Below are 72,089 nucleotides of genomic sequence, written 5' to 3' on the forward strand. Positions count from 1 at the left end.
GGCCACTCTGGAGTCAAGCGGTAAGTGCCCATGCATTCCCGTTTAAAACAGTGCATGTTGCAGTGTGGTGGTAGTTAGCTGCCTGGCTGTATGTGTGACATGGGTCATGTATGGATGCGTGTGTGCAGGTACATGATGGGGCTGCATATGAGTCCAGTCAGGCGTGACCCACATGGATGGTGTATGTGTTACAATGTATCATGCGCAGCAGCATGCGGAATGCCCACATGTATGCATGCCTGTGTCTGTACTTGGGCATGTTTGGGGTGTGAGAGATGGGTGCTGCTGTCATGGACATGCATGGTGTACATGTCCATGTGTCTAAGTAGTGTGTGAGTGACTGGTAAACGCCATGGATGCATGACACATGTCCATGACGATGTGTTGATTCACTGATACAGCTGTGTCTGGGGGTATACAGGGCCAGATGCATGACCCTCCGGTGATGTGTGTGCATGTGATCGGCATGTCCCATGATGCACGTGAGTTTCAGCCCACCATTGGATGTTTCTATGGCGCCTTGGATGGTGTCCCATCAAAGTATCGAAAGCATAGTTTCGAAATTCAATCATTTTGAAACAAAAGGATAGAAAAAAATATTTTTGAATGCATTTTTTTTAATGTACATGTTTTTTTTTTGTTCATATAGTAAAATTTGTGGTTTTTCCCCCAAAACACAGGAGTTTTGGGGGGTAACCCCCCCAAAAAAAAAAATGCATTCGAAAAAATAAATGTGATCCTTTTGTGTCAAGACTTTTGTATTTAGACACTATGGGCCTCATTACGACCCTGGCGGTAAGGGGTTAGCGCCAGCGTTAGCTGCGCCGACCCCTTACCGCCAATTACGAGTTCCCTTTCCGCCATGGCGGTTTTTACACCTGCTTTTAGCGGGTGTAAAAAACCATGGCGGTAAGGGAACTTGGTGTTAATTACGCCACCGTAATTTACGGTGGCGTAATTAACGCCTTCCCCACTCCCATTATGCCCTATGGGGCAAAAATGGGAATGGGGAAGGGTAAATGGGGATTGGGGATTTACCGCCCCGCCAAGGTCGGAATGGGGTGGTAAATCCCCTTACCGCCATGGCGTTAACGTAGTTAGCACCATGGCGGTAAAGTCACGGCCCTGGCGGTAACTTACCGCCAGGGTCGTAATGAGGCCCTATAACTGTCGAACAATTGTCCATGGATGCAAATGTGTGCTGCATGTGCCATGCCTGTTCCTGCATGTGTGTTGCCTGCACTGACCCATGTGTTGTGGAGGGACATGATGGAAGTGACGTTTGACAGTGCCACTCATTTGCTATTGCGTTGTGTCTTAGGGACTATTGTACAGTACCCTGATGTTTGTGTTCAATGTCTCCCTTTACATAGCGGCGAGTGAAGAAGTGGGTGGGGACGGCGCTGTGGAGGAAAGTGGCAGGGATGCCTCCACTGGCCGGCGACGCAAGGCCCAGTCACCCTCCTAGGAAATTCCATCATCCGGGAGTGAGGGGACTGGTGCCGCGTCCGCCAGTACGGCTGCAGCGGAAGGGGAGGGTGAGCCCCCACAGGGACTGGCAGTGGTGGAAGACGGTGCAGAGCCATCCAGGTTGGTGGTGTGTACAGAGGAGGAGGAGGCCACTTCAGAGCCGCACATGGGGCCTGGTGGGGGTGGTGCCACTGGTGCAAGTGGTGCAGTCCAGGGGCAGGGGCAGGAAGCAGCACAGGTCACCGCGGAGGGGCCTGTGCATGTCACTGTCCCTGACACTGTGACTGCATCACCTTCTACCAGCAGGGATGCCCTGTCCCAGGCCCGTCCGCAGGTAGGGGTGAGGTCCTCGTCATCTGGCAATCATCTACCTGCAGACTTGGGGACCCGTGACAGGATTGAGTCCGACCTGATTGGTGTCACGTTGCACACATGTGACATTCATGATGACATGCATGCTTCCTTGGGGAACCATGCACGTCATCACAAAGAGATGTGTGCCAACATGGCCCAGTTGGGAAGGCTCGTGGTCAGGAGTTGCCTCCATGTGTCACTATGTCTTGCACCCCTCTCCAAATCTGTGCACATTATACACCAGTCGATCTCTGTGCCGTCTTCCGGCCCAGATGCCACCAGGGCCCCCTGTGGACATGCCCCAACCAACGCAGCCAGGCTGGTGGAGATCCCATCCCTGCCAAAGTCGGGAGTCGGAGCTCCAGCACAGGTGGTCACCCTAGCAACTGGACCCCTGGCAACGGATGATGTGCAGGCATATACAAGTAGGGCACCTGCATGATAGCCTTGGGTGTTGCCACCTACCCAGAGGCAGTCGTGGTGGTGGCGGCAGGCAGCAGAAAGGCGGTGGCAGGCTCGGCATAGGAGGCATGTGGCCTCAGGGCCCTCTACATCATCGGGGCAGGCATCGGCTGGCGGGCAGGAGGACCCAGGAATGGGAGTGTCTTCCGTGTGGCAGCGAGTTGGCCAGCGAATAGGTGCGGAGCAGCCGCGGGCAAAGAGGGCATGGCTCACAATGGTCAGGGCGGAGAACTCCATGCACCAGGCTTTGAGGCACCAGGAGTTGTAGGAGGCCATGGCTGCATCCCTGCGAGACCTCGAGGCCAGGGAAGAGGCCCGCCTCTGGATAATCGATGTGGAGTTCGATGATGCCCTGGCCGGAGACATAAAAAAGTGACCCGTCATACTAGCCCGCCGCCTTTGTATATAGTTATTTAGGTTTAGGTTTCATTTGGTTTTTATTATGATTTGCAGTCCACGGACTTTGCTCCACTTTGTGTATATAGTTGTATTTTTGATAGGTTTTTTTGTAGGTTTCCTTTTATTTTGGGACAATGGACCCTTCAGACTTTCATTTACTATTTTTGCGGACATGAACATACTTTCTTTTTTATATCTTCACATGGAGTATTTTTTTTAATGCTTTTCAACTTAGGATTTCTTTCTATGGACATTGGGGATGGACCACTTTTCTTTTTCATGTTTTGGATTTTTATTTTTCCTTGGATTTTACTTTATTTTTCATATTGCAATCATTATTTCTTCATTTTCATGTGGCTTTCATTTTGTCATTTGGTTTCTTTTTAATACATTTCGGTAGGTGGGGTGACATGAGTCGGGGCCTGCTGGCAGGTGCTTGTCAATTGAGGGTGGGTGGGGGATACATGAGTCGGAGCCTGCTGGCAGATGCCCGTCAATTGGGGGAGAAATGAGTCGGGGCCTGCTGGCAGGTGCCTGTCAATGGGTGGTGGGTGAGGGAGAGATGAGTCGGGCCTGCTGGCAGGACCCTGTCAATTGGGTGGGGGCATGAGTCGGGGCCTGCTGGCAGGTGCCCGTAAATGGCGGGCAGGGGGGCATGAGTCGCGGCTCCCAACTGCACGGTGCCATGTGGCCGGCCTGCGGGGCATGGTCATGGTGGATGGCCTGCCTGTGAGGCATGGGGAGGGTGGATGGGCTGCCTGCGGGGCATGGTCAGGGTGGATGGGCTGCCTGCGGGGCACAGGGAGGGTGGATGGGCTGCCTGGAGGGCATGGTCAGGGTGGATGGGCTGCCTGCAGGGCATGGTCAGAGTAGATGGGTTGCCTGCGGGGCATGGGGAGGGTGGATGGGCTGCCTGCATGGCATGGGGAGGGGCATAGGGTGGTCCCCTGTGGCATGCTCTGGCTGCAGGGGGTGCATGTGGCTTCTCACCACACTGCTGCGTGAATCTGGGGTTACGGGAGTGAGAATTACAAGCGATTGGGCTGGCGTGAGCGGGGTACACATAATCCGAGGGGTGCGCAGGGAGTTTTACAAGCGATTTCTCTGGTGCACGCGGGGTACGCGTATTCCAGGGGTGCACGGGGAGTTTTACACGCAATTTCACTGGCGCGAGCAGGGTATGTGTATTCCAGGTGTGCGTGGGGAGTTTTACACGTGATTTCGCTGGCACAAGTGGGTCACGTGTATTTCAGGGGTGTGCGGGGAGTTTTACACGCGATTTTGCTGCGCGAGCTGGGTACGTGTATTCCAGGGGTGCGCGGGGTGTTTTACACGCGGTTTCGCTGGTGTGTGAGGTCTGAGTGGCGTTTTTAGCACATTTTCGTGGTTGGGGGATGTATGCTGACCACTGGCCTTTGCACCATGTAGGTGAGTTGTGTGAAGTGTTTGGCACACAGGGCAGGGTTGGGGGCGTAACTGGTGCTGCTGCAGGGTCGCTGCGCCACTCTGCGCCACAGCTGGTTATGGATGTAAGTATCCATGAATACGCTGTGCGTGAAAATGGGTGTTGGCGCACGCGGGTAGCTCACGCTGGCGCACGCTCCCTCTCTGCGCTTCCCGCATGCGCTGCTTCTGCACAAAATTCTACGAATTTCCCCCTAAGACATTTGTTAGGAGTGTTTTCCTGAAGTCCAGTTAAGGGCTTAGGAAAACCATTCAACTGAGGCAGTACAAGACTCCACTCTTAGTATAAGGCTGTACCACCTGAGTTCAGGGTAGCGTAGATAGAGCAGTCAGGCTTATTTTAGGAGGGAGAGAGGGTTGTAGAATCAGTACACATGAAATTGTAATACAAATGATCTAAAGAAACACTGAAACACTATGTATTGTAAACATATATGGTTTATTTAAATACAAGTATGCCCATATAAATCATGGGGGAAATATGTACTATCACATTTATATATCACCACATTTATTAAAACACAACACTATGCTTGATGGCACACAGACCAAAGCATATAACCTAATTTGGAACACCTAACAGGAGTTCTAGGGAAGTCAAAACCAATAGATACTTTTAGGTTACTTTCAGTAATACCAGGGTAATAGACCATATCAGTTGTACTGCGATGTTCAGCAATTAATCAAATAGTAATATCAACTGGACAATATACTTGTTTGATCTAGTGAAACACAGGTTCTAAGAACAGTATACACCTATAACTCTGATTCAGAATAAGACAGTTATTCTAGGGGAGTTGGACCTTGGGGTGTAATATTCAATTACAGTTGCTTTTCAGTTCACAGACTAAGGGAAGCAATAACTCTAACTTATTTTAGGATAACATAGTTATACTCAAGGCAGGTGTAAACCTAACACTCTTTTGTGTCTGTCTAAAACTGACCAGAGAAAGCAAAACCCAATGTTACACTTTATGAATGACTCATAGTTGTTCTAGATATGTAAAACCTAATACAGACTTATTCTGGACAGGCTAGCAACAACTCAGGGGAAGCAAGACCCAGTTGAGGACACTCCTACAATTATCATAAAAGGAATAATACAGTGAAACCAGCAGCATTACTTTTGGGGAAGAGGCACTACCAATTCACAGTTGAGTAATTTCACCTTATTTATACTTTTCAGAATAGTGCAACACACATTCAAGGTAAGTAAGAACGTTTGTAACTGTTCACTCTCAGAGTAACAGTTACCAACCAACTTCTTTTGCAAGTAAGTCACTTTTAAACATGTGTTCTCTTTTCCAGACACAAGGCCCAATTTGCAGAAGGATTTCCCTTATTCTTGAGCATGAGTGTTCTCTGTGGCAGAGGGGGGTCACAGGGGTCTAGTGTCCAAAAGGCAGTGTCAGGATAGGTTCTTAAGTAGCAACAGTCAGAGTTCCTAAGGAAGACTGTTAGAACAAGAAAGTGCTATACTTTTAGAGTTAGTTGAGGGTCCAGGAGCTTCAGAGAAGAGACCCTAGGAGGATAACGCAGGTGCCTGGGGGAACTGGATGAATGGCCCCCCAATCACAGAAAACACACAAAGCTATAAAGAAATCACAAGCGACATAAAGTAAGTAAATACCCAAGCCAGCACAGTACCTCAGCACAGAAGAAGATTTAGCAGCAGGAGAACTTCCGGATCTTCAGTCGAAAACCTGGTCTTTGAATTACTTCAGTAAAACGACAGAAGATAGGGCACTGGAAGGACTTTTTCAGCAAGGTTAATGGGGGAGTCTCTAGGCAAGGTTTTCCTAATGGCTGGATGTGTTTCTGTGGTTTTGGCACCTATTTCAGGGGTACAGAAGAAGACAGAATATCACTGGTTGGATTTTTGTTGTTTACAAGGTCCAGCACTCAGGTTAGCAGACTTTCCAGACTGGAATCGTGTTACTGGCGATCCAGTAGGATGTCCACAAATTTTCAGTGAGATTCAGAATTCGGAAGAGAATGCACCAGGCAATGGATCATGGTCGGTCCCAGGGTATTAGAATATTGCAGCCGAGCAAGGTAGAAGCATGGTATGAGATGGCTCAAAATGCAGGTCTTCCTGAGTCTAGTGGGTTCTACTAGGTTCTGGGTTAGGGACATTATTTTTGCAGTCACCAGGTTGAATGGAAGGAAGGGCTCTTGCAGGCTCTGGTTACACAGCAGGCTCTCCGGTCGCTAGAAAGCGTTTAAGCCACACATTCTTCATCTTCCTCTTTGATTTTGATTCCAATGGTCGACTACTTCTTCAGCTTCCATGATCAGACACTTATGCAGAAACCCAGCCAATCAAACAGTCTCGCAACATACATACTTGGCGGGGTTGGCCATCCTTTCAGGAGAGCCAGCCTTCCAGTTTCAACTGGAATGTCACACTAAAGCTGGAAGACATAGGGTTTCAGAATTTTAGACTCCCCCCTCCCTTCCTGACTTCAGAGACACTCTGGAGTCTGGGTGTGGAGTCCACAGGACTCCTGCCAAAGATACACATCACACAAAGGAATTTTGCACCCTGGATGTCAGGGGAAGGAACATGAAAGGAAAAGGAACACTAACATGATGAAACAAACTGTCAGGAATCTGTCAAGTAAGGACAAAGGCAGTGAATATGGCAAGGGAAATGTGCACACTATCACACAGTGAATGGTTTGAGTCAAACAACATACATACAGGAACCAAGACTAAAACCCAGGAGTGCAAACCAAGTGTGACAACAATACAAATATATGAAAAGGGATGTAGGGTAAGCACTTAGAATACTCCTTATGACTGTAAAGAAAGTCGGCAAGCTCCTACCCACAATTTCTATTACAGGTACTGACAGCGCTAAGCCCACGTAGAGGGCAAGCAATGACAGGATCTGTGATCTAACACTCTTGATGGTATTAAATAAGGAAACTTAAAAACAGTACTCACGAGGACGAGAAATACCACTTGAATGTCAGCGAGCCCACGAACCCTGTTGATCAAACAGGGACCCCGAAAGGCTGTAACAGCAATGGGAGGATAACTAAATACATGAGACTCAAGACAAGGGGCAAGTAGGAATAGTGATTACAGAATAGTGAGGAAAACATAGGCATTCACACAGGACCTAGCTACAACCGCACACCACACCTAATGATCAATGGAAAGTAAATGCAGAGATGCAAGGGAAAACATGGAATGGATTCCAAGAAAGGTAAAGGAACATGAACAGGGAAAGCGAAATTACAAGGGCAAACTTTCCCCACCCATCCAAAGAAAAAAGGCAGAAAGCTAATCTAAAAAGGAGGAAAGACTAAGGCAGCAAGGTATACAGCAGCAAAGGACAAGTCAGAGAAATATAGAACACAGGCAAACTGGGCTGTTCCAAAAGGGAAAGCACTGAGAAATGCTGCCTGCAAACAGGGGAAGAAAGAAGGGAAATCTGGGAAGCAGAAATCAATTAAGCAGATAAATTCGAAATCCAAGGATAAGGAACAAGCAATGGAAATTTGGAACTAGGCACAAGGCTAAGAACCAGGAACAAGGGGGCAGTCACAACAGGAACACTGCAACAATGACCAGCGCTGGACTGAAGCAAACTGAGGCTTTTAAACCTGCTTAACGAGCACACGCCGCAGGTGTGCTGCTTGCTGCACCTGCAGCCACAGGTGTTGCCTATCCTCCACCCAGCCTTGTCCTGCAAGGGTGGAGATGAAGCAGTGGGCCAGGCATTCTGGGAAGCATAGTCATTTGATTAAAGCAGCATACTGGCTGGCAAAAACATGGAATGGATCCGGAAGGGAAGTACTTTGGCAAATAAGGATTTAGCACTCCCAATTCATTACAGCACTGTAGCATAAGGTTCGGAAGGAAAGTCCAGTAGGGAATAAACCCCAAATGATGCCCCCAAGTGGTGGGAAAGGGAGCGAAGGAAGCGGATCGTGACACAAACAGACAGGGGCCATTTTGGTAACATGAACACCCAGGGGTGCCTTTACCGGGGCTGTGCAAACAGAGTGCTGTAAAGGTGCACTGAATTAAGGTATCACTGCCATCAGCCATTGAAGGTAAGTTTGTCCCTTTAACAGGATGTGTACAGCTTTAGTGTGAAAAGGGGATATTTTGTTTCTCCCCAGCACTCCAAATAAGGTAGGGTGTGCTGGTTTCATCAAATAACATGTAAAAGGGATCCAAAGAACCTTTCTAGCCTTAGGAACTGTAGTTCTCACAAGGTTATTTATTTATTTATTTATTTTGCAATTTATATAGCGTCCCAAGCCCAGAGGCATCTAGGAGCTTGTAGCTTAAGAAGTTGGTTACAGGACGTGCTTGCAGTTACAGACATTACCTATACAGTATGTACATGAGGTTGCACAAATTACGGTCAGTTTGAAAAACAGGTCAGTTACAAGGATTACAGACATAGCATATACAATAGGTGCATGTGGTTACACAGGTTATAGTCCTGAAGTGCAGTGAGTTGTGTGAATCTATGTGTCTTGGGAGAACAGCTATGTTTTTAGACCTTTGCCGAAGGACTGTATCTGTATCTGTCCTTAATGCTAGGTGCTAGGGACATGGAATTTCACAGTATTGCTGCAAACACTGAGAAGCTCGAGCTGCCCACATTTTGTTGTCTGAATCTGGGAATAACGACCAGACCTGCATAGGTAAAGCAGGTAGGACTAGTGGCCTGGGTTTTTGATATTTGATTTGACAAGTAGGCAGGGGCGCTCTTGGAGAGACATTTGTGTGTGAGTGAAAGGGTTTTAAATTTGATCTAATCACATACCAGGATCTAGTGTATGTTGACTCTGGCTGATGAGATGTGCTCATGTTTGGGGATGTTCAAAGCTACTCTAATAGAATTGTTTTGCACAATTTGAAGTTTGTTAATATTGCGGACATTAGATCCACCAAGGTGGGAATTGCAGTAGTCCACCGTTGATAGGATCAGTGCTGTGGCCAAGGTGATGCAGTTATCTGTAGATAAAAAAGGTCTACTGGCTCTAATCAGTTTAGACGTGTAGGCTGCAGCAGAGACTATCGCATTGAAATGCCTCGTTAGGGTAAGTGAGGAGTCGATGTAGACACATAAGGTTTTACCTCATTGGCTACAGAAATGGGATTGCCATCAATGTTGAATGATTTGTTGGAGTGGGGTAGGTTGTTCAGTTTAGATTGGGTGCCAATGATGAGTACTTCAGTTTTCTCATCATTGAGACATAATTAACTTGCTTGTATGGTGAGGTAGATTTTTTTTTGTAGACTAGAGTCAATGTCATATATTCCAGTGATTGATAGGAGTATTTGGGTGTCGACTGCATCATTCGTATATGTGACACCCAATTTGTCTAAGCAGCCGAAGAGAGGCTTGGTGAATACGTTATACACATGATACTTGGGGGACTCCACAGGATACTGAAGCTGGTTTGTCTGCAGCCGTGGAGGAGAAAACTCTCATAGTACATCTATAGAGGAAAGATTCAATCCACTTAATGGCTTTGGGTGGGAAGTGGGCAGCTAGGCAACGTGTTTGCATAGTATCTTGTGATTGACTAAGTCAAACGCTGCAGAAAGATCGAATAAGAGGAGGATTGCCAAATCCCATTTATATTTGTATTGGTCCATTTGGATGTTAAGTTCAAGCAGGGCTGTTTCCGTTTTGTGGCCAGGGAAGAAGCCAGATTGTCAAAGGCCAATCATATTCTTAGAGTCTAAGAATTTTTGTATTTGTAGATAGGCTACCCTGTCAAGGATCTTCAGGAGAAACGGTACCTTGGTGATAGGCTGGTAGTTGGTGGGGATATTAGGGTCCAAAGTGGGTTTCTTCAGCAGTGGGAGTACCCATGCTTCCAATATCCTGGAGGAGAAGGAGTTATTAATCAGGTTTGTGATCAAGGGCGCAAGCTCATTAAAACTGTCTTTAATCAGGGTAGCTGGACAGCTGTCACCATGGCATCTTGTCGGTTTCAGTCATTTGATAATTTGTGTGATTTCAGTAGTGGTCACATGAGTGAATTCAAATTTGTGGGCGATGTCCTCTGAAATCATGGCAGAGAAGGCAGGTTGGGGGACTGGCATAAGTTTAGCTTTCTTGGCTTCAATTTTATTCTGGAGGAGGGTGATCTTGTCGGCAAGGGCCTTTTTTGGATATTTGAGCACCAGGGCTGGTCCTTGATATAGTGGTCTGGAAGCAGAGCGGGGGATTTAAGCTCTCAAAGTATAGAGAAGAGTTCCCTAGTGCCTGATTGAGCATGTCCAATTCTCTAGTTGAATGAGTTGCCCTTTGATTTGATAGTTGCTTCCTTATATTTGGTTGCTAAGGTATAGAAGTGAGACTTGTTGGCAATTGACGGTGTTTCTTCCAGATGCATTCTGCCATTCTTTTCTCAGAACAAAGTGTTTTAAGGTTCTCGGAAAACCATGAATTAGCATGAGCTTTCAGTTTTATTTTTCAGATACCCAGTGGAGCCACTTTGTTGATGGCTGCTAGGACCGTTTGGTTGAATAATGTCACTATGGTGGTAGGGTCGTAGTTCAAAGGTGGAGGGTTAGTTATTTGTAGTAGTAAAATGAGCATGTTATCTGAGTTGATGTTCTGCTGGTTTCTTGAAGACATTGCTGGTGGTAGGGTCGTAGTTCAAAGGTGGAGGGTTAGTTATTGGTAGTCGTAAAGGGAGCATGTTATCTGGGTTGATGTTCTGCTTGTTTCTTAAAAGGCATTTCTGCAGTAAGTTGGAATAGTTTATCCGGCTTGATTCTCACCATGGTGGAGAATAGGATGACATGGCGGTCAGACCATGGACAAGGATTGTTGGCTAGTATGCTTGTGACACAGTTAACTTCAGGTAACCAGGTTCGCCAGAGAAAGTTAAAAGGGGAGCCCCTAGGCCAAACCAGCAAAAATGGGCACTTTTGAAAAAAAGTTGTCAAAGAGGATAATTTTTAAAAGACACTATTGAGAGTCTACAAAATGACACAGTGGCCCTCATTACGACCCTGGCGGAAAGTGACTGACCGGACCGCCACAGCGTAAATAGCGTTTCCGCCATTGAAAGAAGGAGCAAAGTGCGGCCCATTCCGACCCATCGGGCACGAGCACCACGGCATGGCGGAAGTGCAAAGTCCGCGATGGCGGAAATGACCCCAAAACGGCCCACACCGCCGCCGTACGGCGCCCTAGGAGCAATACCGCCACCCATCACAGCGGACACCGCAGTGTGCGCCTACCGTAAAGTACGGTGACCGGAAATATACGGAAACGGAAGTTAAAACACGGGCCCGTAACGGGAAACAACCCGCCGTACACCTATAAAACCACTAAAACCACACAACCACTAAAATCACCACCCTGAGACACAACCCAACCCGTCATCCACCCTAGCGAAACCAAGAAAAATGGGAAAAGTAGCGAAGAAAGCGTGCGACCGCAAGCGGCAGGTCCACTTCTCCCGTGAGGAACTCACCGTGCTAACAGAGACCCTCCAGGAGAATGCTGCCGTCGTCTTCTCCACGCAAATGACCAGGACGGCACTCGCAAACAAGAAGGCCATATGGGCTCTGGTGGCACAGCGGGTAAGTGCGGTGGGGACCGCACCCCGCACCCCACAGCAATGCCGCAAGCGATGGGACGACCTGCGGATACGCGTCCGCAGCATACTCTCTGCCAACCGCAACATTGCCACAGCCACCGGGGGAGGGTCGGAATCACCAATCAAGCTGACCCCCTGGGAAGAAATCTGTGCCTCCACCATCGGAATGGAGAGCATAGAGGGAGTCGGAGGGATGGAGAAAGGAGTGCAGACATCCGAAGATTCAGGTAGGTGGGCCTAATGAAACAATGCTAAATCCACAAAGTCCATCCATTCGAAGCACCATGTGTCCCCATAGTGCAACAGAAACACATGTCCAGGAGAACATCCACACACATTGGCCTGATAGCGCACGTTAAAACCCACAATAAATACATAAATAATTAAAAACCCCTAAAACACGCACTACACGTGCAGCAGGCACACCCTAACTGCAGGCTGCCAAACAACTGCACCCTCACTCCACACACAAATGGAAGCACCTCCAAGGCCCCGACCCAAATCACCCTCAGGTACCACCCCAATGCATGTGATACATTGCCATTCCAATTCCCACAGACCCACCAATAACCCTCGCCCTCCTTTACTCCACCACAGGGTCCGATCCAAACGACGAGCTGCAGGACACCCCTACCAGCACACCTGCAAAGAGGGCCAAGACCGACGGCCAAAGACCCTCCACCTCAGCTGCACGCATCAAGACACGGCAGCAGCACAAATCAGGTGGCAGCACACAGGAGGGAACATCAACAGGCACCCCAGCAGCCAGCATGGCCACAACACCACCACCACAGGTCCCCCCAACGGATGCCACAGAAGGCACTGCCTCCGGTGGCAGCAGCACCATAGGTGACACCCCATTGATGGCAGCATTCTCCGACACAGAAGACGGGGATGTCGAAGTCAGATCCATCCATGACCTGTCCCAATCCCCCTGTCTGTTCCATCCCGTACCACATGAGGATACCACGCAGGGGCACCCACAAGACGACGACTGGCCATCCCCCACAAGCCCTGTGGCAGGGCAACATGAGGACAACAGCCCCTCTCTGACACCCCCGCAAATGGCCATGGCCCAGCAGAGGCAACAGTCCCTCGACCAGTTAATCGTGCAACAGCAGCAACTGGCCACGCTCCTCAAGGACCATGCCGATGAATGTGGGGGCACTAAGGCAGACATAGAAACATCAACTGAGACACTTAGGGCACAAATGGAGAGTGGCACAGAGACACTAAGGGCACAAATGGAGAGTAGCACCGAGAGCCTGAGAGTCCAAATGGAGAGAAGCACCGAGAGCCTGAGGGGGGAACTGCATGCGACGTCCAAAGACGTATGTGGTGAACTTGCCGCAGTGCGCCGTGTGCTCACTGAGCTCTCGCAAACCCTTAGGGACATGCATGGACGTGAGCAGGCAGAGACATCATCCGTTGCAAGTTCCGTCCAGGGCAGCCCCCAACGTAGATCTGGGAGGAACCTGCGCTCCACAGGCAGGGGTGCCCCTGATACCCGCAGAGGGGGCTTGCAATAGCGACTGCCCACGGACGATGAGCATCTTTGGACACTGGTGTTCGGGGGGGAGGTGGGAGGGTGGAGGGGGTGTGTTGGGCTCACTTGGGTGGCGGGTCGATAGGGTGTACAACATGATATCACATATGCCATAAAAAGTGCACGATCAACCAATGAGATGTGTGGACATTGATCTTTGTGTACTAGGCCATTATAGGCGTACAGTCCATATTGTGCATGTACCAGACACACACAGTGCCACGCATCCCGTGTCCATGTATCAGCCACCAGGCGTGAGTGCTAGAAGCATGCATCAATGAGATGCTGACGAATGTCACGGGCCTCCGGTGCCTCGCAGACTCCTTGAGGTGCTGCCACATCCCCACCCTCATCATGACCATCTTCAGGTGCTTGCAGTTCTGCGTCAGGGGGCATGGGCACATTTCTACGTACGCACATGTTGTGGAGCATGACACATGCCATCACCATCTTTGCAACCTTCTCATGGCGGTACAGGAGTGCCCCGCCAGACCTGCTGAGGCAGCGGAAACGACCCTTCAGTAGGCCGAATGCCTGTTCAATGACTACACGGGTACGTGAGTGGGCATGGTTGTAGTCCTCCTCATGCTGGTCCCGTGGGTTCCGGACTGGTGTGAGGAGCCATCTCTTCAGTGGATATCCAGCATCACCTGTATGTGGACGAGAAACGTATGATGTGGAATGCCATTGCTACGTACGCACACCCCCCCCCCTTCCTGCCAGGTCATTGCCGAATCACATACCCCACATTATCATGCATGTAATGAGACTCACCGAGTAGCCATGATCTGTTCCCTGCGTGTCGCTCCATGTAGCGTGGTATTGTAGAGTTCCTCAAGACCATAGAATCATGGGTTGATCCAGGGAATCGGGCACAACAATGAGTAATGATCCTGTTGGAGTCACACACCATTTGTACATTCAGGGAATGAAATTGTTTTCGGTTGCGGTACTGGGCCTCCATGGCATGTGGGACGACCAATTCCACATGGGTGCAGTCGATGGCACCAATGCAACCCGGTATGCCGCCAAGTGCATGGAATCCCACTTTTGTGTTGGTAATTTCCTGCTCCGAGCGTGGTAGAGAGATGTAGTCGTCTGCGTGCTGCAGGAGGGCATCGAGCACTTGCAATAGTGTCCGTGAGAACAGTGGCTGAGAAATGCCATGCAACTGTCCGACTGTGTGCTGGTAGGAGCCTGTGGCCAGGAAGTGGAGTACAGACACCACCTTCAGTAGGGGTGGGATGGCGGTTGGGCTATCTATCATGCTGACAAGGTCAGCCTGTGTCATGTCCACAATGGCGGTTATGGTGTCCCGGTCCAGACGGTAGAGGGTGTGGATCTGCTCATCAGTGAGGTTGAACGGATGTGCTCGGAGGCGTGGGATTGCGGGCTGCCTGCGTGGTGGTAGTGGCTGTGCTGGCAGCCCTTGCTGGCCCTGCCTTGCCCTCCTCCTCCTCCTGCGTCTCCTCCGTGCGGCCGGTTGTAGTTGGTGTTCGTCTTCTTCTTGGAGTTGGAGTACTTGCAGTGCTATCAGGTCCCCCAGGGCCAACATCGCGAGTCCTGCCGGTAGCATTTCGGAGTGGGTGTGGGAGGAGACTGGCTGTGCAATTTATGTGTTTCCAGGCTGAATGGCCTCCACCTGTGGTGATTCATTCCACCTGTGCAAACTGCTCTCCCCTTCGGCCGAGCACGTCCCGCGCACAACGCTGCAATTCGTGGAATGGCTTCTTGCTATTGCAATCTTGTATTTGTACCCGATGGCCGTGTAACATTGGTTGATATGTACATTCTGTTGTGGTCCCATTGTTTCACATACTATCTGTGCAGTCGCGAACAGAGTTGTGAAGGGTCAGTGGAACGTAGTACTCGAGTAACGGTGGGCCCTCATTCATCACTGTACCGAGTTGCAACGACGGGCGGGGCGTCCCATTCGTGGGTGAAGGCAGTTGCCATTTTCACACACAGCCGCACTCGATGGATTAATTAGTGTTTTCAAACGGCCACAGATGCCTCTTCGACGTGATGTTGCAAATGAGGAATTCGAAGGGCGGCGCTTTCGGTTTTCAGCTAGCGGCGAGGAGATGCCCACAGGTCTGACTGCAAATATAACGTTCTATTGTTCAATGTCCTTGGGACAGGGGCCATGGCGATAATGCTATGATTGATATGAATAGTATGGGATGCGCAATTGCGTAGTGGACGATAAGGCAGGACGTTCCCAAATACATGTTACTTCACTAGACTGGAATTACGTGCTGGGGCACTGTGGATTTTGCAGGCTGCATAACGCACAGACTCAATAGATATTTCTAATGTTATGTGAGTAAATATTCAGGCGTTTTCATTACGGGATGAGGGAATGATGAATGGATGCATGGGCAGGTGATTTGATACAGTGTTTGCCATGTACAGGGCTTCTTGGGATCTGTCCGCCCCCCCTGCGCTATGTGATGCAGGGCTGCCATAGTGGGACCATCGTCTATCTGGCCTTGTTGAGCCCTCCCTGTCTTGACGCGCCTTCAGACACTTGTGTCCATGCACGTTACCAATCCCATCTGAAGGATTCTGTTTTCACAGGCGCATGCACAGGTACACTCGTTTGTGATGGTGTTTTCACCTCGATATAGATAGTTATGATTCGCAAGTGGTTTTGGGGTGGTGATGATCCTTTGGAGTGGGCTTGCATGCATATGGCTGTGGATCTAGTGTGATCATTGATGTGAGTTGTTCGAATGTAGTTCTGATGGCCATTCTATTCTGTTTCTTTTCTTTTGGTTGACAGGTATCTCCTCCCCTTTTGCCACTGCCATCTGTATGCCACTCCTGCAGATGGATTTTACTCCCGACACCTGCTGCTTCGTGTTAATCAGTGGAGCAGCATTACGATCTTATGGGACGATCGCCAATGGGCCACATGCCCTTACGCAGTACTGGTGGCTCGGAGCAACATTTCGGCCTTTCAGCTGGACTAGTGCCTCCCCATTGGGACGGCCCTGCGGTTCTGTGCGCTTCCATGTTGCCTTTTCGTACGTGTATGTGGCTCTGTGTACCATGAGGGAACAGGGCGTCACACGAGTAGTGGCTGGTCATTTCTTGCGGATGCAGCCCACAATGGTGAAATGTGTTTTGGAGTTCATGGCCTGATGGCTGTATGGGCTTGGTGATATTGATGTGCATTAAAATTCTATTCTGATATGGGCCGTGTAGCGTTCTTCTTTGCAAGTGATGTGGCATATTCCTATTTGGGGAGCGATGTATTGTGAGGGGATCTGCATTGGGTTCCAGCTTCGGAGTTTTGTTGCGTGGTCCTGTACTGGGCGCGTTTGCCTACGAAGCCCGTGAGGTCAGGGATGGGGGCTGCCAATATGACAGTTTGAATGTTGTCATGCTCAGGGGCGGGGGATTGGGTTTTGTGTGACAGATGCCGGTCAGCCAGGTGGACTGGTGGAATGTTGTGCTTTTCGGAATATTGCTGGTCACAGGTGCCTGTGTTTGCGTGCGTTTCTTGGTGGGGGACTGTGGTCATGTCCATTGGGATGGCTTCTGTATTCGTGCCATCTGTGCCCTGCAGCTCCCATTGGCCCCTCTTGGGGTCCATTTGTTCGTTGGCATGCATGGGTGACTTGTGCATTTCACTGGTTGCATTGTGGCTTCGTTGCACCTACGGGGAGTTGTACTTTGTGGGCAGGGAGCGGTGTACGGGCAGTCAGTGGGGCCGTTTACGGTTGATTCGCGATGCCGTACTTCTCACCATGGCGGTATGGTGCATTCCGCCATGCTTGATGGCGTTAGGTACATGTCCGCTGGGGTCGGAATTGGCGTACCGTTGCGCCATGGTGGTGTTTACGGTTTGGCATGGCGCGCGCGCGCGTGCTTGGTGCAGTTAGCGTTGGCGTTCACTACGGTGTCGCTAATGGCATCGTACTTTGCGGTGACGGGTCATAGTCGCACCGAGCGCTATTCGATGGCGGTATTGCATTTCCGCCATCGTTTTCCGAATTCCGCCATGGTCGTAATGAGGGCCAGTGAGTTTGGGGAAAAGGTTCCCACTCACAGCGGTATAAGGAAAAATAATCATCCGCCTGCCAAAATATCTTGGTGGCACCAGGAAGTGAGGAGGTGTAATGGTTCAGAGGGGGGGCTTCATTTTTTGTGGCATTGTCTTTTTAGAGTTGTCATTTTTGTTATTTTTTTATTTTTGTCAGCAGTTGGTCTTTTGGACATTTGGACATTTGAATATGTCTAACATTGTGCAGGAAAACACGAATACATGGATCTTCTAATGTTCCGTCAGAAAGGTTTGGAACATCAATTATGATATGGTCATGGCCCATACTTGTATTTGTATTTTATTTATTTGTAAAGCGCGCCAGGCCCCAGGCATCAGGGCGCATAATCTTGTAGAACAGATGTTACAGTAACGTATAATAAAGAAAGGACAAGACACAATTGATTACATAGACGTTATAGAGATAAGCCAGATGGACCATATGACATCATACATTAAGAAACAGATCATACACAAACACAATAATACAACAAGATCTCTAACTCAAAGTTAGGGATAACCAGACTAGTCATACAGGCTGAATCAGATGGTTTGTGCGAAGAGCCAAGATTTTGTTTTATTCTTGTAAGAATGGAAGGAAGGCTCAGTTCTAATGATGTTTGGGAGGGAGTTCCAAATCTTGGTGGCCAGCACAGGGAAAATCACCCCCCCATCTTTTTGTCGTTTTAATCAAGGCAAGGAAAGGCTGTGTGCTTGGGCCGCTCTCAGGGGGCGGGCAGAAGTATGGAGGGTAAGGCGGTTAGATAGGTAAGGATGGGCCTTGTTAGCTAAGCACTTGTGCATCAGGGCAAGAGTTTTCAGAGAGATTCTATGCTAGACTGGAAGCCCATGTAGATTGGACCTGAAGTCAGAGATGTGTTGGTTTCAAGGAATATTTAAAGCCGCTCTGATGGCATTCTTTTGTGTGATTTGTAGTTTGTTAATGTTGGACTGACTAGTGACAAGATAAAGGGCGCTACAATAGTCTATCTTGGACGTAATAAGAGTTCTCACCAAGGTGATATAATTCGAAGTGGTCAGGAAGGGTCGACGGGCAGAGATAGGTTTTCAAGTGTAGGCCGAGGCTAACCTCAGTGCATTGGTTTGTCTGGTCAGGGATAGTGTAGAATCAAGATAGATACCTAATGTTTTTGTGTTCTTGGAGACCTTTATGATGTTGCCGTCAATGATGAAGGACTTAAAGGAGTGGTCTAGTTTATTGAGGCATTGAGTGGTGCCTAATATGAGGAGCTCTGTCTTTTCATCATTCAGACAGAGCTCGTGTTGGGCCCTCCAAGCCTGAATAACCAGGTATATATTGTTCAAAGATTTGGTGTCAACTGTATAGTCTCCTGTGATGGGGATGAGTATCCGGGTGCCGTCAGCGTAGTTAGTGTATGAGACACCCAGATAGTCAAGAACATAAAAGAGTGGTTTAGTAAACACATTGTAGAGTTTAGGGGACACACAAGAGTCTTGGGGATCCCACAGTGAATAGGAGCAGGGTTAGCGGAGGCTGAGTGGGAAAAACCTGCATGGATCTGTTGGATAGAAAGGAACTAATCCAAGCAGTAGCAGAATCAGCAAAGTGGGTGGCAGATCTAAGGTGCTGGCACAAGATTTGGTGATTGACCAAATCGAAAGCAGCAGAGAGATCTAGTAGTAATAACAAGGCTAGTTTCCCATTATCTTTCAAGACCTCGATTTGTGTTTTAAGATCGATCAAGGCCGTTTCAGTACCATGCCTAGAGCGGAAGCCAGATTGTCTCAACCCAAGGAGATTGTTAACTTCGAGATATTGCTGGATCTGGAGGTAGGCCCGCAATCTAGTATTTTGAGCATTAAAGGGACCGTAGTAATAGGTCTGTAATTTGTTGGTATACTAGGGTCTAGTGATGGTTTTTTAAGCAAAGGGATGACCCAGGCATCCTTGAGATTGTCCAGGACAGTGCCTGTTTTGAAGGATGCATTTATGAAGGCCGTGATAAAAGGGGCTAAATCATGTGAAGCTTCCTTGATTATAGGAGCAGGGCAAGAATCCCCTTGACAGTTGAATGGTTTGATTTTGTTTATGATAGGTTCCACTTACTCAATAGTAAGTGGAGAGAAGGGTTTGGTGCTAGGTTTAGCATGAGAGAAGTCTCTAGACGAAGTAACCTAAGGTTTATCCGTCTGCAGACAGTTTTGTTTGACTTTAATTTTAGATTGGAGAGATGCAATTTTATCCAATAAGGCTGTCTGTATGTTTGCACACAATTTACTATCTTTGGTGCAGGTATCTAGGGGCATAGCAGGTGATTCAAGTTCCTTTAGAAACTTGAATAGTTATTTAGTGTTTGATTCTGCTTGCATAATGTGATTATTGTAAGACTCTTTTTTAGCCTGGAAGATAGCTTCTTTGTAATTAAAGGAAGCTAGGATAAGACTGTCCTTGTCGGTATCAGAAGGATGGCTTTACCACTGGGTTTCGGCACTACGTTTAGCTTAGCGGAGCACTCTTAGCTGTGGAGTAAACCATGAGTTCAGGTGCGTGTGCGGTTTTGGTTTCCTAAGTTTAACAGGGGTGATCAAATTTAGTGCTGTTAGCATGCTGTGATTGTATGTATCAGCTAAAATTGATGGATCAGAGCATGAATCAGTGACTTTATTGAGAGTAGGAAGGATAAGAGGGAGTATTTTATTTCTTGTTATGTCCCTCTTGTTTCTGGTTGGGAGGGCAGGTGCAATTGTAGGTGGAGGGTGGAGGACTGCATCAATGTTGAAAGTAATAATATGGTGATCCGACCATGCGCAAGGTGAGTTGGATAGTAGACTAACATTACAGTTAGCGTCCGCTAACCAGTCAAGAATCCTCCCTTTGATATGGGTAGGTTCTTGGATGTGATGGGTGAATGCAAAGTCAGTTAAGGTATCAGCAAAGTCTAATGCAGTGAGGTAGTTGAGATCTTGGTGGCCCAGGATGAGATCCCCTAAGAGGATGATTTGCGATATAGTTTTAGATTTGTCTAGTAGTAAAGTTGTAATTTCATCTACAAAGGATGTTGCAGGGCCAGGCCGTCTTTAGATAAGGTGTATGGTAGCCATTTGGTTGGGAGAGAGTGGTAGTTTGATCAAGGGTAGCTCAGCAGAATCAATGTTTACATTAGATATAGCTCTCAGACCAAGAGAATTTTTATGAATAAAGGCAACTCCACCTCCTCTAGATTGTGCAGTGTTGCGGTCACATCTAGTGATGTAATAATCAGGTGGTATCGCGAGGGAGAGTGCAGGACCTGAGGCTGCATGTAGCCAGGTCTCAGATATTGCTATAAAGTCACACTCTTGAGTCTTAATAAGATCAGCTATGTCAAGTGCATGTGCTGAGAGGTATCTGGCGTTGACAAGGGCACCCTTGATCTGTTTATCTTTACATAATGGAACTGTAGTGATAGGATTAGTCTTAGTTATCGGTGTGGAAGGTATCTGGTGGCTAAGGATAGGAGGAGGAGAATTAGGCAAGGGGCAGGGATTCTTAATAAGACCACTATGGCGAAGGAATCTAGATTCTAATCTCTTATTTCTAAGGCGTGGTGAACAGGGTTGCTTAGGTGTAGGTTTCTTTGTGAAGTGTTCAAGCCATAGTGCAGGGGCATTAAGGTACTGGTTAATCATTGCAGTGGTGTCATTAGGCAAGTTAACACATAGTGCAGAGTGTCCCGTGGTGAGGCTATGAGGTTTTGGTAGCAGATGAGGAAGTTGTTTTGCGAAAGGACTATAGATGGCATCTGCCATCATGCTAAGAAGAGAGCTAAAAGGAACACACCCAGGCTGTTAAAGTTAGGAGTAGGAGTACCATTAAGGGAGTCTGTGCTAAATTGCGCAATAACATGATAGACAGTAGATGCAGCAGAGTTATGTGAAAGAGACAAGCAAACTTTTAGGACAATCAATTAGCAGGCAGTGTAACGGACAACAATCTGACTAGGAAGAAAGTTTGCACAGTGTGGTCTAGTTCTACATAAGTACATTTATGATATACCACTTGAAGGTTTAGTCAGATAGGCACAAGAAGCGACTAAAGTATGCACCTTCAAATCACATTCAAATCAGGCTAAAATACTGTTGGAGCAGCAAATGCCGGTGCCATGCCCAGTTAGGCACATATAATTACAGCAAAAAATGCAGTTGACATAGTAGGTAGCAGTGGCCTAGAGACAGATTCACACAATCAGGTTATAACAACAAGCTAGGATAGAGGTCGATACAGCAGGGGTGCTAGTACAGAAGACAGAGGAGGCCCGGTAGTAGTGCTAGTGTTGCAGGTAGTGCGACAAGGTGCAGGCAAACCAAAGAGTGCTACAGCAGAATTATCTGCACAGTGCAGGTGCACTTGTAGTTGGGAGGCGCAGGTGTGGGGAGCAGAAAGGGCAGTTAGCAGAGTGCAGTTCAGAACAATCGGTTGGTAAGCTCTCCAGGGTAGGCACTCCTATAAACAGGGTAACGTAATACCAGATTAAAGATAGTTGAGCTATTTACATAAATGCAAAGGCTGGGGTGGCAAGGCATGGTACAGGTAAACAGTAACAGATAGCGCTGAGACAGACAAAATGAGGCTGGGCGGTTAGTGGTACTAACGCCGGTAGTACTCTTGCTTTGGATCGAATCACATATATGAATCAGCAGGAAGCAGTAAAGAAGTAAGCATAAGCCGCGATAAATGCACAACGTGAGGAGTTGTTTAGCACAAAGTAGTGTGATAAAGGGACGCAGTATGATTAGTGGGGAAGAGGACAAAGCACTGTAGTAAGAGATATAGTAATTCCGCACACAGTTGTAATACACAAAAGTTATAGTCTCGAGCAAAGTTTTGAGTAATAGTGTGACCACAGCAGGTTGGAGACGATGGTAGAGTTATCGATCTAGTGCTTACCAGCAAATGTATTTCAGGCACCAAAGGTTGCAAAGGGACAACTATCGACACAACAGGGCAGCGTTCCTGGCCCTAGGCTCTATCGGCTCTTGACAGGCTTGGGACAGGAAGCCTTGTTGGGTGGCCCTTGTATGTAGGGCCGGCCTTCGCCTGCCGGCGACAGGATTGGATGGAAATATGGTCATACAGCCAATCACATCTATCCCAGCCAATTGGAGGCTAAGTTTGCCAAAACGAAATTGGAGTCAGCCATCTTTGAGTATTAGCAGCCTCGTGGATCATAATGGAGGCAAGAAGACAACAGGAGTCTTTCAGCAAGGCACTGATCTTTTGGCAAGACACTACTGGCTGCAACCTTTTTTGGCTTACATATAGTGTTATATCTTTACTGTATCTGTGAGCAGTGTTTGTGCAAAATCAACCTCCACCCATTAAAGGTGCTGCCAGCAACAGCTACAGTTTTGAAATACCTACAGCACTGGAACACTCTTTTTTGAGGAGTCATTAGAAATGCTAGAGAGGTTCAGAGAGGAGGCTTCATTTTCTCTGGCATAGCCTTTTTAGAGTGGTCATTTTTGTTATTTAATATTTTCGTCACCAGTAGGACATCTGAATATGTCTAAAATTGTTCAAGAAAACATTAAGACGTGCCCCTTATAATGTTTTGTCAGAATGCCTGGGAACATCAATCATGATAAATCATGTGGTGGAAGTCACCTGGGATGATGTGGATGATGTGTATTGGAAATTGCACGAGATGATCTTGCCCATACCGGATCAAATTCTTATTTGGCTTATATGTGGTTTTATATCTTTACTGTAGCTGTGAGCAGTGGTTGCGCAGAATGAAACTCCCCCCATTAAAGGTTCTGCAAGCAACAGCTAAAAACTTCATCCCGAGGGTACTAATAGTATCTTCTTCGGTTGAAGATGCCTCAGCATTTCGCATCTGAAAAAATTAAAATAAAATGTGTGTGATATGAAGCTTGGGAACACCAATTATGATCAATAATTTGGTGTAAGTCTCACCGGATGATGTGGATGATGTGTATTGGAAATTGCATGAGATGGTGTTGACCATACTGGTCTGCAGTTTTTTTTGGCTTATTGGAGCTGTGATCATTGGTTGTTCACAATCAATCTCCACCCATTAAAAGGCGTTGCTAGCAACAGCCATTGATTGATATTTTATTCATATCGCGCTCGTACACAAGTGTTTCAGAGTCTTTAAACACTGGCAACACTGCAACACTCTATTTGAAAAGTTATTATAAATGTTAGAGAGGCTCCGAGAGGAGGCTTTTCAGGAAGTGCCTATAGATCTTTTCTTTCTGATGCAATGCATCTATCGGAAGTCTTCATCCACTTCATCCATGGTTAGTAATAGCGTCTTTATTCAGTTAAAGACACCACAGCATTTCGTAACTGAAAAAAAGATGTCCGCCATGCAATGGGATATGAAGTCTCTTCACCCTTTTGATAGTGGCCATTTAAAACCAGTAGCAAAAAAAGATCTAAACAAAGAAGAAGGTCACCATTGAACAGGAGAAGAGACTACCTATATTCTCTTTGCACTTTTCATGGCGGCTATTAAAACTTTATATGTATTTGACACAAATGAGGTACTTTATGTTTGAAGAAAAAGTGTTTGTTTGTAGACAATGTGTTGGTTTTTATAATGAAACAATTATTTTTGAAAGAAGTGTTTTGAACGGCATGCTAGTGCTTAATATATCTGATATGTTTTAAGTGATTACATTGCATTTTGATGCCATTTGTATTGTTTTACATATTACTTCCCCGGTTGGGCATTGCAACATGCCCGATCATGAGAGTCCCAGCAGTGATGATGTTATCATTTGGATTCTGAATCCATCTCCACCAAGGAAGGAGTCAACTGGGATGAAAACCACTGCTGACAGTTGGTGCTTCTTTAAAGTTAAAGAACACTCTTCTAGAAAACAGTGAGAGGAGATACTTTGCACATTCTGCAAGAAACCTCTAGGCTGTGGGCCTTTCAATGTTCCATCTCAAAGCCTGGGACATCTATCATTATTAATCATCTAGTATGAGTCCACTGGAATAACATCGATAATGACAATCGGAAAGCGCACAAACATAATAAAAGAAAAATGCATGGGTCCCATTCTTTGCAGTCGGACATCAGCACCACCTGCATTCACCAGTGCAACAATATTACAAACTGAAAATGAATCCTCAACTTCAGCAGCAGTGTCAACTGCACAGACTCCTGTTTTACTGACTCCCAGATCTTTATATGATTTGTGATGTCATAATTGTTGTCATAGGGAGTGCATGAGGGGACGTGAAGTGAAGGTGGATGTAGCTCATTTTCAGACATTTTGTTGAATTAAGTTCTCACTTTAACCTCACTGAAACTAAAGATTTTTCCTTGAATATATATTACAGAGCCTGCGGTAGCGGGCGTGTAGTTATGGTTAAGTTGTTAAACCCATTGGATGAGCAATTTTTGGGTGGCTTATAACCCCCAAACCCGAATCCTCACCAAACTTTGCAAAAAAAGTACATGGCCCACTCGAATTTCATTCGTAAGTTTGGTGAGGTTTTGTGAAGGGGGGTAAAGTTATAGGGTGTCCCAGATTTTTTTTCTCCATAGACTGAAAAAAGTTTGCTCACACCTACAGCCCAAACCGCTGGACGGATATTCACCAAATTTGTGGCAGTTTGATGCCGAAAACGTGCTTTTGCAAATTTGATGAAAATCCGTTCAGTAGTTTTTTTTTTAAACAGGCAAAATGTAGGTGCCAAAATGTTGTGATATCTGGCTCCGCTCTATGGACCCATTTCCTGGTTTGCCCTGCGGACCGGACCTTGATTGGCCCAGAGGGCCACGTCATGTCTATGGACATTCAGCGCCCCCCGCTGATTGGCTGGAGGGAAGCGTGATGTGCATCACATTTTCCCGAAACGCCTGGCATGTTGTATCCGTGGATATTCGTGCATAGCACAGCGGCCAAAGCACCCAGAAAACATTTTTTGGGACATCTGGTGTCTGGTAGAGGGGCTGCAAAGGGTGGGGGAGTGAAAGATGGTTCACATGCTGTATTTCTTTTGGTGTAAGAAGACTGTGGTATATCCGCGGTGTCTGCAGACACCGTGGCAGTTCGCGGGTAGGTGCTCAGGCGTGCAGCTTATTTGGTGACTGCAGACAGGCTACATTATGGTAGGGGAGTGGAATGTAGATAATATGAGGATGTCTGTATAGGCTGTAATATGCTGTGGTGGTTGTGGCAAGCTCATGGACTCTTTTATGCACTCAAGAGTCTGCCCACGGGTTGAAGTAGTGTAATAGTATGTGTAGAGAAGTGTACAGGTCTGCAGGCGGTTTAGGGTAGGGGAGTGGAATGTAAATGGTTGCAAGTACTGACATAGTATGTTCACAGAAGTGGACAGGGCCTCTGGAAGTTAGCTTATGTGTGTGGGTTGTGGCCAATGTGCAGATTGTTGGGTGCATGTCTGTATTATGCTGTGGTGATTGTGGCTGTCTACTAGTCTATTGGGTGCATGGCCATAGGCCATAGGCCATGCACCCACAAGTCTGTCCACTGGATGCAAATACTGTAATAGTATGTGCACTGAAGTGTCCTGAGATTCTTGGGTGTATGAGAGTCTGTGCAGTGGGTGCAAGTACTGTAATGGTATGTGAACTGAAGTGGATAGGACCTTAGGCGGCTGCCTTATCTGTGTGGGTTGTGGTCAGTGGGCAGATTTGTGGGTGCATGGTCGTTTTATGCTGCAGTGGTTGTGGCTAGACCCTAGACTCTTGAGTGCATGCACTCAAGAATGTGACACTCCCATATGGATTGCACAAATATGTGTATAGAAATGCAATTTGCTGATTACAAAGAAGCATGACACCAATATTCATATACTCACTGTATATATTGTTGAGGCACTGTACACCTTTTTTGAACTCAGTGTACAATGTTGTTGAAATAGCAATTGCAGATTTGAATATTGTGACATTTGGAAGTGCTGGAGAAATCTTTGTTTCAATGTCTGTGATAAAAGAAAACATACTATGTTAGGGTAGGTACTTGATAATGTTGGCAGTTTGAAAGTTGATGAGGATCGGTTTGTAGCACTCTGATTGCTGAAGGCTGATTTTGGCAGTTTGCCCACTGGAAGTAATATTGTAGTACTGCGGGTGCAGGAAGATACCAGTTAGTGTATTCTGGTTGTTTATACTCAATAAGTGTTGAAGGGTTTCCTCAGAAGAACTTTCATTTTTGCTGGTGGATTTCAAATTGTGTGGTTATCGGAAGTAATACTGCAGTATTATTTTTGCAGTTAGATACCAGTTGGCGCATTATAACTGTTTACAGTTTCTCAGTTTTGCAGGATATGTGTTCAAGCATGTGTATTCTTGTTGGTGGTTTTCCATTTTTTACTATTGTGAAGTGCCTTTGCAGTATAATGGGTGTAGTTACATGCAGTTGCGTATTGATTGCAGTGGTATGGGCATTGTTAGACAGACAGCTGTTGCCTTATTCTAACAGTTGGTCATTTCAGAGGTCATTGAGGACTTAGACCCTCATACTTAGTACTTTTCTTTTTAAGTACTATGTTAGTGTGTCCTTTTCACAGTTGTTGTTTCTATGACTATCATCATTGGGTAATTGGGGAAAAATCTGTATAGCAGCGCAAATTATGTCCTCATGGACCCGTTGGTGTATTCTAATTTGTTCCAGTTTCACAGGGCAGAAGGTTATTTTCTGTTTGCAATTACATATCTGTTGGTGGGTATTGGGCAGTAGAGGTAGGCAGTGAATAAGTCGAAAACATTGTCGAAAGACATAATGTCGAGAAAAAAAATGTCGATTTTTTTTTTTGAATGTCATTTTTTATTTTGCATGTTTTTTTTGCTTTTGTGCGTTTAAAAAAGGGTTTTAAACAAACCCCCCTACACCCTGAATCCCCCATTTCGAACAGAAAACAAAATGACATTCTAATTTTTTTTCAGACATTTGTTTTCGACATTTTGACTTTCGACATTTTGTATTTCGTCTTTATCACTATAAACCGGCAGTAGGCTATGCTACTTTTGTAGATCTGTGAGTACATTTTGGTTTCAAGAATATCAAATAGGCATTTGCAAGATTTGCTGGTCATCTCTGTTGCAGAGTAATGGAAGTATCATTGCATTCAAATCACCCACATTTCTTTTTAATGTATGCAGTATAGTGACCTGCAGTGGTTGTGGCACCTGTATGGTAGATTATGCCTACTGTTGTGAAGGTTTTCTTGCCAAGTCATTTGATGGAAGTCCACATGCTTATTTTGAAGAGGTGCTTCTCTTTGTTTGTGCAGTTGGGTATGCATTTGCCTTTTCAGTACATCCTTCTGTGGTTGTGGTAATTGATGGAGTACCAGCTGCTTTCAATTTCTTTGGTGGTACTGTTGGGAGATCAGGTATAAGTTGTGTTTTCACTAGTTTTCTTTTACAAAGTTTGCCTTTTTGAGGAGCAGGGTACATTTTGAGATGGGGTGTAAAGGTGCATGTAATCTGTTGTAGGAATGTCAGCCTTGACTTTGCTTGCATCAAAATTGACTAGAAATAGTCCTTCAAGTGTACTTAGGTGTGACCGTTTTACATAACTCATTTCTTCTTTAAAAAATGTGCTGGCAATGTCAATCAATGCTTGATCAAGGGTTAGACCTTGCAATTTATGAATAGTGGTGGCGTGTGCTAGAGACAGAGAAAACTGTTCTCTGTATACATACATATGTCTTTGAATTGAGGAATCAGGCTGTTGAGTGTCATGTCCTTTTAACTTATTTAAGTTTGTCAAAGTCGATGTTGACAAACTGAATGCTGTTGTCGCGTAGGTATGTGTGGAAGCCAACAACTGTACCAAGTGCTCCATTAACTAAACCTTGCTCCATGTCAAGGTTATGCTTTAGCATTACTCTACAGTTTAAACACAATGTTAACATTTTCTCCAAACCAGCTGTGTTTTCTAAGCTATTTCATTGTGCTGTGGCTTGTTGACACATAAGTACTGCCATACCATGCACTTCTAGTTTGTCTGTGGAGTAAATTTGCACTATTGGTTGCTTTTCCTTTTTCAACATTGTTTCATTGAATTGTGCACAGCTTGCTAGGGTTGGCATAAGGACATACGTTTTACATTTCTGTGTGCTCATTGTTCGATGAAATCAGTAGATGTGTTATGCCTGTATATCTCATGGATCTGTCTGCTACTTAAGATAGACTGTGCTTCCTTAGAAAGCTCACCAATCCTAATGCTTTTCAAAATGTTAGCATAGGTGAGGTCAGCAGACTGCTGCATGTTTTCAGTTGGTTCTCTGTATTGGAAATGTTGCCAGAGATTTACATTTCCGATGCTGCCAAATATGTTATGGCACAGTTTGTGTCCTAAGGTTTTAAAAATAGGTTCACTTTTTACCTGGGTTTATTGAAGAAGATCTCTGAAAACATAACATGTTTTCCTCCAAAAAGTTATTTGTAGTCTGTTTTGAGGACCTCTTGCAATCTAAGGTGAATCAAAGCCAATGTTAGGTTGGAGACCATGCTCAACTCATTTATTAGGAGCATTTTCATTTGTTTCAAAACTCTGCGTAGTTGCATAGCAGCTTCTGCTGAAAGTTTGTAGCAGTCTAATTGGTTTTGTTGTTCTACTGGAAGGGGTAGCAATCAGTGTAAAGTAACACCACCTATGTTGTAGGCAACTAAACCTGTGGGGGCAGTTACACTAGCTGAAAGCTTGTTGTTTGTCATTTGTTGGAGGAACTTGCTGATGATTTATATTAAGAATGTTTTGCCTGAACCAGCGTGACCACTTACATACAGGAGTACTGATTTACAATTTTGAAAGGTGTACATTTTAGTTTCTTGCAGCACACCATCTTCAATTTCTTTAGTTACTTCTAGGAAAATGGTATGCTGCTCATTAATAAGTTGTGATTGCAGTAGAGCAAAGCTTTCTTCAGATTGCTCATACTGACACATGGTGTTTCCTACTTCAGTCATGGCTAATCTTCCTCATGTACTATGAGTGGCTCTCCTGGTGGTTCTTGGCTTCCTGTAAAAGAAGGTTGACTGCTCTCAGGAGTGTCTACATTTAGTTGTGCTTGAAGTTCTTCTTCTTCTTGACGTTCATTGTCCAACATTTCTTTGCACGGTTTGAAGTTTATATCTGTTATAGTGCTTTCACTTGCATTGAAAGCATCTTCATAGGAGCCATGGGTGTCCAATACATCATCTTCTTTTCTCCATGGTTTTAAAAGTTGCATTAGGGACATATAGTAAAGTTTTCTATGTAGAGGAGTTTTTAATGATAGCTTCATATGATTAATCAGGCTCCATTTGGTAAGTTTAATGAGGCTGCCCTCACAACCTTTGACTATGCATTTACATTTTCTCATTTGGTTTAATATTATTTTTGTATGAGAAGAGTTGGGCTATGTGGTATAGACACATGGTTTCCAAAGCAGTACTACTGTTTGGGTAATATGTGTTCAATACATTGTTTTTCCAAATGTCCTGGCTGTTGAGATCGTTTTTGGCTATTGTTTCTATGTCTTGGTACAATTTGAGAACTCTTTTTCTGGATGCAGCAGAACCAAGGCTTAGCCAGGATATGTTTTCAGATTTCCCATTCAAGGCTGCACCGGTTAATCTTTCTGCGGCTTCGTAGCAGCCACATTCTCTATGAGAGAACATTTTTATGCCAAAGCTGTCTACTTTTTTTTACAGTGTTTTGTCAGATGATATATCCTCCCAGCGGTCTTTCAGCTCTGTTTTCTCAGCTTTGGTTAAGTAGGCTCTGACATATTGTGCAACTGCAGAGGAATTGTCTGCAATTTACTGCACATCTATGTTTGCATTCAACAGGAGGGAAATGATTTCATTGTAATCATTGAAATAATTTGATGCTTCAGTTCTTTTTATGCAGTATGTGTTTGTAGGAGATTTGCCGTTCACACTGTGTCTAACAGAAGACATGAAGCTGGTTAATTGTCCTTTTTCTGAAAGTGGTCTAGGGAAACCAAAGCGGCATTTGTTATAGTATTTGCCTTTATTTTTATATCTGCACTGACAATACTTGCCACACTTGTGTCTTTGAAACCGCAAAATGTCTGCATGTAGGTCCCTATCTGCGCTTTCTGAAGGGATTTTACAAGTGACATATTTGTGAATGAACTGCAAAACAGTGGCATCACTGTCTTGACCAATTTTAGGAGCATCTTTAATCCACAAATGTGGATGTGTGGTGCTCCTCTGGATTGATATTCATTTCTCCAAAAGAAGTGTTGTACTTCTCAGAGGGGAGGAATTGTTTTATTACAGATGAAGTGCAGCATGGCAATAAAGCGGTGATGGAAGCGGTGATGGAAGTACCTTCACACATTTACATTTTCATGAAAGCAGAGTTCTCCTGATGTTTTCATGTCTATCCCTGCTTTGTTTTCATTTGCTATGCCTGGAAAATCGTGCATGTGTTCCCATGCATACTCTGCACAACTTAAAGTGACAAAGCATGTGGGTGGGCTAAGGTTGCGTAGCATAGACCGGACATCTGTGTTACGTTGGAACCAGTATTCTTTCATACCACACATGTTTGCCAAGAGATTTGTAATAATTGACTCTAGAACTTCATCTTTCTCTTGCACCTTTTGAAGTACCTGTGTAGCAGACATGTTTAAAAAATGTGAACCTGTTTTCAATGTGTGTGCAACTCAGTAACATAGAGTTGCTATTTCACTTTCAAAGAGGAGGTGGAGTGTATTCAAGGTGTTGTCTGAATCTGGGGTCTTCAGAATACATTTGTAAAAAGCGTTATTCTGATGCTGTTATTTGTGTGCATCTTTCATCATACCTTCCGCCCTTTCCAATGGGAAAGAGTAGATGAATTGCTTGTGCTTTTACACTTGTTTCCCTTAAGATGATTGGAGATCCTTTGGATTAACACATTTGATATGTTTCTAGTGCATCATCTATGGTGTCTTTGGAGTGCAGTGGGTGAATTGTATACTGTTCTAAAATATTGGAGACTCTAGTAGGATCTAGAAGTTTAAATTGGCCAGTTGTAGAGGAATCCTGAATTATTTTAGTGGTTTCTCTCAGGTTTTCTTCAATGTTTATTTCTTCGTAGTATTCATTGTTCTCTTTAAGATAATGCAGTGCTTTTCTAACTTTGTTTAAGTCTACTAGTTGCCAAAAAATATTGTTCTCTTTTGTAGGTACACCACTCACTAGGATAATCAAAGATTGATCTATTGGCCTCTGCGCTCCCAGAGTGTCTAAATTTTCTTTAAGATCTAATGGCAAACAAATTACTTTGCACAAATGCCTTTCAGTAATTCAGAAGGAGGCAACTTGACTGTTTTCGGTTGAAGGCGTATTATCACTTGATATGGGTGCACTGTTTCGATTACAATACTCTCGTACAAATTAAACTGTTGGAGTGGTTGTGGAAGTGGGAATACTTTCAAGTTATCAGTCATAACCCGTGAAGGCATTTGGTTTTGTCAAGTTTTTCAGTGCAGTATGTGCAAAGTATTGAGGAGTTAGTAATTTTGTTTTTGTTTTCTGCTCTAAGATAGAGAGCTAATTGAAACCATTGGGATTCCTCATTGTCTTCTATTTTGTACGCTATATCTATAGTTTTGGTGCTCTTTTTATAAAAAGCTCTGCAACAACACACACATATTTGGTCTGGTAAATCAGCATAAGTGCTTTTTAACTTTGCTATATGTTTTTGTACGTGTGTAATAGAAGGTTGGCATCTGCAAGGTTGTCGCTACTCTCTTCTAAAGTTACTGGATTTTGTAAGTTCTGTTCACTTCAAAATATTTGCTGTGGATGTGGTCTATTTCTTCCAGCAGTTCTCTGGCTGAACCATGTAGGAGAATGTGATTTAAATGCTTCAGTGCTAAAGCAGGACTTTTTGCATAGTACAGTCTCTGAATGAGATTTGGTATAGTAGAATGGTGTGCTGCTAACATCTTGATGTGGGGGAAGGTGTTTTTGCAAGCAGGCCTGGAAATGCAGGCTAATGAATGTCCTCATAGTCCTGTGTATTTGCGCACCAGACAGGAGTCCATGGTTTGTAATATTTTAATTTTTTATTTTTCTTTGGCTTTCACATACTGATTGAGGAACTGCCACAAATATTTGAAGTATTGTTTTCGTATGTTACACATTGAGGTGCACGGCTATTTGTAGACTGAACCGTTTGGTTCTGTGCAATGGAGAGTTTATTATAATTTTGTTGGGGATATTCTTGCAATTAGTGTTTCTTCTGCCCTAATGGTATTGTCTAACTTTGTATTCCCTCTGCCACTGCTAGTTATGGCAATTGGGTTTGTTTTCTCTTGTTTGTATGCCTCTTCATTGAAATATGTTTCTGTGCTGGTTGTGTGAATCCACTCACCTGCACAGACGTTTGCAAATGTATCTATGCTGATATTGCATATGTTGCGAAGTAATTTTTGTAGTTTACTAATTAATTTTATTAGTGGTTTCATTCTTTTAAAATTAATATAAATAATTTTATTTTGAGGAGCATTGCACTGTCTATGATAGCTTCCAGGATCAGTTTTCTGCAATAAGTTTGAAGGAGTGAGCAGGATTTTTCCCCTATTTTTTATTAGGTTCTGAAGGATTCTATAGTGGAACACTTTTTGTAAAATTAATTTATGGGAATGCTTAGTTGTGACTATGTTAATGCTGGTAGATGCATTCTTCTTTATACTTTAGTTTTAGTTTTACATTTTGGAAGAGAAGTCACTTTTTTTCCTGCTAGCTGGTTCCGTTTTGCTCAGTGACTGTATTAGCTGTTTTGTTTGAACTTTTTGTACAACGTCTGCTAGAGGTGGATGGCCATTTTGCATGGCCGGAGATTTATTTGCTCTATTTCTGCATTGTTTTCTACAGAGTTGCCTTTTGGTAGGCATTGTCTTGTGTCTGTTGGAGAAACAAGGAAAGTGTGGGTTTGGGACTGTGCAATTTATTTGTGTGTACTATGCATGAGTGTCTAAATATGAGGGTAGGTATACGTAAAGGAGTGGTATTATGCAAAGGGCTGTTACTTTTGGTTCGGAAGGCTGTACTGGTTGTGTGTGTTCTTGTGGGAAAGGTTTACTTCAGTGTAATGTGCTGGAAGAAATAAGGACATTACAATGTTTTTATAAAACTAGTGGGTGCATACAGGTGTTCTGATGGCAATAGAATCTGTGGATCTGGCATGGTGCAATGCATAAGGGTGAAGCAAGTGCTCTGGGGTTGGATACAATTGTCTAGGCTACAATACAACAACACTGCACTGTTTGAGTAACAGGCAGAACACTACAACTGTACTACACTTACTTTGTTGCATTTGAAGAGTCGGTTTCTTCTGGGTTTTATCTTCCAGCAGAGACATCACTGGCATTTAGGAGGCAGTTCTTCACTGCAATTTCTAAAGAAGGATGTTAGTGAGTATGTGTGTTAAAGGTACAGTAATAGCAGTAAGAGAGCACATTGCTTTAGATTCTCGGAGGATTTTTGGCAGGAAGAATTAGTGTGTGTGTACGTGCAATTTTACAGTAATGCTTACGAGTGGGGACTTGGAAGTATTAGAATTGTTGGTATGGGGGCCAGTGCTGCAGTGATAATTATGGCATATGGGGCTACAGTTTTGAAGTGTGTGAGATGTCTTTGCACTATTTGTGTTGGAAATGGATTAGTGGAAGTCGTAGTATAGTGATTAGTGGAAGTCATAGTATAGTGAGAAAAAGGGCAGAAAGATGTAGAGATTGGAAAGGAGAATGTTACTGTGTGTGGAATTGTGTTAACTTGTGTACACAAAGATGCCTACTACATGAGTGCAGAAATTATTTCCTGTTGTTTCATTTATTTATCCAAATTTACAGATAGCACTGTTTATAATGTACACATGCATTTCTTTGCTTTCCACCCAATGGTGCATTTTGTCAGTTGTGCAATGCATGCACTTCCAATGCTTTCCTAACATACATGCAGTTTCCCTTTTCTGTGTGCATTCTGGGCATTTTACATAGGATCTGGCATTTCAATGTGATGTGCAAATGTACCCAAAACACAGGCAGTGCTGCTAAAATTGAAATATGTTGTTTGTAGCTGTTATGCTAGTGGGCAGTACAAGAAAACTGTGAAAGCAAACAGCATTGTAAGTTACTGTCAGTTGTTTTGAGGAGATGGTACAAATGACAGTATGATTATTCAAGGCAAGTGGCGGGTATCTTGTTCATATGATCTATGTACTTGCAATGCTTTTGTAAAATACATGCAGCTTTTATTTTCCGTGTGCATTACAAAACATATGTATACCTGTAGTGTGTGTTGATGGATTAGATGTGTATGAATCTGGAAGTATAAATATTGGAGAGCTTTACAGAACTGTTGGGTGCAGATGCTTGTGAATCATAGGAGACCTGTGCTCTGAGTGTTGGACATTACATCTGCAGTGTTGTACTGAGCTGATAGAGTTATATGTAGAGATCTTGGAAGTGATTGTTGAATGGTTGTGGGACTGCTTACCAGTACCCAATGAGAGAGTGCTGCAAAGTGTGAAGTGCAAAGTGTGAAGTGGAAAGGGAAGAAGGGCTGCACCTGTGTTGCATTTTCTGCAAACACTGCAGTAGTTTGCGGATCACACGTGCCACATCTGGGGCTTCTCAGCATGCTTGGCATGGAAATGGGACTGTTAGCCAATCAGATGTTTAGGGTGTGCTTAAAAGGAAGGGAGGGTAATACTTTTTTCATTGCTGTGTTATTTGTGTAGTGAAGATGGCTGGAGTTATTGTATGGATTGTGGGAGATTCCTTTGCAAGTGATCTGGAGAGGTCTGAAAAGACAAGAGTGGTTTCTGTAGATCTTGGCATTCCAGGACTGGAGGCTTTATGGTGCAGTGTGCCTGGCCACAATTTGCAAGCAATGCTTGCTCTTTGCAGAAACATGGCTACTTTTGGTAGTCCTGATGTTTTGGTGGTGCACTGTGGAGGAGAGCATTTGGGCTACATAAGTGCCCCAAGTTTGGTTCCTGTATTGAAGTTGTTGGTGGAAGAACGAATGCTGCTTTTCCCTACTGCAAAGGTATTTTTTTCTCAAATACTACCAAGAGCACAATGGAACAACCCCAATGTCTTCAATCCCCAACAAAATGTTGGAAGGTGCCTTGTTATTAGAGGCATGGGTGTAGTTCTGCGACATGCTAAAATGTTTGTTTTCTCCAATGAGAACATTGACTCCTTTAGTGTGCACTACTTTACTGCAGATGGTGTTTTGTTGCCCATTGTTGGAAAGGCTTGTTTTTTTTGTATAGAATCTAAGGGATGCTTTGCAGAGGTTGATGTAACTTAGTAAGGAGGAAAAGAAGAGAACCCCACAAAAAATAGAAAACAAAGGTGTTTGTTCAGTAGCACCTAAAAAAAAGGATCTTTTCAGAGCCACTACAATAGAGGAAATCTCTTTCCCTGGGTTAAATTTCCCTCCTCACCCCTTTGAATTGGCCGATTTAGCCATGAACTCAGTTTACGAAATGCACATGGCACATCAGGGACTTTGAGGATGGCAGGCATGGAAATGGGACTGTGGAGGCTAGTGGATTGGTCAATAAGGTTTCTTGGGTGTGGTGTGCAAGGAGAGACTGTGGCAGAAGGTCTGTTTGCTGAGATGAGTGCAGATTGCTATGGCTATGGTTGTGTCTTTCAGGAGGCAGAGTGTGTGGATTTTGGGGGACTCATGGATACATTGGTTGCAGGTGTATCCAGAGCACTGTGGAGTGGCTGCACATCTTGGATTCCATCATGTGGATGTGCACTGGTATGGAGTACATGGCATGAAGTGGTTGGATTTGCTTTCCCTTTGTGCCACTTTGGAGACACAACATCATCCAGGAATTGTTATTATTATTAATTGTACAAGGAACAGTTTAGGCCATGTTACTGGAATCTCTCTGCAGTTTGCGATGAAGAGCCGAGGACTGAATCTACACCCCTGCAGCCACGCGAGAGGAGTGACAGTCATATACTGGGAGCACCGACAGCAGCATGGAGACATTGCGGAGCGGGAATGCAGCCAAGAAGTACGGTGAGAGGCTTTAAAGGGTACATTTGCACCCAGCAGTTAGTGGTTACACAGGCAACCACGAGTTACGAGTCGCGGAAAGAGCTAACCCAGCACAAACAGCGTTAAAAGTAGTACTGTTTACCTCCCCCCACCCTGAGGTCCTCGGACGAGTGGGGAACAATGTCACGGCATCAGGGGGAGTTAATATGGGATGGACCAGCGCTGCAAAGGGTACGTGGACGGCCTGGCACATTTAGAAATAAGCCCCATATGTTTTGAGCGACTCCTGCAGGGAGAATTAAAGTCACAGGGCAGGAGCACAACATGAGGGAAGCAGTCCAAATAAAGTGGGCATCCACAGTGTGAAACTGGAGATCGGGAGCATGAAAAGTAGCAGTACCCCCTCCTAGGCAGATGCCTCTGGAGGCATTCATAAAGGCAGACACATAATCCAAAAGTGCGTGCAACCAGGATCCGGCAACCAGATACAAGAAAAGGAGAATTCAAGAGAGGTACAGGCCCAGCAAACAGAAGAACCCAGCAGAAGGGGACCAGACAGCCAAGAAAACAAGAGGGACTTGATACACAATACATACAACCACAGACTGCTCTGATGCAGGCGGACCACTACCCTGAGGAGGATGACAGCCCACAGAAGACAACTCAGGTGTCCACATGTGGCAGGAGAGGAAGGAACAATAGCAAGAAAGAGAATTAGAAGTGCCTAGGTAACTGGGGATACCCCAGTGGGGTTTGAGAGACACAAACAGACACAAGAGGCAAGTGGAAGATGCGGACAAGCAAGCAATACAGGTAGCAGGAAGTTGGTGTTGACACTAATTCACTGCAGCGAATAATACACATGACAAAATCCCCACATATTTAGGCACGAGTCACATACACCGACATAATGGTGAAAGGACAACAGAAAATGGACCACTACGCGGCCCCCAAGCAAAAAGCAACAAAGGGCTAGGAGGGAGAGAGCGATATCCCAGGAGCAGGGGCCAAGAAGGGCGAGTGGGTCACGATGGGGGGGACTGCTAGCCATTATCCAAGAGTCCAGAACCTCCTTGGAAGGGAGGATACAAGAGGTGGGCACGGATGTATCCCTACTGCGAGCTGACTTATGCAAGGTCAGCGAGATGGTGACAAAGGTGGAACAATGTGTAATCATGGTGGAAGATGACTTGACTATGCTCAAAAATCAAGTGCAGGGCCTGATTGGCATGACATGGGGGATGGAGGTCAGAGCCAAATATTCCGAAGGCTGCTCTCGTCATAACAGCATCTGCCTGGTCGGGGTCCCGGAGGGCCAAGATGGACCAAGCACGGAACTGTATGTGGAAAAATTGGCATTGGAAACCCTGCACCCGAAGGGCCTTTTGAAGTTATTCACAGTGGAGAGAGCTCATCAAGTACCATGCAGGCCCCCGCCTCCGGGGGATCGGCCCAGGGCAATAATGCAATAATAGCCAAACTGCTGAACTTCAGGGACAGGGGCATGATACTGCAGGTGGGGCATAAGGTCAGATACATTGAGGTGGAGAATGCCAGGATCTTGATTTTTCCAGACTTTACACAGGAGGTACAGAAACACAGAGATCTTTTGATTTGGCCTGCTGCAGACTCCGATAACTTAACCTTCGATATATGACTATCTTTCCAGCAAAATTGAAAGTGATGGATGGGGGACAGTCACACACATTCATGTCTCAGAGAGATGCCTGGGGCTGGGTAGATGGCAGAGCGCTGGGTGAGACAGCCCGAGGGTCGGAAGATCGACAGCAGCAAAGGGAGGGAGGCGAGAACCAACTGGCAGAGAATTGAATGGAGGTGTACGCAATGGTCAGTGGCTGTTCGCTTTTTTTGAGAGGAGAGGAAATGGGATGCCCTTGCAGGATGACTGCGAGGAAACATGGGGAGATGGGATTGGAGCAGGAAGAGAACCCAGTCAACCCCTGAACTAGGACCCACCCGAAGCATCGGACAGCAGATGCACTTGGGGGGGCTATCCTGGTTGGAACAGGTTGAAGGGAATGTGGGAGACGGGAGGGAAGGGAAGGGAGGGAGTTTAATAGAGTTATGGGAGAGTGGGGCTGGGGGTGGGTATGTCGGGGTTGGGGGGTTGGGGGAAGCTTGTTGGTTGGGGAATGGGGAAATGGTTAGTTTTAGGGCTGTTCAAGGCAAAGGAGATGGGTGCCAGAAAAGACAGCTTCAGAACCGTAGTGGACCCAGGAGGGACCAATATAAATATGGATGAGGGTAGGATCCACCTTAGGATAGGTACGTGGAATGTGGGGGGGCTGGCGAGCAAAGAAAAGACGGTTAGAGTGGGAAAATACCTGTAGCGGCAAGGCATACAAAACACTATTGCAGTATACCCACCTACATGGGAAAGAACTAAAAGGGCTGGAAACGAAATGGGGAGGCAAAGTGTTCGGATCCTCATATTCTATTTATGCGAGGGGAGTGTTGATCTGTGTGGCCCCGGGGATCCCCATACAGGTGTGACAAACAATGGGAGATACGGAAGGCAGGACGATAGCCCTGGTGGGGCAATGGAAGGGACAAGACATCTGTGTGGTAAACTCCTACACTCCGAATGTGGACGATAGGGCTTACTTCACCTCAGTAATGGAACTGACAGGCGGCCAACGCACTGGGTTATATATATGGGGGGATTTTAATTGTGTCCTGGACCCAGGCTTAGACCGCACAAGGAGAGGGGGCTTGACAAAACCACTGGCATGGGAAGCGCTGTGACAAGTGATGGAAATAATGGACTTAGTGGAGTTCTGGAAGGAAACAAACGGACTGGAGAGGGGGTACTCCTACCACTCGGGGGTGCACGGGTCGGTTTTCAGATTGTACTACCTATTCGTAGGAAGAGAGAGCTTGCATCGATTCCCTGACCCACAGTACCTATATAGAGCCCTATCAGATCCTTCTCCACTGATCACTGGACTGGAGGGTGCATGCAATCGGTCTAATTTAAGGTAATGGCGGATGAGGCAGAGACTGCTAGGAGATGTGACCAATACACAGACCTTGAGAGAGGCAATCACTTCCTTTTTTGAACTAAACAAGGGGTCAGTTAATGATGTGGGAATACAGTGGGAGGCCTTTAAGATGATGCTGAGGGGAGTGTGTATGTCCCAGGCGACAGGGGTCAGGCGACCAATAGGCAGCAGCACAAGAAAGCTAGAGGGTGAAATAAGGCAACTAGAGATTGATTTGGAGGGAGGGTAGCAAGTAGGGGAAAGATTAGCGGGAACGCTTAGCTTACACAAAAAGGCCCTAGATTAATTGGAGCAATTCGACAAAGGACTGTACACGGCAAGAATACATGGGGAAGGTGACAGGGTGGGGCAACTCTTAGCATGGCTGATAAAGCGGGAAAGCCCAGGGGGGGCGATCACTCAGGTATGCGATCCAATGGGAAGCCTGGTATCATCGCAAGAGGAAATAAATGGGTTTTTCAAGAGTATTATACGCAACTGTACACATCAGAAGGGACTTACTCAGACCAAGAGGCCTCAGACTTACTGGACCTGGTAGGAATGCCCAAACTGGAAGGAGAAGACGGGGAATGGCTGGATCTGCCCATAGAGGAGGGGAAATACTGGGAGAAATCAAAGCAATGCAGACCAAAAAAGCACCAGGTGGCGATGGTTTACCGGTGGAATTTTACAGTACATTTGCAGATATTTTGGTCCCTCAGTTGAAGCAAGTCTATGACCACTCACTCCAGAAGGGGTCGTTGCCAGAGTCAATAAGGGAGGTAGTCATCACGGTCCTCTTGAATAAAGGGGGAGACCCGCAGCAGTGTGCTTCCTACAGACCCATCTCTTTATTCAACGTGGACGTGAAGATTAAGGGGAAAATACTAGCGGCTAGACTAGCAAGAGTGGCCCCTAGCTTAATACACCCAGGCCAATGCGGGTTCATAGGGGGACAAGATATGAGCATGAATTTATGCATATTACATCATGTTATGGATCTAGTCAAGGATTCATGAAGGGAAAAGGCTCTGGTGGCAATAGACGCGGTCAAGGCCTTCAATTCCCGGTAATGCGCATGGCTTTTTAAGGTATTGGAGGCCTGTGCGTTAGATGAGGGACTACTGAGATGACTGTGATTGCTATACAATGCCCCCACAGCTAGGGTGAAAACACAGGGCTGGGTCTCACAGGGATGGAGTTTAGAACGCGGAATGCATCAGGAGTGCCCGGTTTCTCCCATTTGTTTGCCCTGGCGCTGGAAACATTGGCAAGATACTTCAGGACATATATCATAGAAACAGGTATCCGAGCAGGTGGAGTGACACACAGCATCTCGCTTTACACAGTTGTTTATGTGTTGTTGTATGCAGCCATCCCACAGGAAAACATTCCTGCGATAATGGAGGTGCTAGGCAATTTCCGGAAATGATCAGGGTTTCAAGTCAATAATGAAAAGTCCTTGGTATTTACACCAACGGGTCTAAGTGAACATAGAGGGGCAGGCATCTCAATTGCAGAACTTCGGTGGGAGTAGGAATCTTTTAAATACCTGGGGATTCAGATTTACCATGACGTGGAGGAAACATTTATATACAACACGGGAGGGGCGCTCACCAGGTTAAGGGATGCAAAACAAATTCTGAAAAAAGCTACCATTATCTTTGATGGGGATAGTTGCAATCTGTAAAATTGTGATCCTAGGGCCTAAATGTTGGATAAAATGTTGGGGGAACAGTTGTGGCACACAGGGCGTACCAGAGTGGGCATGCAAATGCTGTGTCGCAGGCGAGAGGAAGGGGGTCTCATGCCAGACTTTGAACTGTAGTATATGGCTGCACAGTTACAGGTTGTAGCCCACTGGTGTGCTGCCCTGGGAGGGGAGCTGACAGGATTGCTGGGAGGGATCCCGCCAGAGACACAGGGAGTGGAATTTCTATGAGGAGCCATGGGAGGTAAGGGGGAGACAGTGATCTTTAGAGTGGTACAAAGTACTTGGGAGAAAATATTTGAAAAAATGCAGATTACAGAGTTATATAGCAGGGGATTACCAATTGGGTTTGACACCACCATCAGGACGGCACTACAAAACATGCGTCTCAAAATATTGACCGAAAGACAGTGCACTACATTAGGGGATCTCTTCAGAGAAGGCAAACTACTGATGTTCGAGGAATGGAGGCAAGTGTATCAGCTGACAAGTGGGCACTTCCTCACATACGCCAGAGCGTTGAGATGGGTGGCAGCAATTTGAGATGACATCCTGGGGGAACCAGAGGAGCACCCATTAATGCAGGTGAAACTAGATTCAGCGGAAGGTGGGGGTAAGGTCTCAAGGACATAAGAGGCACTACAAACAGCAAGGGAAGACAAAGAATTGGCGGTCAAGAGCAAATGGAAGAGGGACTCGGCAACACCCATACCGAAGGGAAGTGGGTACAGATGTGGGAACAAGTTAAAAAGGTGTCTAGGAATGCACGATTCCAACTCACACAATTTTACTATCTGCACATACCTGACACGGGAGAAGCAACATGCCACAATACCACATAAATGCACACGATGCAGCGAGGGTCACGCTGGGTACTTGCACATGGTATGGAGTGCCTGCTGGGGAGTAGATATGAATGCACCCACGAGGTGTGCCTGTGGGGACTCCTTCTAGGAGCAAAGATAAACAAAAACAGAAATAAAATGGTGTGATTCCTAATGACTTTGGCCAAACTGCAAATCACGATAGAATGGAAGAAGCCGACAGGTCCATCAGTGAAACAATGGTTACATGAAATACGCAGGTGGGGGCTGGCCAAGGTAGAATATCTCAATAAACATAGAGACCCGGATGGAGAGAATACACTAGTCGTGGATTGGGGACAGATGCTGAACGAGCTGGCATCCACTCAGCATCTATAAGCCCCCATAATACATGAGTGATTGAAGGGGTAAGAGAAGAAGGGGAGAAGGAGCAGACTTGGTCAGAGGGAAGGGGTTCACCTCTCACGCAAAAGGACAAAAAGATGGTGGGGAACTACGGGAAGCAACTGAAGGATGGAGTCTTGGATAAATTAGAAACAAAGGAGTTGGGGATTGGGCGAGCGTGGGTTAGGTAGGTGGGAGTTAGGGGTTAAGGTTTCTTGTTGAGTGATAGACCGTAAAGACTGAGCCACCCATAATGGGGCAGCAAGGGTCAGCTTGCACAACGTGGATGCTAGAATGGACTACAGAACATATTATTTTTGTCGCATAGCTAGCAAGTTGTTAAAGACTCCAATCAAGCAGTCCCACTAAGTCAGTGAATTGTCTGGGATTGCTCAAGGGAAGCCCTTAATTATATATTTTTATGTCCAGTTCGTTTACTCTGGATGACCACCCTTGTATAACACCCCTCTCTTGGAACCCCTTGACCCCACTGAGCCAAGAAGTAAGTTTGTTTTGCAAATTTAAAAGGTTCATTTGAGAATTAAACAATATATATATATATCGTACTTTTATAATAAATTAATAATTGTTATCACACTTGTGAATATGAGCAGTAATCAGCAATGGGTAGTCCTACAATAGCAAAGTTCTGGTGATTTATGACTAGGAACAGGGGAATAAGGTATCAGAGAATGCTTTATGGTTTCAAGGAGATGCAAAGATGAATAAAAAGGCAGTACAGAAATAAACTTGATATGATTTCAGCAAAAGATAATGTGATCACTTTTTCTTTGACAATTCACTCCCCCCCTATGCAATGTAAGGAGATGGAAGTAACACACACAATTCTCAGGCATACACACAAATGCAATACAAAGTTCGAGTTCCCCCCAGCGAGCTTAGAGGAAAACAGGTATGATTTTAAACACAGGCGAAATCCTTTAAATGTGGTATGCAATGAGGTGAAAAATATGCTAAAATTGCTTTTAATTCCCTATAGGAGGTTCACGGCGGTGAGTGATAGCTACTTTAAATTAGTTCAGGATCACTTTAGCAATGCTCTATGAATGATTGTCAGGTTGCAAACGAATTTCAGCAAAGGAAAGCAAGGAGCTGCTATTTTGACAAGTGAAAAAGTTGAGCCAAATCGCAAATCGTGGCAATTTTTCCGAGTGCGTCAAACGCGATTACGGAAAAAGTATAATGAATAGAAAGTCAGTTCTGGGTTCGTTGGGAAGCCCAGAATCTTAGCTTTAAGATGATACAGTTCCTAGGACAAACGGTTCAGGAGATACGGACAATTTAGTGGAGGTAGATTTTCAGAATTGAAATTACAGTTTCAGAATGACATATGCACTTTGGAAGGTTTTGAATCAACAGGATGGACACAATTTCTGATGATGCAGTTCTAATAGGTTAAAATAGTTTGAATTAGATTATTTTAAACTAAGAGATTGGTTTTGCACAGTCCTGGCTGAGTACTCACACTATATGTTGGACAGGAATGCGACTTTGTCACGGATCGGGTCAGGATTGACTACGGTTCTCTCGCCACTGGGTACTGGTTCTCTGGTTCTGCTCACAGCAATCTGGGTCAGCTCCCAGCGATCTGGTCTGGGTCTGGTCTCTCTGGTCTCTGGAGATTGAAGGATTTCAAGTCTGGATCTCTGGATGTGAAGTCGTCTGTCAGCGTGCTCCGCAAGGAAATGGAAATTGAATGTCTCTACCTGTCCTGCACAGTCTCCTTTTATGTGTTTAGAAAGTGAGTGGGTCGGCTCATTCTGCATGCCCAACCCTCTCACCTTATCATTGGCCAGTTCCTCCTCTCTCCCTTGATTGGGGGAACTGGGTTGTGAGTCAGAGTGATGAGGTAGGTTTATGGTCAGAGGATCCTCCCCGTGTCAAATTGCACACACATCTATTTCTGATCCAAATACATATTTCCCAGATACACAAGTGGTTGACATTACATGTACATATTACAGATTACTTATGGTACATTCTGGCCCAACTCTGATCTTCCTGGGGGCTTGCATTAAAAAATGACAACTTATTTTCGTTTTTAGTTGATTTACCAATATCGGACGTTTACCAAAAATGGCACACATGTACACCGCCTTTCTATCCATATTCCAGTAAATTTTCATTTTTCTAGCATGAACCCTGTGATTGCAAATCTACATAATTCATGGGGTTTTGCCTCATAACATCGTACGGAATTGAGTTTAGACTCAAATTGTAGGTCACAATATCCATTTTAAGGATCTCCAAATTGTACATTCCTGTCATCTGGTTACAATTAGTTATCAGTGTTTTTATAAAACATATATTTGCCTTCAATTCAATTCACTTCAGTGTTTGGGTCCGCCCCCAGAAACTTGGGAGTCAGGGATCACATGTCTCTTCTGCCAGGCAGAGCTCTGTTTACAGTTCACACCCAAATTAACATACCCCATTCAATTGCAAGAGTCTTTTGTGTCGGCTGAGGTCAGCAGGCCAGGGGGCCACTCTGCATTTGGTTAGCATGTCCATGTGATCTCCTGGCTTCTTGTGTGTAGTTCTGAGGTGAGAAGGTTTCCCAGCCTCTTGCAATGTTAATTGAATCAGCCTGTCTTCAGGGAACAGCAGGTGTTTAAATTTGTAACTAACCAAAAAGGCTTTGAAGTTTCCAGCTGTCTCAGGAGGCTGGCAACTCCTGAAGTAGAGTTCTACTGTCAGAGTTTAGACCGCTAGCGCTGGCTTGGGTCCAAAGCTGGTGCTGCACCTATTTTTTTAGGAGTTGTCCTGAATTTGACAAGAGGATTTTGCTTGACAGCTCTAATCCTTGCTGCCATTGTTTTGATGGGCATCCTTACAATAGAGTGGTGATGTGGAACCCCCCTCAAGAAGGTTGAATCTTTAGAGTGGTCTTGTGCCCCTGATTTTAGCAACTTGTTGACATCAATTAAAAACGGATTTTGAACACATTGAAATGGACATTTTGAGCTTGCACTTCAGAGAAACAGCAGTGATTTCAAGGCGCTTTTGATCTAACAGGCACTGCTATTTTTCCTTTGGCACCACCTTTCACCCCTGGCGCTTCTGGTCCATCACGCTTGCACTGGTGGGTGGCAGGTTAAGCGACCATTTTGGTGTGCGTAAAACTGCGCGGTTCTCCTGGTTCTGGGATAGAATGACGGGTAGCGACAGCTCAATCCCCACATCTACCCAATCTATTGATTTAGTTTTGTTCTGGGATAGAATGATGGGCGGCGACAGCTCATCCCCACATCTACCCAGTCTATTGATTTAGTTTTGTTCTGGGATAGAATGATGGGTGGCGACAGCTCATCCCCACATCTACCCAGTCTAATAATTCAACATGGGTCAAAACCCTTGACTAAGTACATTATATCACCTCTGCAACTACCTTAATACTTGTGTCATGCTTAGCTAATGTATTGCTTCCTAATGTATTGCCTACACCAATGTGAAACTAGCTATTGCAAAGCATGATAACTACTTACGGATTCTCTGACCTTATCTACAGCTGCCTGTATTCCTATACCTACACCATACTAGTCAGTTCGATCTACTGAGACTCACTACATCCACTTATATGTCCATCTGCTAGACTCCAGGCATGATGGCTCCATGTTCGATTACTACGAATTAGGGCTACAACTAACCCCTCCCTTGCCATTGACTGCTATATTTAGCCAATATGTGCCTTGCCAATGATTGCAACATTTAGCCTATATGTGCCTTGCCATTGATTGTTTCAGTTAGCCAATATGTGTCCTTCTGATAGCAGCATCTAGCCCATATGTGCCTTGCCATTGATTACCACATTTAGCCTATATGTGCCTTGCTATTATTTGTTTCAGTTAGCCCATATATGTCCTTTTGAAAGCGGCATCTAGCCCATATGTGCCTTGCCATTGATTGTTTCAGTTAGCCCATAAGTATCCTTTTGATAGAGGCATCTAGCCCATATGTGATTAGCCTCTGATTGCCTCACTCAGCCTATATGTTCCCTGCCTTTTGATAGCTCCATTTAGCACAACATGTGCAGTTGAGTTCCATGTTATTATGCTCAACTACTCACGTTATATGCGACTTACTACGTCTCACCCAACCTAAAGTGACCCAGTCTGCTGTACTTAGATTAAGCATTTAGGGTACACCCCCTCTGCACTCATGCTTTAATGTGGGCTAAGTACATGAATATACTTCAAAATAGTGATACACCATGAGCATCATAACACTTTGCCTTTGGCCCATCTCCTACCCACTGCTCTTAACTTACCTAACATCTGATATTAGCCTCCACCTCGCTACTAAGAATCTCCAACAAAACCCACCCTGTATAGCCACCTCCTTCTGCACCACCATGGAGCAAGCCAACCTCACTAGTGTGCCCAGGACTGGTTCTACTAGCGAACCCTCAAGTAGACCATGCAGCCCACCCACCAATAATTCCAGACTCAGAGCAAGACTCACAAGACTACATGAGCCTCTGACTAGATCCCTCCCTGCCACCAACAAAAGAACCATTACTCAACAAACTAGCACTGCTATTCGCAAAACTAAAACACCTCTAACCCTCTATATCAAAACCAAACAAACTAAAAGCACCAATACAGTCCTTCCGCTCAAAGGCAGGCTAATAAATGCCAGATCCCTAACAGCGCATGCCACTGACATTTGTGAACTTATACTGACCAATAAGTTGGACTTCCTCGCGGTCACAGAGACCTGGCTGAATGACGCAGCAGGATCTCTATTATATCTAGCAATCCCAGATGGCTACACCATCCTGAGACAACATAGAAATAACATGAGAGCTGGTGGCACCGCCATCATTGCCAAAATCATCCTAAACAGGAGAACTACCGACACTCCAGACTCAAACTCTTGTGAAGTGTGCGCCATCAAACTCCCGGTGGGTACATTCAAAGAAGATATTAACTGTCTATTATCTATTAATCTCAAAACCTCCACACAATTTCTCATTCTGGTAGACTTTAATCTAGGTTATAATGACCCATCAGACAAACATGCCTTCAGTGTGGCTAATACTCCCACTGAATTAGGACTAACCCAAAACATTGTGGAACCCATCCATAATAGAGGGAGAACTCTCGATTGGTTAGCAGACTACAACTGCTCCGCCTCCATTACCTCCATCTCCCCACAACTATGGACGGACCACTACTTGGTAACCTATAATCTATCCACCACTAGGCCACTCCCTCCTGTAGCCAATAGGGCCCCCTCATGCCCTACCAGGAACAAAAAAAGTATCACTAAGGATAAAATAATTCCTGCTATTCTACCCAGCCTAAACCAACTCGATGAACATCTAGACCCTGAGATGCTCGTTGAAGAGTATAACAAAATTTTACAAACCACTTTTGCAACATAGCCCCTCTAAAACTGAGACCAAGCAAACCAAAAGCCCACCTTAATAAATGGTTTCGAAAGATCTCCGTCAACTTAAAAGAAGTTGCGAATCCACTTGAAGACTGACCCCATCAGAAGACCATAAAAACAAACTCATAGAAATCTCCTCACAATACAAGAAGGAAATTATCCTGGCCAAACGCAACTCATATAATAAGCGTATCTCTACGGCCAACTCAAGTATGAGGGAGCTGTTTTCTATCCTAAAGGAATTAGAGTTACCTACTCCCATTCCAGATATATGCACAAAAGACAGTCTGGTGCAGAGAGATAAAACAAGCACTGGCTAACAAAGTTACCATGCTCCAAAAGAAAATAGTGACTAAAAAACCAGCACTTAATCAACTGCCAATATCTAATGCAAACTCACCTTCTATGGAGCAAAACACAACTACCCAATTCAGATTTACAAAAATGTTTATCCGGAAGGGGGAGAACGTCATCCTCTCTCTTAAACCTTCCAACTGCAAAGGCGACCTGTGCCCTGCACAACTTATAAAAGAGGCCACTAGAGAACGTTCCCCCTTTATAGCTAAACTCGTAAATGCCTCATTCACCTCAGGCACTGTGCCATCCAACCTGAAACGATCATGGGTACTGCTGTTGCTAAAAAAAAACAATCCCTAGACCCCCTCATCCCTACTAATTAACACCCCATTACGACAGTCCCCTTCCTGTTAAAAATCCTGGATAGGATTGAATATACCCAAATCCAAAAATTCCTAGAACACCACAAGCTCCTAGGAGCAAGGCAGTCTGGCTTCCGTTCACAACATGGGACCGAGACAACTCTCATTGATTTGAAAGCTCAAATTGATGAGCTAAGAGACAAAGGTCAAACAGCCTTCCTCTTACTCTTGGATCTCTCGGCCGCATTTGACCTTGCAGATCACAAAGTCCTCTGTAACCACCTTAATTCCGCTGCACATTTCTCTAAAGAAGCCATAATATGGGTTAAATCCTTCCTCAGCGAAAAAACCATGAGGGTGTTCTCCCCCTCAGATGCAACAGACCTGATCCCCATTTTGTGCGGCGTTCCCCAGGGCTCCTGTGTATCTCCGACACTTTACAACATATTTACTAAGCCCCTTTTTGATGATCTGGACCTTCTTGGTATCACCTACATTAACTATGAAGATGATACCCAGATCCTCCTCCCACTTTCAGGGGATTACAATAAGGATTTGGCCTTGGTAAATAGGGTGTATCTCATCATCCAGGCATGGATGGCAACTCACGGTCTATGCTTGAATGATGACAAAACAGAGTTAATCATTCTGGGCACACATTCTAGTCTCCAAAAACTAGGCCAGGATTACTCTGCTTTTGAGATCGACTGGAATACTATTAAGGTAGCCACAGAAGTGAAGACTCTAGGTTTCCATCTAGATACCATCTTCTCCTTCAACAAACAAGTGAACTCACTAGCCTCAGCCACAGCTTACACATGTAAGCTCATCAAAGCAGGTAAACACTTTATCTCAGACGACAATTGCATGATTTTAGCTAGAGCTCTCATTCTATCTAGACTCGATTACTGCAATGCCTTATATATTGGGGACAACAAACATCCCACATAGAATACAAACTCTACAAAATAATGCATCGAGAGAAGCTTGTGGTATCTCTAGATGATCACATATCTCTAAGATAAGGCGTAATAAGAACTGGCTGTCGACCCAAGACAAAATCCTACTGAAAGTTGCCTCCCTCTCACACAAAGCCCTGAACAATGTAGCTCCTCCCTATCTAACTGATAGATTTTTAGAAAGAAGATCCTCCAGATCCTCAAGAATCTCCAATGCCAACACACTCATCATTCCAAGATTCAAATTGACCAAGACCGAGGGCGCCAGCTTCCCGTCTGGGCGGCCCAAGTATGGAACACACTGCCCCACACTTTACGTGAGGAGAAATCCTACCTTAAATTCAGATCCAATTACATCAACCATCTGAAACAATCGATCAGCTAGCCAGTGCCTCCTTTTCCCCCACCACCCTGCTGATATATTTCCTGTAACCTGTATATCCTGTATATAATTGACTGCATTACTTCGACAGCCTGTATATATTATTAGCACTATGTGTAAGTATGTAACTATGTAACCTAAGCTTCGCATATCCTGTAATGCTGCGCCCTCTTACCCTCGGGTCTGGTGCGCATTATAAGTGAATAAAAGAAAGAAACAAACAAACACTGTGCAATGAGGACCGCATCTACACATTATACTCTATAAAAGGCAAAATATTTCCTTCAGCGTCACACAAATGCAACACACAACAGTTAATTCCATTTAAAAGCCGTTTGGGATGTCTTTTTATGCGCAAAATATTGTTGCATGCAAATTGTTCTATAAATAATATTGGCCAGAAAGTAAAGAAAATATATTAATTAAGAAACGGATTTAGGCTGACGCAGTCTCATACATAAGAAAAAAGGTTAAATAAATGCCAAGGCCGCTGTGTCTCTTCAACAATGAATATTCGTTTTGAAATCATTAATGTCTTCTTTGAAAGCGGAGTCATATTTGAAACTTCAATGCCACAATGACCAAGGCCAATGCTCCTTCTTTTCAATTTGAAGCTAAATTATTTGCCAATAGCAGACTCAATAAATACAATTGACATTGCGAGGAAAGACAACAGCAAATTGTGCTCTTAATGTGCGGCCACATTGACTGTAACTTTGTTTCCCCCTTTGTATGCCTCTTAGTCCATTTGATTTACAGACATTGTAGCATTTGAGAAACTGAGAAATAACGATATCCTGAAGTTAACTCCTTCATTGCAAGATGTTAAAATGACACTGCTGACATTATTATTTTTTTCTTTTTGCAATCAGTATTTATAATTTTAAGGAAAAGGACATTCATATATCATTTTAATCACGAGTGCAACTAAGTGAGAACAATAACCTTATGTGACAATTATTATATTAAATAAGGCAGTGTTAAAACGCAAGGATATGTACACACATAGGATGTCATTGTACAGTCAAAGCATCCGTCATTGATTATTTATACAAATGAATGCATGATACAATTTTAACAAAAGGTAAACATGTTTTACCTTTTGAGTGGTGAATGAGATTAACATCACTTTAGTGAATGGGATTAATCAATTTTATTACAGATTTTGAATTGCATCATTTACCTGAGGGGTCCATGCACAGTCACACCTCAACCCATCCCTTTGGGGAGCAGTTTAAAAGGTCCTACGTGAAAGATTTTTTCACTGAAAGACAGATTTAGAAAGACGGCTCTGTGCTCGCAGGGGCTCACAGGCTCAGGGAGACCAGGAAGTGGAGCACGAGGAGAACGATGAAGTGTGTGGGTGCTGTGTGCATGTATGTGCTTTGGTTTGGGAGGGGTAGGGGTTGTGGGGTGCGGGGAGGAGGCTGGGGATGACATCCCACGGGAGAGTTAGGGGTGGTAGGGAGGCATAATGGATGGTTCAGGGGCTTAAACTCCCGAATATTTTTTTTAATGCATTTTTAAGGTCTCACGAGTAAAAGAACTTTACAATGCTGTTTTACGATCAAAAGAAAATCAGGCATTGTAAATCGGTCTTTTTCTCTTGAGACCTTCAAAATTAGGTCTTTTCACATAAAACCATCTGAAAATACACAGTTAACACCAACACAACTGGACACATCACTATCTTGCTCAGAAAGTAACAGCTAATTACCCATATGCTATGTGTCATAACCTTTTTATTAATCTGACTTGACTTGACCTGACTGACATAGCATGCTTGGACTAGTTCCTCTTATGTATAATAAAGCAAACAAAATGGCAGGTTCCACCGTGAAAGGTGGTAGTGGTTGAAAAGGTACTATGACTGCAGGTGTCATTCATGATATGGGGCCATAGGGCATCTGTACCTACTTCCAGAACTCATCTGGGTCAATTTGCTAGCTCAGTTAATTGACACTAATTAAATCCCACTGTGTTATCAGTGCCAAAAAAAGGGTTTTGCAGATCTGAAAACAAAAATGTGTTCTATTGGTTAAGCTGACCTATTTCTCCATTGGTACTCACATCTGCAAGTTCCCTGTACCATTATTACTCCCACCGTAATGCTCACGTCTTCAAGCCTTTGATCAAGATGTGCATGCAATGGATTTGCAAGTCTCTTAAAAAACAATCTGTTTCCCATCTCATTGACCATAGTTGAGGAGTAGTCCAAAGCAAGCCATCAGCTGGTCCAATAACACAGGTGTATTTATAACTAGACATTTCGTCAAAATGCTCCAGGGTGGAGAAGAGAATTGGGACACAGATTTGAAAATCACCTGTGAACAGCAGATTGCTGTTTGCATAGTGTGAACTCGGCTGTTCCTTTCTGTTACTCTTAAGGCCGTCTACGATGTTGATTTCGGACCTTTTCACCTCAGCAAGTGTTTTTACAATTGTAAGGTCAAAGTGTAAATCTGGGGGGGGGCACATCACAGTGAAAGAGTCTGACTTGCATTAATTCACCTATACGTTTACCTTCTGGAGACTTGTGCAGAGCCTCCATCATTGTTATTATGGACAGCCATATATCCACAGAGTCATAAAGATGATATGCTAACAACGCATGTCAAAAGGCATTGTCTGCTCACAGGCACAGCAAAGGCAGGGGACATATCCCCAGATACCAAAGGGAAATTTCAAAACACCCCCACCGCAAGCTACGGGGAGCCATCTAGAACCATAGTAGGACCCCCAGAAAAGGTCAAAGATGTATAGGGCCAAAGGGAAAGGGGGCTCCTCACAAACTGTGGCACAGCCTTCTAGACAGGATTCAAATCTGCTTCAAATATGGTCCACAGAGGCTCAGGTGAATACGAAGGAAAAAGTAGAGGAGGACCCCACACCCACCACCATATCAGGAACCCAGAGCAACTCTCCACTGACAAAAGACAACATGAGGGCCTGGTTTGTGGAGCTACAGGATAGATTTATGGCCACGGTACAGGAGCAATTTACCTCGATGAAGAACGAAATGAAGCAGGCTGTCCAAGAGCTCAATATAGAGTTGGCCAAGCTACAGGAAAGAACAGATACACTGGAAAGAATCGTCCAAAATGTAGAAGAGGAAGCAAATCAGAGCAGCGAAACACAGGAACAGTTGGTACGGCTAACCCATAACCTGGAAATTCAATGTGAAGATCTGGAAAACCGATCCCGCAGATCCAATATCCGCATTAAATACATGCCAGAGTCGGTGGCAGATAAAGACCTAAAAAGTGCGGTGCAAGAAGTCTTCAGAGACATAATAGAGGAGCAGGAAGCGGAGTGCATTGGGATCGATAGAGTCCACAGAGTGGGCCCAAAAAGGACAGGCGCCCTGGGGGAGAGACCTAGGGATGTCCTAGCAGCCATCTCATCATATTCACAAAAGTAACTGATCCTAAGGAGGGCGAGGCAGCTAGATCACATAAGAATGAATGGGGTGGAAATCCAATTATACCAAGACTTAGCCTCAGCGACACTCTTAAAAAGAAGGGAGATGGCCCCACTGGTGAAAGAATTGGTGGCAAAAGAAATAAGATACAAGTGGACATTCCCATTTGGCCTGTTGCTTGAATGGGAAGGTAAACAGAGACGAGTGACCACCAGAGAGGAAGGCCTACACATACTGGGCCTGCAAGAGGAGGAAGATGACAGAAGAGGGGTCAGGACAACGGGGGACCCACAGAAGAGGCCCAGAGGATGGGATGTGGTGCGGCAAAGAAAGAAACATAATGGCAGGGGGGGTTGGGCACCCCCTCGGGGGAGAAAGAGCAAAATAAGAAAAATACCAAGAAAAACCGGGAGCTCGCTCTCAGCTCTGTGAAGGCGGGAGAAGCAAAAATAAAAGGTTTGATGAAATACCAAATAGCTGGCGGCCTGGCCGGGGACCCGGAAAGGACACACCCCAGGTCTGAGAAAGAAGCAGGGTTTAGGACTCCCCGCAAAGTTCATCCCAAGTACAGTGAGGGCAAGGAGAGATAGGCGTAAAAGCCCTAGCAACCATAGGAGCCTGGGCCCTCCTCGGGATCAAAGTTGAGTTGCAGTTAATGGTTGTGGGGAAGAGGGGGAAGTTTGGGGAGGAGCGGGGGGGAGAAACTCCGGAAGAGGGAAGAGAATACAGATTGAGGGAAAGTATTCAAAACTATGGACAAGACGAGATGGGTAACCTTAGAATATTCTCACAGAATGTAAGGGGGCTGAACTCGCCGGTGAAGAGGAAGAAACTGGAAGCTTTGGTTAACAGGGAAAAGGCGAACATATTGCTCCTCCAGGAGACACATATAAAGGTCCACGACAGAAAGAAGATACACTTGAGAGGGTACTCAATATGGGCTCAGGCGAATGCGGGTGAAAAAAGAGCAGATGTGATGATTGCAGTTAAGGGGGAACAGGGGCCCACCCTCATAGATACACAGGTAGACAGGGAAGGGAGGTATGCCTTCGCCAACTGCACGATAGAGGGTTTCCTGGGTCACTCTGGCGGCAATCTACTCCCCGAACTCTGGGCAGGATGGGTTTTTTCGGGACACACTAGGGAAACTAGAAGGATTTGCAAAGGGAGAGATTATATTGGGGGGAGATCTAAATATGGGCTGGATACCTAAACTGGATAGAAGTTTAGGGGGGAACCAAAGTCAGGGGGCTCCCCCAAAACAACTTAGACTAATGATGGAACAACTGGCACTGCAGGATGTCTGGAGAGTAAAGAAGGGGCAAGCAAATGGATTCACGTACTACTCGCATGTGCATAACACAATGTTGAGAATAGATTATTTCTGGTTATCGGTGGGACTGATTAGGATGATTCAGGGAATAGATATGGGCTCTATTGCTCTATCAGATCACGCCCCCCTCTGGTTAGACATTCAGATGCCAGCTAGGGGAAGAGGTCTTTGGAAGTGGAATCTACCACCAGACATTCTAATGGACCAGGTGTTGGGCGAGGCAGTCAGAGACAAAATCAAAGAATATTTCGACCAAAACGACAATGGGGAAGTGCCGCTGGGAACCGTCTGGGAGGCCTTCAAGGCAGTAATCCGGGGCCACATCATAGCTCTAAAGGCCACTAAAGACAAGCAACATTACGAATGGGAGAAAACACTAGAAAAAGAAATAACAGACATTCAAGGAGAGTTGGTAGCACATCCCAAAAGAAGTCTTAAGAAAGCATTGAAACACGTGCAAGGATAGCTAGATATGTTGCACAACAAGAAAGTAGAGAAGTCACTACTCTACCTGAAGCAACAATACTATATCAAGGCTAACAAGGCAGACACATTCCTAGCACGACAGCTTAGAGAGAAACAGAAATCAATGGCAATCCTGAACGTCAAAGATGCGCACGGAAAGACAGAAACCTGCAACAGGGACATAGGGGAGGCCTTCAAGGCATTCTATCAGGATCTTTACGCGACAGAACACCCGAATGAGGAGCGGCAAGACAGGTTCCTACAATCTTTACACATCCCAACAATCTCAGAGGAGGACAAAAAAATACTGGATTCTAGGATTACAGTTGAAGAAGTCTGCAGGGCAATAGCGGACCTCCCAACCAACAAGGCACCAGGCCCAGACGGCTTTATGGCCCCCTTTTACAAAAAGTACAGAGACATCCTAGCCCCAGTCCTGACAAGGCTGCTTAATACATTCAAGGACACCGGAAACGTAACACCATCAGTGAATCAGGCAAAAGTCTTAGTATTCCATAAAACCGGCAAAGACCATACTCTCCCGGGTTCGTACCACCCAATAGTCCTGATAAATCTCGACGCGGAAATCTATAACAGGATACTGGCGGCCAGATTATCCCCCCTCCTACCAACCCTAATAGACACAGATCAATCAGGCTTCATCCCAGGTAGACAAACACATGATAACCTCAGAAGAATTATCCACCTGGTCCAAAAAATAGGCATCACCCATACACCAGCAGCACTGCTCTCCCTAGACACCGAAAAGGCCTTCGATCGGGTAGAGTGGTCCATCCTATTTAAAACATTGAAGCACATGGGTTTCGGAGACCACTATATAAATATGGTCAGAGCTAACTATAAATCCCCATCGATAAGAATCGCAGTTAACAGGAAAGTGTCAGATAGGGTGCAGATATCAAGAGGTACGAAACAGGGATGCCCACTCTCCCCGCTCCTGTATGCCATATATCTGGAGCCTCTTTTAATTAAAATCAGGGAGACGGAGGGGATAAGGGGGATAGAGATGGCGGGCAGACAGCATAAAATTATTGCATACGCAGACGACATGCTGCTGGCACTGGAAGACCCAGAGAATTCTCTACCACACATACTGAAAGAATTGGAGGAATTTGGGGGGATCTCAGGCCTGAAAATCAATAGGAAAAAATCAGAGATCATGCTACTGGCGGGAGATAAGGGGGCACTTGAGAAAGAGGCGGGCACTCATGGGCTAATAGTGGCAGAGGAGGGCATTAAGTACCTGGGGGTGACTCTCGCATGCACGGTAGATCAGATATATAATAACAACTACCCACAATTACTAGCTAAAGTAAGGAGAGACCTAGATAGATGGTGCCCACTCAGGGTATCATGGTGGGGCAGAAGCCAATCAGTTAAAATGAACATTCTCCCCACGGTGCTCTATTACTTTCACACCCTCCCTGTAACAGACCCAGACTCCTTTTTTAAAGTGCTGTCCAAGGCCATATCATCACATGTATGGAATAGGAAACCCCCAAGGGTATCTAGGGCTATCCTAACAGCTCCAACAAAGGTAGGAGGTCTTTCACTTCCACATTTTAAAAAATATTATCAAGCAGCACAACTGTGGGTCCTGATGGAATGGCTGGGGGAAGACCAGAGAACAATATGGGTACTACAAGATAAGGCGGTGGCTAGTACCCCCTGGAGGATCTGTTGTGGAAACACAAACAATACAGACATCCGAATCTCAAAATAAGCGAAATCATGAGAACCACCCTTAACGCCTGGGACGAACAAACCAAGAAGGGAATCATGACCACCCCACTGGCCCCCTTTACACCTATCTGCCGGAATCCGCAGTTACCCTGGCACTAGAACCAGGGAGCTTTGATAAATGGGAAGCAGCAGGGTGCAGGAAAATAGGAGAAATGTTTCAGGACAAAGTAATAAAAACATTTGAGGAATGCAAAAGTATGTGGTCCCTGACGGACACAGATAGGTATAAATATGAACAAATAAAGCATTGGCTTTCTGCCCCAGAGGAACACCAGGTGGCCACGAGGGACCTAACAACATTTGAAAAATATATAATAACCAACACAGGAGACAAAAAGCTGGTGTCCACATTATACCATTTTATTAACACGTCAGAAGAAGAAATCAATTGGACATACATGAAAAGTTGGGAAAGAACCTTAGGGGAAGGAATAACCAGGCGGCAATGGGAAGAACTGTGGGGGGGGGAATCCCAAAACTTATCAGGGCATCCCAAACTAGAGGAATGTGGCTCAAAGTAACCACACAATGGCACTACACCCCGGCGAGGCTGAAAGATATGTACCCGGAAATCTCTGACCGCTGCTGAGGGGGTGCCAGGGCTCAGGCACCTGGAGGCATATCTGGTGGGACTGTGGGGTGGTAAAGGGCTTCTGGAGAGAGGTGCAAACGGAAATGACTAAAATCTTCCCAGGGGTGGACCTAATGGGGGAGCGGATGTGGCTGTGCAGAATCAAAGACCAATAGGCCCAAAAACTCCACAAAGCACAATGGAGAAGCTTTATGGGGTTAGTCATCGCGGCATGGGCAACCATAGCCCAAAACTGGAAAAAACGAGACCCGCCATTGGTGTTCACCTGGTTGCAAAAAGTATGGTCGCAAATGACCATGGAAAAGATAACGCACCAACTTCAGGATCAAAAGGACTCCTTCACGAAGAAATGGGGGGCAGTGCTGGAATACTTAAAGTCACACTACATGGAACAATGGTGCCCGCACAATGTTAAAGTTTCAGATATTTATGGCACGTAAATCCTTTCCCGAAACAACATAGATTGTGACCCAATCTTCCGGGGGGGGTATGAGGGGGTGGGAGAGGGATGTTTAATGTGTTGATGTTGTATATGAAAATAATAAAAACACGTTTAAAAAAAAAAAGCCGTTGTCTGGATCTAGTGAAGGTAACACTGTATCTGCACATAAGCATTGTTCGTCCAGGCAAAACCGTGTGTTCTGCGGTTAACTTTGCAAAGCTGAGTTGGTCAGGTTTAGTCAGCAATGCATTTCCATTAATCTGTTCAAGAGGTTGGCAAGCACTCTTGCATATTGTTTAAAATACATGATCAATAGCAAAATCCCTCTATAGTTGGCACAATAGTCTCTGGTCCGATTTATTTGTAAATATGAATGATGCTTGATTATCATGTTGTCATGTGTTTCTCCTCTTGAATAGAATGGAAAAATGTAGCATGAAATATTAAGAGCTTTTCAGGGGATCAAAAATTGAAACAAATGCAAAAGAAGAAATTGTTTACAGTTGGAATTAAAAAAAAGCGATAACTGTTGGTACTGTACGGCCCCACAAGTTAAAATCCATTCTATACTCTGGGCAGGGGTGTTGCTAGGTCTAGAAAAGATCTGGGTCTAGACTAATGTCGGGATTGTCGGGACTGGGGTCTAGCTAGCCTTTTGGTTGCAGACATTGAGATTATGTCTGGGTCTACAACCAAAAGGCCCAGGGTTATAGCCCCCTAAGCTCCCCCTACCAACGCCTCTGAGACTTGGGTCAGGATGGAAGGGCAACAGCTGTTATGCAGAGGTAGCAGAAAGAATCACCCTGGTTTGCTTCGACTCTAATCAATGTTAAATGCAATCAAATCTGATTTTAAAAGAATGATTTCTCTGGGTAGTGGCATGTGCTACGAGGGTGATGATTAGACTCTTGAAGGCACAGAGAAGACTGCACGTGGCTTGCAGGTTTACTGAGAATGGCTGCTTTGGACAGGCAATTCTGGATAAAATAAGATATCTATAAATATATTCAGTGAAAAAAAACGTTGTTAAAGGGACGTTATGGTTAAGTTGTGCTAATAAAACCCTATGGAATTTAGTGAAAAAACTTTGTTACAGGGACATTATGGTTCCAAGTAAAACCGAAAAACCCCTGAAATTCGCCAGTTATGGTAAGCTAAGCAACCATAACTTGCACCACCACAGTGCACTGCTAAGACTAACATCCAGGACATCAAAGAGGAAATCACAAATGTCATTGAATTTCAGGGGGTTTTCGGTTTTACTTGGAACCATAACGTCCCTGTAACAAAGTTTTGTTCACTGAATTTCGTAGGTTTTTAGTAGCACAACTTAATCATAATGTCCCTTTTACAATGTTTTTTTCACTGAATTTCATAGGTTTTTAGTAGTACAACTTAACCATAACGTTCCCGTAACAAAGTTTTTTCACTGAATATAGATATATAGATAATGTAAATTTGATAAATGTTTACAAGGATGTCCTTAATTTATATACATATACAACATATTGAACCCCCTACCTGCGCTAGGGGGTCTGATGTCGGGTGACCATGCGCCTGTTTGCGGATGGACTCGGACAACATCAACACTATCCAAAAACTCAGGGAGTTTTTTACATTGTTATATCATCCAAAAATAAACTCTAAACATGGTCCAAGAGCAGCACATAAATAAATTACATTCAATAATAAATAAGAAGTGAAACTGTGTATATAAGACAGTAACAGTCAAATTACATATCATATGCAACATAGTGGAATATACCAAAACACGATAAATATGCCTCCAACAGAATTACCTCACAGAAATTCCACATCACAAATCAACAGGACACCTACACAGCAATAACAGCACAATTTAGCAAGAAACTAGGGAGGTACACTACATTTATTGATTATATTTATAAATGTTCTGTATTACGTACACTAAAACTAATATATATATTTTTTTTACACAGAATGTCTAGTATGTTGGAATGGCTGGAAGAACATTTTCCTTGGGATGAAAATGAGTGAAGACAGTGATACTAATGGTAGACACTACACTTCTCTATATAAGCCAATTAATAACAATTACTTTATGTGTACTTAACACATTTTTTTAACAGACCGTACAGACATTAAACATAATATACCAATAGAGATATTAGAAGATCCTCTGAAACAAATGGAGCTAAAAATGGATCTGTTAATGAAAAATGTTATTCTTGTAAAAAACTTTGTGGAGGATTGTATAAGAGAACAAATTAAATATCACTGTTCCACATGTATGTATACCCCCTCTTCATGTCCTACCCAACTATTCCTTAAAACTCCCCAGCAAGAAAAACGTTACGATGAGACTTCACTCCCTTCCTCCCCTACCATCCATAATGTCCAAACCCCTAATTCCCCTGTTTGTATAACCGTTTCTGCTTCCCCCTCTCTTACATAAATATTTTACTTTCATACAATAATGAAATATTAAGGGGCCAATTCATGGAATAATTGTGCTCCGAAATCGGTAGTGCAGCAAGCGAGAAAAATCCAGCGCACGCGTGCAAATCGCACGCAAGCGATTCATGGAAGTCTGTGCGTCTGTTTTTCCAGGAATCTGTGCCAAAGCCACGCGTGGCACACACAGGCGCACATGTAACTGTGACATCCCGAACACAGTGCGTGACGTGCACAGAAAAAGTGCACAACGTGTAGCGCACACACCAAAAAGGGGGCGGAACGCGCGGAATGGGGAACGTCAAAATGAGGGCGAAACTGGACAACTACTGCTGGGAAATACATGGAACGCCCACACGCGCTTGAACAACACGTATTCATGGAATCAAATAGGAAAAAGCCATGCACACCAGCAGACAAGCACAGCTGTAAAGACGTCCAGCAAAGGAAGGCAGGCGGGAGCGCCCCAACGCAGTATAAAAGTGCGCGCAAACAACAAACACGAATATACAGTTACGATGAATGTACCATTTCTCATGGCAGTGATGGTGGAACACCGCAGGAGGAGGAGAATAGCCAGGCCCCACATTTTTTTGCCCAGGCCCAGCCTTTTTGGGATGCCTGATGACGAGGTCTATGGCAGGTATAGGTTTCCACCTCATATCATCCTAGACCTGGTTACTGAGTGAGAGGATAACCTCACATCACCCACCTTGTGCTCCCAAGCACTGAGCCCCTTTTGAAAAGGTGCTCAATGTCCTGCATTTTTTGGCCACTGGGTCATTTCAGCGGACAACTGCCATAGTTGGGAGTGTCTCACAGCTCACGCAGTCACGCTGCCTACACCAGGTGTTGGCAATCATGACTGCGCGCCCCTCATTCCGCAGGCACATATACATGCCCAGAACCCCTGCAGAAAGGCAGGCCGTGGTCCAGGACTTTTACAGGGCGGCACACTTCCCTAAAGTGCTTAGTGCCATAGATTGCACCTATGCGGCCCTACATCCACCTAGGGCCACTGAGAAAATCTACCACAACCACAAGCACTGGCATTCCATCAATGTGCAATCTGTAGGCACCAAAAACCCTGGAAGAGTCTCCAGTAGATGACTTGAAGTTGTAGAATATGGGCAAGTGCATGTCCACGCAGAATGACAGAATAACTTCCAAGGTTGCACAGTTGTAAAATGGTTCAACAGGATGGGTAGGAATTTGAGTAGACAACAATCAATGAGGATGCCACAACTGATGGATAGAGCTGAAACTTGAGTAGGAAATAACCAAGGAGGCTGGCACAACTGGATGGTTCAGCTGAAACCCAATCAATCCTTGACAGCGTGAACGGACAAAGGCAGAGACAGCACAAGTCTGGAAAGGCAGAGTGAATGTGAGATTGCCGGAAACAGCTGACAGCAAGTTAAGAGCCAAAACCGTTCAATAGCTTTGGTAAATGGCCAAAGTCAACATAAAGGTATGGATGGAATAGATGAAATATAGGAGGAGCGAGAGAGAGAGCGAGAGATGCTGTGGTACAGAATTGTACCAAGGCAAAATGAGGCAGTCTACGAATACGTGGAAATAACTGCCCAAGAGATGGGCGGGCAGATCTGCAGCAAGGACAGTAGAAGGAAGAAAAACAGGGACCAAAGGCACCAGAGTGTGAAAAATGTGTAAAAGAGCTGCAGTCCAGTAGGAAAACTGCGCTGTCACACAGCAGTGAAGTCCAAGAGGGAAGACAGATACAACGTGCCTTCCCAAATGGAACGGAGCACAGAAGTAGTCTAGGCGGACATCTCAGGTGAGGACTGGACCATGAGTTGTGGTTCTTGGGTCACATTCCTAATGCTTCCACCTTTGCCACAATTCCCAGGGGCTGAACCTAACACGTACCAACTTGACATTGTCACCACCCGGCCTCCTCCCACCATCAGTGTGGCTTTCACAGCTAAAGGGTGCAGGCCACCGTCTACAGCATGAAGTGCATCAAGCATGTATATAGGCAAGAAATGAAAAAAACATCACAATTAACTTCTATAAATGCACAGTTCAAAAATGTACTCACCAAAATTGATTGCAGACATGCCATGGAGAAAACATCCATAATCCCCACTAGGGGTGTAAACACAAGTAGTACAGCAGAGAGGCCACAAACATAATGAAAGTCCAATGCCATTGTGTAATTTGCTGTCACACCGAACCATCCTTGCAAGCCCATGGAAAGGGGAAGCAGGAGTGGCACATGTGTCTGGAGCCCAAGCAACAAACACATACACGAGACAAGCTTGAATGGGCCCAGCTGGAACACACAGTGGATGCTTTCAAAAGCCACAGAGCACCACACAGTCACATTAATGCATAATAGACAAACAATTTTATTAAAAATAATAAAAATGGCCACATATGACCCAGGGGAGCACCCAGGAGGGGGGAAGTACAGGGTGCACCTCAACACCTACATCCGATGATATTGAGATAAAAAAAACTCCATGGGCTTAAAGCCTGCACGGTCCGACCTGTGTGGGAGATGAGTCGTCGTCACACTCACCCTCTGGATGGAAATCAGAGGGTGGTAGTGGCACAGTTACCTGACCACGCCTATCCGCAGCTTTTCACTCGACGGCAGCAAGCCTGCGAGTCCGATAAGCCCAGTCCTGTGTGGCAATGGCACATAGGTCAGCATGCAGTACCTCACGTGATACACATGCTTCCTCTTGCAAAGTAGCACGTATAACACAGAGTTCTGCCTGGATTGCCTCACATGTCATCTGGAGCACCTCCGGGCATGCATGTAGCTCAGCCGAGATGGTGTTCTCAAGCTGCTCAAACCTCACTTCTGACCGCAGCCTCTGGGACATGTTGAGCACACCCAGTGTAGATCTGAGGGATTCGTGATCACTGTGTCTGAGGCCGCCATGCCCAGCCTGACTGAGCGGCACGTGGACTGTGCTGCCTGCTGCTGGAGCTCCACCTGCCTATCAGGGGGGAGCACGGATTGGACCACACGTTCCATGCCTTCAGCGATCTTATCTATAGCTGCCCACTGTTGTTGTATGGCTAATTTCCCTTACCTAATGAGTCCCTCAGCAGCTTTGCTGGATTTCTAGGATTTTGTTTTCACCTGGTAAGAGTGTGAGCCTTTTTTTCCCACTCTTACATGTGTTTTTCTGTGTGTGTTTTATTTTGTTCATAGACAGTGGAGCCTCACCTACTCCACAGGCATCATCATTTTACTGTGTGTTAAACAGCACCTTCAATGCAGTGACACAGGGTTGTCTCTTAGACTTCCCAACTCAGACTCCATTTTCTGAGACTGACTACTGTCTCCAAGAACATATAAAGTTGCCATTAACTTTATTAGCCTCTGTGAAACCACAGACTCAGAACAAACCATATTACATGGAGTACTGGAAAGGGTTAATACTTATCCCTTTTTGCCTGTTTCTCTTGGAGCATTATTTTGCTCCCTTTTCATCAAGACTTGGCTGGTGGCAGTGGTAACTACTCTACTTTTCCTACAGTGGTTATCTTAAATAACCTTGGTATTGTTTTAGGCTATCTTGGTAGCCTCGAAATTAAACCCGCTAGACCACATATATTTTATTACAGTTACGGCTGGGTTTATTCGCCATTTATTTTTGTAAAAGTCGTTCTCATGTTTTACTCTGTGCACCAAACCAGGTTTGGTTCCTTTGTTCACCGGCTTTTTGCTGGCTTCTACGCAGAAGCCCTCCTTAGGCGCCTGTATGTCTGGGGGGACAGGATGTGAGGGAAGGGTTTAGGACTCCCTGCACAGGGTCTCCTTGGAGACCCATGTCACACTCTGAACTGATTGGCTGTGGTGACTGTCTAGGCGGGACAGCCACCCTGCTGTGTGATTGACAGCCAGGATGTGTGCATGCGGGAAAACTGCATAAAATGCAGGTCTCTGGTCTGGAAAGGAAGAGTCGCCACTGGAATGGAAGCCCTGCTGCAGGTCCGAATCCTCAAAACTCCAACGACAGAGAAGATCCTCCAGGAATCTTCGTCCCCTGAGCTGGTGGGACCAACCAGTTCACCCAAACTGCAAGCCAGCACTCTCTCTTCTGGTCGAATTCACTGTACAGAGGTAAAGTGGGCCGGATAGCCTGGAAGGGCGGACGCTGCTTGGGTTTTAAGGAGCACACCTTTTATTTGTTGCTTTGCTCTGATGCTGGTTTCTTCCCTGGGCAGTGCAGGACCCTCCAGTCTTCCTAATTCATGTCAGTCTGACAGTCGCTTCAGGAACCCTGAGCCTGCAGGAATTGCCAGGAAAGTCCACCTCAGCTACAGCTTCTTCTCCATTTAAAGGTACTGTGCAAATCCGGTTGTCCATTTCGTTCAGCCGTGTTGAAAGAGTGTGAAATCTTTCTCCAATTCGAGGGCTTGTCCTTCTCTACTCTTGGCAAAGACTTAACCGCAAACTACCCTGAGCTGTGTGATCTTGAGCAAAAGAATGTTGTCCTGTTGACTCTGGCCCTAAGCTTGTTTGATTTTATTCAATGACTGTAGTTCCTCTTTCTAGATTGCACTGCTTACTTACCTGTTGGTGCTGGTCAATTTCTGCCTAACTTTGTCTTTCCCTCCCTTTTTAAATTTCTGAGTGCAATTTTGCTCCCACTTCATTTGGGAGCTTAACTTGTCTGGAACCTTTTGGGAGTGGTGTGGTGTATTAAAAGTGTGATACTTAAACTGCTTTACCTTAGTGAAATGTTATACAACTGATGTGTAAATAAATGTATATTCTTTTACTCATAAACCTTGAGTCAGTGTTTGTTTGAATCATAGCAATTGCTGTCCTTTGTGTAACTATTGCTACTGCTCACTTGCTCTTGAGATAGGTCTGGCTGCTCAGCTTCAACGCTGCTTGCTTTGATGTATGTGAAAGTCTACACATACACTTGTGCAGGCAGCTCCACAGTACTTAAAACCCGATTGTCAGGCTTTAATCAATTTGCGGCCTATACTAGTTAGTATAGCCCGCAGATTGACCAATCTACTTTGCTAACACATGCTAGGATGTTCCAATACAGAGTACACGTGTCACAATATGCACCTGTGCTAGTGCGTTTCATAACAGTGAAGGGATGGAAATCTGAACATACATGCCAGGTCACTTTGACATTGCAGCAGTGAGTAGGCATGTAGAACGGTGTAACAAAGCTCAGAAGTAGGTGGGTGCAGTGCAGAACATGTGTACGTTACCAAAAATCTACATCAAGTGCATTTTGATGTCAATTACTAAGCATGACGGGAGTGTAAGGGCAAGTTCAGCCCTCATATGCAATGTGCATGCACTGGGTTGCATGGCTACAGTTAACTCTCACCCCCTTAGTGAAAATGCAGGGAGGCAATGCATGGCAATGAAAGGATGTCCAGAGAACTGTGTATTGGCAGACAGTGTTGGCTAGCGTCAATTGCATCATCTCAGTCAACAGACACCACAGCAGATGAGAATGGGATAGTAAGCAGGACACAGGATGAACCCTCAGTAGTACATCCATTAATGCAGAAGACAATACACCAGTTGAACAGAGTCATGGGGCGGCATGTTTCCCACACAGACAATGACACCCTAAACATGTGCGTGCTGCAGGACAGAGCCAGAGTGAGCATGGAATGGGTGACCAAATGCCATGATACGTATGTAATCCTGGACACGTACTACAATGAGCATCCTGCCAAGGACACATAGGGCCATGCATGGAATGCACATGGAGCAGGAATGGCCATTCATGTCCCCGGGGAGCATCTACCATCTGCATGCACAGTCTGAGTGAGACACCCTGCATCAAGGACAAAGGATGTACCCCACAGCATGTGTCTGGCAGGTTCACAGGGGGAAGTGTGCATGTACACAGGAGTGTGGAACAGGCCATTGCAGTAGTCTAACATGTTAAACACCAGTGCCATGGTTAAATTGAGGTGCAGGGGGGCAGAGGGGCAAGGAAGCATGCCCACGTGGAGTACCTGCATGCAGGCTGAACACGCATGCACGTCAGTCATGCAATGACATAGTCTGAGTGCTGAGTGGAAAGACACCACAGGCTACATGCAGACAGGTCAGTGAGCTGGAAAATGGGCCGGAGGGGCAGCCGGGTGACTAGCATGTGAGTAGGGTGCATGTGTGGTGATGAGGACAGTCCCCGTCTGCTTCCCATGTCCATCATGCATCACAAAAGGCATGTATTGGTGAAGCATTGCATGACTCGCACATGAGAACCATGTACACATAGCATGTAGTGGTAGTCAAGCAGAACACATCACACAAGCAAACCACAAATGGGCTGGACAAACATGCAACAACACTCACCGGACGGGGCATCATAATCCTGCATCTCTCCTACTCGTTTGACCAATTCTGCTGGGTTGAACTCTGCAGCGATCACCTCATCCGGAGTGAGTTCTTCCTCCTGAGGTGGTGGCCCACTGCCAGTCACCCAAGTCATGGCATAATTGGAGGCACTCTTTTGCTTAGCCCAGCATCAGAGGTCATCCCAACGCTTTTTGCAGTCCTGAGCTATGTGCACCTCATGTCCGAATGCACTAACACCATCCGCAACATGCTTCCAGTGGTCCCAATGCTGGGCAGGCGTAGTGTGGCAATTTGGGAAAACTAGCATATCACGTTCGTGTTCCGACACGTAGCCAACAAGGAAGTCCAGTTCCTGCTTGCTGAAAGGCTTCTTCCTTGACATGCCGCAGGCCGGAGCCATGTCTGGGGTCCCAGCCTCTTGTGCAGGAGCAACCTTCCTCCTCTTGGGCAGTCGTCCAGACCCTGACTGGGAAATGCCACCCTGATCAGTAGGGGCCGTGGCGCTGGTGGACTGGACCAAGCGAGTGGCAGGTGGAACTAGGACAGAAGCCCTGACTTGCGTCAGTGGCTGCTGGGTGTTCTTGACTGGTCCCTGCACAGCAACAGCCGCTGTGCCAAGGTTGGTGACCGAGACTGTCCTGGCTGGCAGACTCACAGCTGGGGTTGTGTTGGCTGCATCTGCCCATGCAGTTGCTAACACCTGGCTGCTGCTCGGGGCAGCAGATGGCAACACTGCCCCAGGGACATGTGCCTCGGTCAGAGCAGCACTGCGCGCACATTGCTTGTGCTTCCTGACCACCTGGAATTCTGCCTGGGAGTCCTCAGGGGCCAACGCATCATGCGCTGGCCAACCCTGAGCCTGGGTGGTGGTTGCCACAGCTGGACCTGCGGCTACCACTACCGTTGGGCCTGTGGAAGTAGATGAAACTGACTGCCGGGTCACATGGGTACCTGTGTCAGATGCAAGAGCTGCATCTCCTGGAGCCACAGGAGTGGTGGCATGACTGCACTAACAAGTTGCAGAACATCCTGCCAAAGTGACGCACCCAAGCCTCTTCCCCCTCTGCAACCACCCTGGGCACCCTGGACTCCCCCTACTCCCATGTCACCCCGCCACGTCCCCGACAACGTCCACCATGTGGAGGATGCCCAACTGAGGCGTCCCTCACCTTTAATGGCCTCCCAACCATGGCACAGATGTACTAGTGCCAATGGGAGGTGTACACAACAATTGTCCTGTGAAAGGTGCGGGGTACGTGATGTAAATAGCACCCCTGTGCTCCTGAAAGGCTGTATGTGACCCCTGTGAGAAAATGATGGACCACGCAATGCTCAGGCACCCCAGATCTGCAATAAAACCAATTCACGTAACCCCCGGTAGCCCACGTGTGTGCAATTAACCTCCCGCAGTACGTAGTGGCACCCAGGGACACAAAAACATGTACGGGTGGGACACACAGGCTACTATGAACTCAAAAACAGGTAAGCAATACACACGGGGACCCACAGTCGGAAAAATAGCATGCACGACTCACCGCCTGACTAGCGTGGGAAAGAAAAACATGCATAGGCAAGACCCCCACCAAAAGAAGATGGAAGTTCTCGATCTGCTGTGAAGTGATGGTGCATGAAACAACAAGAATTAGCAACACACACGTCAGTCTCCACAAAAAGCAAATGCAGCAAACTGCTGGGCCGCGCTCACCTTTAACCCGTGCTGAGGGAAACGCCTGCGCACGTCACGTAATTTACACGCTTAGTTAGTTAGTTAGTTAGCTTAGGCCCTTTCCTCGAATTACACGCATTCACACGCAGACGTGATGTTTTTGCATGTGTGGATTCACTCTGCACCTGTGCCGAGGGAAACGCCAGCCCGTGTCACGTCACTTACGTCTTTACGCGTTAAGGCCCTTTCCTTGGATTACACGTTGACGTGCTGTTTTTTCATGTGCTAAATCACTCTGCATCAATCTGGCCACGCAAAAACGCATGGAACACCACGCCTCTGCCCAGAAGGCCAGTTTCCTGACCCCCAGAGCCCTGAGCAGCCTCCCAAGAGCCATCTGCTGCCTGCCTGCCTGCTGCCATCATGCCCTGCTATTTGGTGCCTGCACATCAGCCATCGCCAGGGGTCCAGTTGCTGTGACCACCCCTGCTGGAACAGGAGACTCCCAACTGGTGTTTCATTGCTCCACAGCCCAGCACCAGGACCCAGTTGCACACCCACACCTGCCTCGGGGGTTGCCATGTCAGGCCAAACTCCATCTGGGACCAGTGGCAACCCGCTGGCAGAGAGGCAGAGGGCTGCCAGCTTCACTGCAGGAGAAGTTGGCATCCTGGTGGAGCAAGTCCAGTGCATTATGATGCCCTGTTTGGACGAGTGTGCACCGACAACGATAGACGGGAGAGGATCTGGTTGGACATTGTGGGTGCCATGAACGCAGAGGGGGTGGCAACCCACGACCTGAAACACGTCCATAAGCACTGGGAGGACTTCAGGTCCAGGACACTCAAGAAGGCCTGGAGCCTCTTGAACGCTGCGGATGCAGTGGCCAGATGAGGGTCCTGGAATGCATTCGCCCAGCGCTTCACCTCCAGGTCCTCGAGAGGCAGACCCGTCTAGAGTTGGGCGGTAAGTGTCCATGCGTACTCATTGGACACAGTGCATGTTGAGGTTTGGCCGGATTGTGCAGCTTGGACGTATATCTGACATGGCCCATGTATGGATGCGTGTGTGCAGGGACATGACCGTGCTGCATGTGAGTCCAGTCATGTGTGATGCACATCAATGGTGTATGTGTTCCAATGCATGATGCCCAACTGCATGTGGATATGCGCACATGTTTGCATTTCTGTGTATGTACTATGCCATGGTTGGGGTGTGACACATGGATGCTGGTCCCACCTTTATGTACATGCACGGTGTACATGTACTTGTGGGTGTTTGGCATGTGTGTGACTGTGAGACACCATGGGTGCATATGACATGGACATGTGGGTACCTGATTGGCAGATGTGACTTAGTTGCCGATGATTGCACTGTGACAGGTGGTGGAGATGTACAGATGCATGTCTGTCTAGTGGCGTGTGTGCTTGTGATCGGCACTCCCCATGTTGCTTGTGACATCATGCCAACCTTTGGTTGATCAAGCAGATATGTGTGTATGGATGCTGATGCATGTTTCATGATACTTGATTCATGATTTCAAGTTTATTTGTTCATGTGTGTGGGTTCAAATAATATGAGTGTTAGGGTGTGTGATGCCATCTGTGATGTCTGACACTGCCACTCATGTTGAACTGTCATGTGTGCATCAGACCATTGTGCAGTGCCGTGATGCCTGTTTTCTATCTCTTCCTATCTGCACCGTTGACTGATGAAGAGGGCGGAGATATGCTGTGGAGCACAGTGCCAGAGATGCCACCGGCAGCCGGAGACGCAAGGCCCAGCTCCCCTCCCAGGTAACCAATTCTTCAGGGATTGAGGAGTGTGGTGCCGCATCCATGGCCACAGCTGCTGAGGGAAGGTCCAACAGGTGGAGGTTGGAGCTGGACTCCTCTGCAGCAGAAGGGGCAGCTGAGCCCCCACAGGGGCCTATGGAGGAAGACTGCACAGAGTCATCCAGGTTGGTGGGGGGTTTGGTTGAGGAGGAGGCTGTGACAGCCCCACGCACGGGGCCTGGAAGGGGGATTCCACTGGTGCTAGTGATGCAGTCCAGGGGCAGGGACAGGAGGCAGCACAGGCCACCGCGGAGGTGTCTCTGTGTAATCCTGTCCCCAATCCGGTGACTGCATCATCCCGCACCAGCAGGGATGCCTTCGTCCAGACCTGTTTTCAGGGAGGCGATGCGCAAACAACAACTGGCCTTCCTCTCCCTGCAGATGTGGCAAACCATGACCGGGTTGAGCCTGTCCTAGCTGGGTTGGCGTTGCACGCACAGTGTCCGGACCACGTGCAGGGTTCTCATCAGGAAATTGCACGCCATTTCGAATACCTGTTTGGGCGCATTGACCTACTAGGACAGGTCCTCGGCACTGGGTTCATCCATGTGCTGGATCGTTTTGTGACCCCCTCCTCAACTGAACCCCCTATGCGCCAGTCATCCTCCATGCCATTTTCCCAGCCAAGTATCACCTGGGTCCCCTGTGGAGCTGCCATTGAGCCAGCAGCAAGGCTGGTAGAGGACACATCCCTGCCAAAGTTGGGATTCGGAGGTCCAGCAGGGGTGGCCACCCCCCAAACTGGACCCCAGCAAATGGAGGACGGGCAGGCATCAACAAGCAGGGAATGTGCACGACGGCGCCGGGGGATTACATCAGCTTGGATGTTGTAGTGGTGCCAGAGGCAGTTGCATTGGAGGCAGCAGCAGGCTCAGTGTGGGAGGCATCATGGCTTGGGGCCATCAACATCCCGGGAGCAGGCATCGGGCGGAGGGCAGGAGGACCCAGGATTGGCAGTGTCTTCCCTTTGGCAGCAGTTGGGCCAGCAAATAGATGCAGAGCGACTGAGGACATGACTCACAATGGTCAGCGCAGAGAACTCACCACAGGGGATCACCATACACCTCTGTCCATGACCCGCAGCCAGCCCATCACCCCTGGACATGCCCAGCAGGCAACCCATCCACTCTCCCCATGCCCTGCAGGCAGCCCATCCACCCTCCCCATGCCCCGCAGGCAGACCATCCACCCTCCCCATGCCCCGCAGGAAGCCCATCCACCCTGACCATGCCATGCAGCCAGCTCATCACCCCTGGACATGCCCAGCAGGCAGGCCATCCACCCTCCCCATGCACCGCAGGCAGCCCATCCACCATCCCCATGCCATACAGGCAAACCATCCACCCTCCCCATGCCCCGCAGATAGCCCATCCACCCTGACTATGCCCCACAGCCAGCCCATCACCCCTGAACATGCCCAGCAGTCAGCCCATCCACCCTGCTCATGCCCTGCAGCAGACCATCCACCCTTCCCATGCCCCGCAGGCAGCCCATCCACCCTGACCATGCCCCGCAGCCAGCCCATCAACCCTGTACATGCCCAGCAGGCAGCCCATCCACCCTGACCATGCCCCGCAGCTAGCCCATCACCCCTGGACATACCCAGCAGGCAGCCCATCCACCTTCCCCATGCCCCGGAGGCAGACCATCCACTATCCTTATGCCCCGCAGGCAGATCATCCACCCTCCCCATGCCCCACAGGCAGCCCATCCACCCTGACCATGCCCCACAGCCAGCTCATTACCTCTGGACATGCCCAGCAGGCAGCCCATCTACCCTCCCCATGCCCCGCAGGCAGACCATCCACCCTCCCCATGCCCCGCAGGCAGCCCATCCACCCTGACCATGCCCCGCAGCTAGCCATCACGCCTGGACATGCCCAGCAGGCAGGCCATCAACCCTCCCCATGCCCCGCAGGCAGACCATCCATCCTCTCCATGCCCCGCAGGCAGACCATCCACCCTCCCCATACCCCGCAGGCATCCCATCCACCCTGACCATGCCCTGCAGCCAGCCCACCACCCCTGGACATTCCCAGCAGGAAGCCCATTCACCCTCCCCATGCACGCAGGCAGCCCATCCACCCTCCCCATGCCCCGCAGGCAGACCATCAACCCTCCCC

The sequence above is a fragment of the Ambystoma mexicanum genome, chromosome 4q (assembly GCF_040938575.1).
Source record: "Ambystoma mexicanum isolate Mex_15411 chromosome 4q, UKY_AmexF1_1, whole genome shotgun sequence".
Classification (NCBI taxonomy): Eukaryota; Metazoa; Chordata; class Amphibia; order Caudata; family Ambystomatidae; genus Ambystoma; species Ambystoma mexicanum.